A 57,003-nucleotide genomic window follows, 5' to 3' on the forward strand; every position below is an offset into this window, starting at 1 on the left:
TTACGCTGCCCCTCGTGTGCCTGAGAGACCTGAGCGGGAGAACTGGACGCCATGGCATTTATTGATCTTTCTTAGCAGTGTAATTAACTTGAGAGGTGCTTAGGTACTAGTTACAGGTGTCAACTCAGAGCTCGACGACAGACTAAGCAAAGCAGTGGATAATAACCTGGAAGCCTGGGGGAACGTCCTGTGCCATCAGCTTGCCGGGCTGCAGAGCCTGACGGGGCTTCTGTCCCTGGCGATCAGGATTGATCCTGTTCCCAGCTGGGGAAGAGCTGTCAAAGGCAGAAGTTCTTGTCTCTTTCCCTTCCGAATGAACATTAGAAGAAGCGAATGCTGGCTCAAAGCTCAGACCTGTTTCATCCTTCAGTGAGGAAACTTAATCATGACAGTGGTGGGTGAAATATCTTTGACGTTGCCGAAGGAGCGCGGCGTTCACAAGTGTATTTTGGCTTTAGACTAGTTTTAGTTGGTATCCCAAGGTATGAAGAGAACTGATTTACCCTGATGAGTTTTCCTTTTTTTGGTTTGTCTGTTACAATCACATTTGGGAATGCAGTTTATTTTAGTTTGCATGAAATTTTGATGGCTTTTTCCCCACGGTGTAGCTGTTCAGCACTGGGAATGGCTCCATCCACATCCGTGCCAGGGTCTTTAGGGACTCAGCAAGTTGTGCAGCCTGTCATTATTATTTTGTTCCTCTCTCTTTCTCCTGACTTGCTTGTGTGTAGCAGAAAACATGAACTGTCACATTCCGCTCTTTTATACGTATTCTCCCTTGCAGACCATGAAGGTTTTAATACAATCTGCTACTAATAAAAGCTTTGCATGCTTTTCTTGTACATGTGTTGGAGACAGCCAGGTGAGAACCAAGCTGCTACAGACAAAATGGGTTAGAAAATGCCCATTACATTTCATACTGGAACTCGAAAATTAGTCATGCTTAATTTTAATGTAATCTCACAGTAAACTCTTATAGCTGAGGCGTTTACAAGCGAGTACGTTCACAGAATCCTCCTCCTGTGCCTGTCGCCCTGGTGATGCTCCAAGGCGTTTTCTGTGCCTGGGGTGGGCTGTGTCCTCTGTCCCCCACCCGGGGGGTGCTGCCAGCCCTGCTGTGCAGCTCAGATCCTGCAGCGTGGGGAACACTTGTTGCCTCAAGGTAAAATCAGTAGAGAGAGGCTGCTCTGCAAAGGTGGGGGGCAAGGCGAGTCCTGTACATCCCTCTCCCTTAAATATCCAGGCTGGGAAAGGGAAGTAGATGTGCAATTCCCTCATATGTCTCCTGCCCCTTACTTTCAGGAGGTGTTTTACTTGTAAATTTGAAGTGCTGTGCAGGTTAAACTCCACTTGTGATGGTATTTCTCCGCCTCTTCCCTAAAGCAGTAGACAGGGGTAGTTTGAGCTGTTGTTGAACTGTCTCTTGGAGCCGAGGTGCTGTGGGGGCGGATCTCTTGTGCTGAGGATCCTGATGTTATGGGAGAAACCCAAGTCTTCTAGACTGATCTTTATCGGCCTTCTGAACTAACACAGCTCAATTTAAACATTCAAAACTGACCTTAGCAGACTGGAAAATGAAAGGACTGGTGCTGCCATTTGGTTTGAAAGTGAATTTCATCCTTCAAAGTTAATTTTCCCAGTACTTTGAATAGGAAAGACAGGGTTTTTCTCATTTATAGAAGGTTGGCCTTCTCGACAGCAAATGCACTATAAAACGAGTAATATAATGGTCTGTCTACAATCCCTATATTTTTTTTCAGGAATAACACACATAATGCCCTGGGTGGATTCAGAATATGATACGAGTATCACTGTAACAGTTACTGTTCCCTGATGTAAAACTCGCCAGAATTTGTACTGTCTCCGGGAAGCAGAGTGGGTCTCCCGTGGTTTGTCTGAGCTCGTTGCTGTTCTGCAGCAAGTGCTCGCTTGCTCCTCCCTAGTCTCAGAGGAGCGCAATGGCCTCGAAAGGATGATTAAATGACATGCTCGTTTGAGAGGGCTTGTCAAAAGGTGAGACCTTTTCTCTCTCTTTATTTGGGTTACTCGGCTGACTTCTCCTGCAGTTACTCTGGTTTACCAAGCATGAGCAGACAGAGAATTAGGTCCTTGCTTTTAAGACTCCTCACAAAGCAGAGAAGTCCTTGTGATCCAACAGCCGTTAAAGTCATGAGTAACTAAGACTGTCCTTTCTTGGAGAAGGTCCTTTATGTGCAGGAAGTGTCTGTGCTTGCCGCCCCTCTCTGCGGGTGGTGTCATCTGTTTCAGGTGGGTGATGCTGGTGGCTGCCCCAAAGCAGGGGATGCTGACCCGGTTCCGCGCCTCCAGCCAGCGCTGCCAGAGCCCCATGTCCAGCACCGCCTCAGCCAGACGTGGCCTTTCCAGCAATCCTTGGGTGCAGAGCCCCCCGCCCAGCACTGCCCGGCCCTGTGGCTCCCTCCCTCCAGCCTGGCGCGAGTGGGTGCGTGGGCCGGGGACCGTCCCCTGGTCCTCCTGCCCCCCGGCGCTGTGCTGGGCCCTGGCGTGAGTGGGACTGGGAGCTCTGCTGCCAGAAGAGTTTTCTGGGAGGGAAGGGGTAACAAAAGACTCAAACCGTGTGGGTCTTCTATAGTAAAACCCAATAATAATTAGAAAAACATTACTCCATCAGCTTGAGACAAGCATTTTGTCTGAACTTCACAGCCTGCGGTACACTGCATGTCGGTTCTGTGGTGCAGGAGGACACGGGCTTAAATTAGTCCAGACTCATGTTCTAGGTACGGTCCAGGTGCATCCTCTTTATTGTTGTATTAATCGAACACAAACCATTAATTTATCTTCTAATTGGGACTAAATTGTCAATATTTTTCCTGAAAACTGAAATAATAGTACTACTTGATCCCCTCAGGCTATTTACCATGCCAGGAAGATCCTTGCAAATAGATGTTCTGACAGACTACATACTTAGTCAGTGGCAAACTGGCAGCTACACAGTTTTATGCAAAATTAAAATGCCTAATTCTTCCCTCCTTTTTGGAAAACCTTATGCACGTTTGTAGTCTGCCAGTTTTCTGAGCAATGTTTAGATGTTCCATACCAAGAAGAAAAGTACATGCTCATTTTGGGTCACTTCTTTCCCCTCTCTGCTGTTTAATATTAATGATGTAAGTTGCTGTGTCAAAATACTAAATAATTGTAACCTCTACAGGAAAGGAGTTTTACTTTAACCTTTGAAAACTATATTTACATGTTTTAGTATATATGAATAATGCATAAAGTTAGGCACTAAGGTTATTTTCAAAGTCAGTCATTTCAGGATCAAGCTGTAGAAAACAATAAAAGAGAAAGTGGCTTCTTTTCTTGCTCTCCCCCTTTCTTTAATTCCCTGCAATTCAGGAAATAGCATTGAAGTCTTATGCCATTGGGATTTCTCACTAAACTTCAAAGCTTAATTTAGTCTCTGCTGGAATGAGGAGAGGCATAAGACAGGCACAGTGGAATCCATTTAAATGAGTGACTGCGAAAGAAATACAGTTTCTAAGAAAACAAATGGTCTGCACAGTCGTTTAGCAAAAAATACTCCATCGGCGCGCGGTGGCTGAACCGCAGCTGTCCTCTGCGTGTGGCACTGCCCGATCTGGGCCCCCGGCCGCGGGGACCCCCCTCGGGGCACGGGGGGGTCGGGGCGGCCGGCGGCTCCAGGGGCTTGAGGCAGGGCCAAGCCTCCCGCTGCCTTGTCAGAGGACTCGGGCCCTCCTGCCCCTGCGGTCACGCGAGCACGTACTCGCACGCGCTTGACAATTTTCCAGAACATCATTTTAATAGGGTACGTCAGCATGGAAGATTTGGTTTATTTTCCAGTGTATTTGATGCTTCATGAAGGATGCAGTTTTACTTCCGACCGCTCCTTTATAACCCTACTCGTCAAGGAAATGTTCTTGTCATTAGCAAGGTGTTTCCTTTAAATCATTTCCCTATCGGTATTTTCTTATCCATTGTGACATGAATTTTCTTCTACAAAATGAGCTGTATAATTTTGCTAAGGCAGTGCTAAGTGCTTTATTTTAGAAGCATTATAGGTTAATGCAGACTTTTGACATATCTTAAAAAACCAAAGGCTGTGATCGTTTGTTCTGCCTCTGCAGTGGTTTTATGATAATTGCTTGTAATCTAGTCAATGCGTATCCGCAGGAACTGCTCCAGCTACGCAGTATTTCTTCGGACCCACCCCACCGATGCAGAACTGACCTTGAAAGATCTCTCCACAGTGGTCCACATGAGAAAATGATTCTCCTTTCCAATAATTGTAAGAGCTTGCAGCTATGAAGCAGCTCCTGTCTGCAAGCCTCAGTGCTCTGCCATTGGTGCTGCTGGGCGACAGCAGCAGTAGCAGCAGCAGTGGCAGGTGAGCAGCCAGATGTTGCTCATGGCCCTGGGGCAGGACCTGCCAGAGCTCTCGCCAAGGCTTGGTGAGCCTTGAACCTCGGGAGAGTCCAGCCTGGTGTCCCCAGGGTGGGTGGGAGCCAAACTGGTGGCTGCGGACCACCCTCCCCTGGGCAGGGAGGGGGCGAGCAGGCTCCAAAAATGGGGAAAGACACAGCTCTGCAGTAAAGGGAGGGGGGAGAGGCCAGCTTGATGAAATGAGATAGCATTAATTAGAATTGATTTAATTTTTAAATCTTTGGGCCTATCACACCATCTTAACTATTGCATAAAACATTTCATTTTAATAATGCACTTTAATCGCATCCCTTTTCATTTATGGGAGTGCTTGACACAGTTTCCTGTGACTAAGTGGGGCCGTTCTCTCTGCTGCTCTTACAGACAGCCGGGTCAGGAATCCGCGTCCTTAACGACGACCGTGCCCCCTGGGTAGGAGTGATATACTTTCTGATAGGTTTCTTGCATTTTCTTGGACATGCATGTGAGCTGCTGTATTTGTAAGAAAAAATACCATTATGGTGCCACTTGAGAGGCCTGCAGGTTGAATCTGGACCCCAGTGTTGGGGTGTTAGGCTGATACCGCAGTAGGAAAAACTTCTGACCAAGAACCATTGATCGAAGGTAATAGATACTGTAGAGAACAAGAAAGAACGATGAGAGATGGATACATTTGCTGGTCCAAGTATGAGAAGGCTAAAAAATGCCTTCCTATGAGATGTTGTGGTTCAAAGGGCAAGAGCTGATTTACAGTCCATTATAATTTGTACATCTGGAAATTTGTTAGAGTAATTAAATGCTAATATAAAAAGGAGATTCAAAGGGATCGCTTCCTTAAAGATTACTTTCAACTACCCAGGGTCAAAAGTAAATTATAAGTAATGCAGTTGAGAAGTTGGATCTTTCTGGCTGAATAAATGTCAACAGAGAAAAGCAGTAACTCAACTTTCTATATTTGAACATCTCATTATATTCTAGGCCATTGAAAGAGACATTAGGTTCCAGAGAGGTGACACGTAAGGTCTCATGCTGATAATCCATCCTTTAATTATTTTATGGAGGTTAATGTTGCTGTAGTAGAGTAGTAGCTTGATCTTAGCAGTGAATAATAGGTTTTAGTAGAAATGAGTTTAATGGAAAATTAATAAGGCAGTGCAGAATGGCTGAATTGCATATGAAGGCTGGTGATGACGTTCGTGCTTTTTTAATATTGCTTTAAAGGCTTTATTTTGCAGTTGCTTTCCAAGAAGCAAAACCATTTTCTCTCCTACTATGTCCTCTGGTCCTAGTAAGGTTTACCTCCTCCTTTTTATATTTTTCTTTATTTTTCCCCTCTCCCCTTTCATAGAAGAGTGCAAGTGCACTTGAGGAGTAAGTAGAAACTGAGAGACCCTGTCTCTCTAGAGAGAGGTTGTCTCCCACCTACCTGTAAGAGTTCTCCAGGACCTCAGCTCTGGCAGGGGGAGAGGGGCTCAACTGCTCCCAGCTTTGAGCCAAGTCTGGCGAAACTTGGTTTCGGTTTTGTGTTGTTACAGTGTGTGTCTGCAGGAAGCTGACGTGTGTACGGCGGTTCTGTTTCTGGCCAGGTCTGTGGGGAGTGTGTCCACCTGCATCCTTCCTGCCTCTTGTCTTTGGGGATCTTGGCTCGAGCGACCAGGCTTTCGGTGTCAGAGCACCCGGGGAACATTGCTCACCAACACGATGGACCTTGCGCGGGTTGCAGAGTGGTGGGGAGGGTGTCTGCAGGTGTTTTATCCTGTAGGCCCTGGCAGTGGCTATCCTGGAATGAGAGGAGAAAGGCAAAGCGTGAGCAACTTCTTTCTTTAAGAGAAGAGCTGGTCGAACTTGGTGGCGTGGCTGGAGGTTGGCTTTGAGCTCTGGAGGCAGCAGAGGAGAGCCCTTGGGATCAACAGGGGAGCGGTCGGGGTAGCCTGAATCCAGATGGGCAACAGGACAAAATGCAGCTGCCACTTAATGGAGAATCTTGTTTCCAACTTGTTTATTGTGACAGTTGTTCACTTTGAAAACTTCAAGTGTTAAACTCTTCTCCTTTTTCTAATGTAGCATCTCTGTTTTGTTCTAGTTTCCTGCTTATGACTCATCATAGCCTTAACTCCCTGAAGAAAATGGAAAGCTTGAGGGAATTGGATGCATGTTTCTATTTCTAATATGCTACTATTGAATACAAAATAAGAAGGAAAATGTACGTGGAGTGAACATCAACATGGCTTTTAATGGCATGATAGCTTTTCTTTTTGACTAAAACATCCTGGTTAATTAAAGCTTAGTGTGATAAGTATAGAGCTTGTTGAGTGTAGGAAAGTCTACCTTGCAGGGAAATTGCTTGGGGTTTTTTTAGTCTTTTTCTTCATCTGCCCCTATGTTTCTTTAAAATGGATGCAGGGGGAGAAATAATTCAATAAAACCTAACATTCAATAGGCTTCTACTGTGTGACAGTCCCAAACGCAACTTAATTTGGCTGATTTTAATAGATCTGTTGCTAATGTCACTCCCAGACCTGGCATGAAGCAAAGGAGTCCCAGTAAAATTTTGTCCAAAATCTGTACTGGACGTAACAATCTTCTTCTTCAGAGCCTCTCTCCCCATGATCCTGTGGCAAGCTCTGAACTCTGGCCATTGCTTCACCTGCCCAGGTACGTGGAGAGGTTCCCCGGGGCAGCCTGCAGTGGGTGAGCCTCTACAGCGTTACCGTGGGAGATTCTCTGTTAGAGATAACCCCATGGAGAGTGGGAGATGAGCAGTCTCTGAACCAAGTGCTGGGGAAAACGGGACCAGTGTAGCTGCTTGAGTCAAGTTCTGTGGGTCTTAATCTGCCAGAAGCCCCCTGTGGTCAGGGGGAGATGGACTTGGGGGAGAGAAAAGCGGACAAAAGCTTTTCTCTCGACCTGGACGGCGCCAGCTGCCTGTGGTGGTTCGCTCTTCCTTCTTTTGTGTGCGCGCCCAGCGGTGATGTAAGTGAAACTTGGACGCGGTTTTGTAAGAAATGTATATTTCCATACTCCTGGAATGAGTGTAATATCTGTGGAAAACTGTTGTGGTGCAGCACCACGTGGCAGCGGCGGCGCCTGCTGCACGGACCCGCGTGGGGCGGCCGCGGCACAGCTTCCTCCCGCCCAGCGCCGCTGAAGTGCCGACCTAGGGGCAAGGGTGAGGCAACAGAGTGTTTGCTCTTGCACGGTGGAGCTTGAGAGGCTGTGACCAGTGTCTGTGAGCACATCTGGAGGCAAAGTAGAAGGGCAATGTAAGCTAAAAGACAATGCTGGCTGGAAAAAAAAAAAAGGAAAGTGCAGCATGAGCTGTGGGTCTGTTCAGGCTGTGGGTTTGGAGACGGTTCCTAAGCATTAGAGGAAAAAGATTCTGCAACCTTCTAACTAGGAGAGTAAGGGGTAAAAATACCACAACGTTTTTAAGACAGAAGCCAATATATTTGTGTGAATAACTTGCATGTGGTGATGCGGGCAGTAGCAGGGATTGTGTGCAGTGGCCCAGGGAGTCCCTGTCTGTCCCTACGGTCTTACGCGAGCCCTTGCAGGACGTACAGCGCGCTGGGACGTGCCTGTGTGTGTGCAGACACGTGTCATGGAGGTACAGGGTGGGTGTGTGGATTTTATACATATATAAACAAAGAGGCAGCCCCTGTACCTCCTCTATTAAGATTTGGTTAGCTACAATCTCTTTCTTAAATGAGATGGTTTTTGGCATGCACAGAGCTAATGAATATTCATCATTTCTGCCAGTTCTAATTTTAGCCACCTAGAGCCTTCATTACAGGACATGCACATAATTAAATAGCCTTCTTGAGTGTTCACAGACTGGCCTTACTCTCACCATTTACGGGTTTGAAATGATCCAAATATTTTTAAATGATCTATAAAGCTATACCAGGCTAGAAAGGCAGTATAATAAAACATCATTCTTATAATCTTAACATTTTGTGGTGGACCCAAGCTCCGGTCTGTGGTCTCGTGCATGTGATTCAGTGAGGCCGAGAACAACTCCCTCTGAAGTATTTGTGCACCTTGCATAGACTGGGCTCGGATCCTGCAGGATGTGACCCACATCCGTCAGCAGCAACTGGTGCCCAGATGGGACCCTCGGAGCGTTGCAATGCCCACTTGCAGAACGAACCTGCTCTTCGCTAAGTCACAGCAGAGATGATGGTGGCCCTGTGTTGTAGTGTCCGCTTCATGCATGTTTCTGTGCCTGTGTGTTCATGTACGATCTGTGCTGTTTGCTACTTGTGGCTAGCTCAGTATGACTTGGTTTTGAGGCTAGTAGTGGACCTGTGGAGAGAATTATTAAAACCGAATAACGTGCACAGCAAGGTAGCAGTCCCAGGCAGAACAAGCACTGGGATTTCCAGCTCGCTGAAATCGGGATTTGCGGATTGGGCAGCAATGTGCGGTACAGCGCATGGTTTGTTTTAGAAGTGTGACTGGTTTTGCTACCTAAGGCAAGTCCTCTTTTTAAATTCTTCCTGCTTGCCTATGTCTGGGCTTGCAGCATCCTAAATCAGTTGCTTTTCTTCAAGCTGCGCCACTTGCCTAGACAAAAGGAGGTTTCATCTTTCCTTGTGAGGCAGCGCAGTTGCCCGCGATCCCGCACTCGTCCCGCGGCCTCCGCGGCGCGGCAGGACCCGGGGGCTGGGGACGGGGCAGGGAGCCCCGCGGCGGGGCCGGCCGGGCGGTGCTGAGCACGACGAGCCGCCTGCGGAGCGCGGACAGGAGAGACTCCGGCCTGAGTGTGCTCTGTGACCTGTGGTTTTTTTAAAGCACCAATGATACACACGCAGAGGAGGTCCAGCTCCCTTTATATAAACTTCTTGTTTTATTAAAACTAGTGTTTTCACTCCAGTTTTTAAGGAGTCCTTTATTTCACACGAACAAAAGCATCTCGCAGGAGGGCAGCCCCCTCGGCCCTGCGGTTTCTCCACCTCCAGCGGGTCCAGGACCACGAGGCCGGCTGGAAACAAACCGCAGGGAACTGCTGAGAGTCAGAGGTAAAACACACATTGCTGCGGGGTGGCTCCGGACAGCAGCACGAAGTAGCTTCATGTTTTTCAGGTCGGAGTGCCTCGGCCTTCCTCTGGGGAGAGGAGGTGGGATCCTGCCCGTGCTGGGGCTCATCCCCTTTGCCCCACTCCCCGTGAGCCAGGCTCACATCGCTGCAGCTTCCAGCCGCTTGTGGCACCACGTGCACTGAGCGCGGTGACGCTCGGCCCCGGCGCCTTCCCGGAGCCACCGTGAGTCTGCGGGCGCAGGGATGGAGGCACAGAAAGCCGGGCTGAGCCCTGGCGCGGGCGGCAGCCCCTCCTCTCTGGATGCTGCCCTGAGGCCAGGTCCCGGGTCCGTTTGGGACTGGTGACACCCACCCCTGGCCATGCTGAATTTCCGTTTCCTCCTGCGGGTCCCGGCCATGCCCCTTGCTGTGGGGGGACTGTGGCCACCAGCCTCCCCGCGGCCCTGACGTGGGCCCAGGCCGTGCCGTCCCTGCCTGGCAGCCTGGGCTCGGGCCTGAAGCACCAGGGCCCAGCGTCGGGGGCACCTTCGCCCACTGGTGCTTTTTTCCCCCTGCACCTCTGACACCGCTGCGGCAGGTGACCCAACCAGTGAACCCAGGAGAAGGAAGCTAGCGGGCTGTACTAAGAAGAAAGCAACCGATTTTCTTAAATGCTGAGATGAAAACTGTTGATCAGTGTTAAGACTTTTTTTTTTTTCCCCCTCCCCTTTTACGTACGTCCATTTCCAGCATCGGTGCTGTGAAGGCCCGGGCAGCCGTGGGCAGGTTGCGTGGCAGCGGGCGGGAGGGCAGGACGCTGCTGCAGGAGCTGCGGGTGCTCCCCTGTGAAGTTCCGAGCTGCCTGTGCAGGGAGGGGCACGCACAGGTAGACACTAAAAGCTTTTTGCCTTGGTTTATAACCCAATTTCCATCCTTCATTGCTTGCCTTCTGGAGCACTTAGTGCCCTGAGGAACACCCAGGAGTGGAGAGAATTTGCACTGCTCAGCAGACTCCACAAGTATCTCTGCTTTAACTGCTATAAAGCTCTGGTTCAGGGGGGGTGTGGGGGGGTGTTTGTTGCTTTTTTTTTTTTTTTTTTTTTTTAAGAAAAAACGGTTTTATTTTTCAACACTGCAGAGTGCTACCAGGCTATCATCTTGGCACATACTCTCTGGGCAGTCCTGTGAAGTTTCTTCCCCTCAAGGCTTCATCCACTGTCAGGATGTATCTGTTGATAAGATCTTTCATTTCCTGGGTGAATGGCTCAAAATTCTTTTGCTTAGCACCAGACCGCTTGAAATTCCCATCCCTGTTGTTCTCCACGCAGAGCAGTCTGTCCTCGGTCACTGTCATATTCAGAAACTCCACCATTTCCTTCAGCTTGGGGATGAGGCTCTGCTTCAGGTCCTCGTAGTGGACCACGAGCAGGCGCTTCCCGTACTTCAGCCAGTCCAGGACGTGGGAGGCCCACCAAGAGGCGTAGCTGGTCACGAAGTCGGGCCACTCTAGATCACCGGGAAACCAGGAAAATGAGACAGTGTTAGCCCTGCTGCCTTCCGGCAGATTTCCCGACGCTTTGTGCACCGGGAGCGGCGCTGCCGGCACGGCCTGACGCGGTGGCTGGGTGCACGCTGGAGCCACAACGGCAGCTCGGGGCAGGGGGCAGGTGCTGCTCAACCTGCCGCCGCCTGGGCTGCGGGAGGGCGAGACCCCGGGGAGGAGCTGGGCTGAAGCCCTGAGGGCTGGGAGCAGGGAAGGTGGCAGGTCCTGCTCGGGCGGCGGCTTAAGCAGCGCTTTGCCCTGTAACTTCAAGCACATTCTTTCACTTCGGTGGTTTTCCTACTCTTTTACCTCCATTTCAAATGTAGACTGATAGAGATGGGGTTATTTATTAATATATATGTAAACAAATAATATATAATTATATACTTATATATTAATTTTCAGTTCTGTAAATGCAGCATCACGACACTGATCTCGGGTGGGGCCCAAGGTGTTCCTGCCTTCCACATCACTTGAATCCCATATCTTTCTGCACGCTTACCAGCTGCTTATGCAGAGACCAGATGAGGAAATAGGATTAATAGGGAAGATTCTTTTGTTTCTGGCACATGGGAAGGGATTTAAGGTCACCTACAAGGGTCACTTGGATAAAATTTGCGGAATTATTTCCTAACCTTTGCCTTGAGCATTAGTGAGACCTCAGTCTCTGTTTGCTGTCTGTGATAATTTAATTTTCCAGGGGTGAAGGTTAGTCCCAGCTAAACCTTTTGGGCTGGACAAAGAGCATTTGTGCCTAAAATGTAATAATTTGTAGTTTGCAGTACAGAAAAACTCTAGACTTTTTGTCTTTTCTAAGGGCTATTTTGTCTGTGTTTTGATGAATAGGTCTTGAGTTGTGACTGATGAAAGGTGATACATGAACTTGGGAAAGAAATATGCTGTGACAGAGGACACTTCCCCCCAGCCCCTGAGCCTTGTGCTGGGTGTTTGGCCAAGCCACCGCTCTAATGCCTAAAATACGCACGAGGAGAAACACGAGCCAAATCCTTCCACTGCTGCAGAGTCTGGACGCAGCAGTGTGTTCGGTTGGGGGGCTGGTAGTCACACCAGCCAGCTTGCCAGTCAGATGCACGAGGTGTGGCCGGCATATTCTGAAGCCTGTTCACGCATTCAGGGAACACTGAGTCTCAAGTCCCCTTATTGCTGTTATCCTTATTTATCTGCAGTGCAGTAGCACCTGTGCAGGGCTGTAAAATTGCCTTCAGGAAATGTCATGCTCTGTTGAATCCTCTAAATTTTAAATTAGGTTTCTCACGGTTATTACATGCTGCAGGGGCAAATGTTGTTCCCCTGCGTGGCTCGGCACCGGGCTGTGTGCAGGGGTGCTGCCCCTGGACGTGCATCCCCAGCCGAGCGCGGCGGCGGGGAGGCCTCTGCGCCCCTGGCACGGCCCCGCGCTCGCTGCCCTCCCTCGGTGGCGGGGGCTGTACTGCAGGGCCTCGCCCCCTCCAGGCTGACCTGGGCTGCGGTGGGACTCGAGTCCCCTGACTTGGTTTGCAGTGCTGACTGGGCTCTCGCTGCCCTCGCCCCGGCCAGCCCCCCGGCCCGGCCAGCGCGTTACCTTTGCTCTTCCAGGTGCGGTCGGTGGCGTAGCCCAGGTGCCCGGCGTATTTCCTGTTGAACTCCGCCATCAGCGACTTGTAGGGGTTCCGAATCAGCAGGATCGCAGAGTCAAACATTTCAATCTCTGTCTTGCCGCTTTCGTGTGTTTTCACACAGATGGTCCTTCTACTTCTCCAGTGGTCTTTTTCTCCTTTAAAACCTGTTTCACAAGACAGGAACATTGGCTTTTTCACTTGACTGTATGCCTGTGCCTTTTCCCACTCTAACTCTTTCCCTACAGTAAAACTGAAAGTACCAGTCAGTTAAACCCGTCACCCAGGACCTGGGACCGGGACTGAGTTTTATTCTTGGCCTGGCGCTGACCCGCAAGCCCTAGTGACTTTACATAGTTGGGACCCGCCTTCCCGTGCGCTTCCGCTCACCTGCGGGGAGGGGGACCCGTCCCTGGCTGGAGCCACCGACAGGGCCTGTGCTGGGAGCCGGGGCCGGGCTTTGCTCTGCGGGGGGGTGTCTGGCACCTGGCTGCTGCAGGGTCCAGGGCTTGGTGCTTGCTAAGGCCGCGCCCCTCGGGACACTGTCCTCCCAGAATAACGAGTAGAAACTCAACCCTGGTGCTACTGAAGAGTCTTGCCCTCGGGGTTTAGTCAACTGGTTTTTTTAGTCAGCTGGTCTTTTGGACCAGTCTTTAGAGGGAGCTGTGTGTGCGCACGGCAGCACAGCACAGGCGAGATGTGGGTTTTGCAGAGGGAGAGCCTGGCCGTTACAGCCCGTGGGAGCAGGCGCCTGCCCGGGCCCAGTCCCTGCTGCTGTCCCTCCACCTCGGGCTGCTCGTGCCAGGCGCCTGTTTCACCTTCACCGACCGTGCTGACGGTGCCAGCCTTTGGCTCACGCAGGAGGATGCCAGAGTGAGTCAGTAAAGCTTCGTGCCTTGGAAGGGCGCTGTGTGTCCTGTCTCTCGCTACCTTTGTTGTAGAGGGCTCCATCGAAGTAGTAGCTTCCCGTGTAGTATCCCGTGGCATGCTCTATCAGATGGCGAGCCCACGTATTCCCAGCCCCAGGAAAGCTTGACAAAGCAACAAACACTTTGGATTTGGTGGTTAAGAATTTCCTGTCGGTGCAGCGGGTGTCTGCGAGTACAGAAGACAGTTCATTGTTAGCATTGTGGCTTTTTAATAATTTCTCTGACAGCTCTTGATTACGGGGTTTATTGCTTCTTTCTTCTCTCTCTTACAAATATAGGATATCAATTTGAGTCCAGTTGTGAGTCAGCTACTTCCCAAAATTAATTCAGCCATAAGTGGGCAAAGAGATTATCCTCAGAAGAGGTTTTTGCTGGTTTTGTGTTAGGCAAGCTTTTTTGTTAGAGCTGTGGCAAACCATTGTACTTGCCAGCAAGTTGCGATAAAAGCCCCTTGATGCCTGGTTGTTAACAGCTATTTGCCTGGCAGGTTGGCTCTTCAGAGAAACCTTGAATGTGCCATTACACCTGAAAATGCCGAGTTTTATAATGCAGGAGAAACCCCTCCTACAGAAAGAGCTGGTGTTCAGTTACACCTCTGTGCTGTCCGTCCTCTCTGAAGGGCCCAAGGCGGTGACGAGCCCCCGTTGCATTAATCTCCCATGGGGCTTGGACACCCGGTTTCCATACGTGCTTTCGTAAATCCTGACCTTATCTCTTAATGTGCCAATAAAAGCAAGGATAGGGCAAGAACCAGTCTTGACCCTCTGTGATAATTCAACACGAAGCCAGGAAATAAATGAGAAATTACTCTCTTCATATGTCAAAGCAGCCTCTAGACGAAGCCGTGGCTGGGGAGTGCCAGCACAGCCCAGAGGATGCTGCCCTTCTGCTGCTGCACAGATGTGGGGAGTACTAGCGATTTCCTGACAGCAAGAGTTCTTCCAGCATCGTCTCTTAATGTGCTGGTGTCTGCAGTCTACCCCTGAACTGGGAGATGGAGGGGGAAAAAAAAGCTGTTGGTTTAAAAAAAGCCCAGTACCAATCCAGAAAAGCACTTACTTTGTTTAATTTTAAGCTTGTGAGAAGTCTCACTGAATTCGGTGCAAATCATTGTGTGGATAAAGTTGCCACTGACACCCAAATGGTTTACTGGATTGGAGCCGTAGTCTCTGCTTTATTTTCAGCCTTTGACACATGTATGCAGATGAATATTTTAGAGGAAGATGGGTAGAGGAAAGTTAGTGTCTGCCGTGGTGGCTGCGTAACGTGGGGGCCGGGTTGTGTTTAATGAGCAGGAGTGGAACCAGAGTGTGGGGTCCTTGTGCCCCGCTGCCGGGGGGCTGCATGGCCCAGGCTCTGCCTTCCCGGGCTCGGCCGCCTTCTCTCCAGCTGCAGAATAATCCTGGTTTTCGAGTGTGAGGGGGCTGTGCTGCCTGATGAGAGACAGCACGATGGATGTTTACGAGTGCAGCTGCAAGGGGGGATTTGGCAAAGGGGCGTTTCTCGGCCCGTGCGGTGCCAGCCGTTGTGGCTAAGGCTGTGCCAGGCTGGGTGGCTCCTGCCCCCTGCCCTCACCCGCCCTTCCCTCGGCGAGGCTGCGGCTCGTACCTTGCACGGGTGTCTGGTACACCAGGCAGTACTTTCCCTCGGCGGCGGCGCTGGCGTTGTGCGTCCCGCTGCAGAGCAGCCTGTCCGCGCCGTCGCGCAGCGAGAAGCGCCCGGTGGGGAAGCCGCAGTAGCACTCCCACCCGCGGATGACTGCCAAGGGAAACTCCTACGGAAAAGAGAAAATAGATCAGTGTGTAAATGCCACGGCATCAACAGCTTGTGGGGAATGCTGATGCTGTACAAAGAGAAATAAATCTGCACAAGGCCACTGTCGGGATCAAAGCAGTGTTTGATATATCATTGCAAAGCTCGTGCTTCCTATATACTACTGTCTTCCATACGGCCATTTCTTAAAAGTTGGTTTTCAGACACAAGCCTTGTAAAGCTTGAAAATTCACAATATCCTGTTTTTTTTCATAACTAATAAAAAATAATTTTATAATATTCCTGCAGTACCTAGTATGTAATTCCACCTGCAGAACATCAGTGTGGGAAAAGTTAATCTTATTTACCCCCAAAATAAACCTTTTGAATTGGATGACCTCTTAAACTTCCATTTAAATTCCCCCAAACTGAGGAGTCAGCTGTTACAGGTTTGCTTTATTAGGTTGATTTTACCAGTTTGTGTGGAGGAAACCTCCCCTTAAAGAATTTAAGCAAAGAAGGAAATTTAGACCCACTAACTGCTGCAATCGTGTTTAAAAATAGAAAGAAAAAAGTCAAGCCATAAAAAACGTATGCATCTTGGTCTGACTTCTTCACAGTTTGCAAAAACTGAATGTGCACAGTGGGACTGATACAGGGTTTGAGAGGTACTGTGTATATTTTTGGAGAAACTCTTTAGAAAGACGATAGCAAGTAATTTCAGCACAGGCGTTCGGAGGAACGGGGCTGCTCGGGGGAGAGGCAGCGGTGCCCGGCGCGCGAGCGCCTCGGCTCTGACGCTTCCTGGTTCCTGTTGCCGAGTTCTAGATGGGGAAACCTCTGGTGAAATCCAGGCTGGCCGCTGCGAGTGACGGTCTCTCGGCAGAGTGTAAGTGTGCAGCCACAGGGAGGTTATCGGTAGTGTTTGCTGCGAGGCAGTAACTCCCGAAGGAAATTTTTGGCTGTAAGAAACATCTCTTCAATGGATTTGATGCAAAGTAATTCAGATTTTGGCCAAAACAGGCAACAGGCTGCAAAGCAGCGTTGCTGTGTGGTGGCAGAAAAGCGAGGCTGGGCCAACACTGATGAGAATTAAGAGAAGTGTGAGGGAAACTTGTGCTAATTACTTGCTGAAGAAATTAGTAGTTGCATATGTGCTAACAGAAAAAGCGCACTTACTACTTTGCAGAAATGGGCCCTAAAATTCAGTTTTTCTCCTCCTGACCAGGAGGAGTGGGGTGGTTTATCCACAGGTCTCCAGAGTGCCCCGACATCTCGTGCTGTGGCGCGGGGCTGTGAGGAGGGACTGAAGGAAGCCCAGGGGTTATTTGAGTGTGGAGTGTTCAATTCCACCTATTCCGTATCAACACTTTTTGCCTTTTAAAAGTCTTTTGGAGTCTGGGAGCGCGTGACAGGACTGTTGAGCAGCTTATCTCTCGCTCTTCCCCACGTGTTCATTCTCTGATAAGGAGTCAAATACAACACATGTGCCATCTGTGCCCAAACAGCCAACATTTGCTTAGCGAATGAGATATGACATTGTCAGAAACTATTTACAGATTTGATCCAAGGGCAGAATAGTTCTGTTTCTGCCTGCAAACAAATTTTTCCTCCACAATGAAGTAGTGTTTCTCCGTTTGAGAAATTAATGTGTCCCGGCCCTCGAAGGCAGCCTAGAATAAAAATGTACCTTGTCCCTCGTGCCTGCGGCACCTGCAGGCACTTGACTTTCTGGGAGGCTGGAGGATTTGTGACATGACCTGAGCGTGCGCTCCTCTGTCCCCATGTGCCTGCAGGGCTGTTCCGCGGCACAGGACGGCCGTCGCCTCTGCTGCCTTCCTGCTGCCGGGGCAGCGGGCGCTCGCAGGAAGGGAGCCCAGGGACGGGCTCCAGGGGTGGGAGTCTCGGAGTTTCAGCGCTGGCAGCACACGCCGTGGAGGGAGCCCAACCGCAGCCCCAGGCACCGTGCCGGGGCCCGCAGCCCCGTGCGAGCGCTGGAACCGGCCGTGGAGCAGTCGGGCTGCCTGGTGCTGCAGCAAAGCGATGTGCTCAGTCTTGACTTCCCATGGGTATTTGATCAAAACCAGAAGCGTGCACTTTGCTCGCCGGTGTATTTATGCACGCCCCAAGCTGCGGTCACGGCTTTAAGCAGCCACGTGACTTCTGAGCGCAGGACTGGTCCCCGAGCTTGGCGCAGACAAATCTGCGATGCTTCGGTTCAACACAAGTGTCTCGCCAGAGAAATCTGCAGGGCTCTGAATAAGCTTTTTTTCTGGGCCGAGCTTCGGAGCGTACACGGGCAGGCTCAGGGCTCCGTCCTGCGAGCTGTGACTCAGTGCAAGCTGATGTCAGCGGGACTCTTTACCCAAGAATCTGCGAGCTGAAGCCCCAACAGGTGGGTTAGGGGCTGTAAGGAAAGCAGTCGTTCGCCAGTAGCCACACAGATGATGTGATGATTCAATCACTGATTGTTTTCTGTTAGACTGCATCCAGATGTAGAATTACGGATAGATTAAAAATACGCTTGTCTGGTTCTACTCTGAGTACTCTGCTAAATTCCTTTGTTTTCCAGTTCTCCTGTCTGACACAGTTACAATTTTTCTCTCAATCTACCAAAAGGAATGAGATATGGGGGGACTAATGATGGGAGGAAATTTCTCTCACAAGCAAAACCACTGAGTTTTGTTTATTTAAAAATGAGCATGTTCATTTTGCAACAAATCTAGAAGTCATTCTTCATGTTCTCATTCAGCTGGATATGTGAAGAGCAAAGGATAAATACCATGAAGCCAATCACACCCTTGCATAAAAATTCTGGCTTGTCTGACACCGTGATCTGTCGAGGCCAGGGGACAATTCCTCAGGGCAGTGTTACGCCCAGTGTGACCCTGATTTGAAATACTCTGCTCTCACTGATGCAGTGAAGTCAGCGATGCTGTGATCGTCTGCATCAGTTGAGGTTCTGGCCGACTTATCATTGTTTTATTGTATTTAAAAAAAAAATCTAAATGAAGCCACAGAAAAGCTCTGTATGAATGGGATTTGGATCAAAATCCTGGGAGTCTTTTGTTTATGAGTAAGTAATGGCATGTAGCTACATCTGGAATCCAAAATAGCAGGTCTATTTTGAAATTAGAAGATTGCTGTATTCTGTATATTGCTTTATAAAGAAAATTAAAAGCACATTAGCGCTGGTAACATTCAAGTGTGCAAACTTGATGGCACGGCTTTTGGATACATTGAGATACTGGGGTTCTGTCCTCAGGACTTAATGTTCTTCCAGATTTTATTCATATCATCATGTATAACCGAATACAGCAGCTGAGCGTTAAAAGGACTGTTTATTTAAAAATATAAATTCAAACGGAGACAGCTCATTTAGTATGCAGGTTGGCTTATAAAAGAGCATATATGAAAACTATGGCTTCTGGCCAAGGGACCTAGCACAGAAGCACATTCCTGGATCTGTGTTATGGGGTGATAATGGGTTGTTATTAAGCCGTGTCATCACTCTGTTAATTAAGAAATAAATTGATAATTAAGAGTATTTAGCAGGTTTCATCTGAAGTTGTTACCTCAGATACTTCCAAGGGCTGGAGCTACCCTTTCAGCTGCATAAAGCAATTTGCAAGGCTAGCAAATAAATATGGTATGCCTTGATTTGCTTTTCTTCTAAGTCCCAAAGAGCAAAAGACTTATTCATGGGTTTAACTTGAAGCATCCAACTACAGTTCCATTTAAAAGCCCACTGGCTTTTTCAGGATAGGTAGAAATTGGTGGGATAATCCTTTCTGCACGGGAGGCTGGACTGAAGTGGCAGTGCCTTCCTGGTGTCAGGAGGGCCAGGTATGTTGCTGTTGGCTAGGAAGTTGTCCATCTTGTTTGGAGAGGAATCAAAGTCAGGACAAAAGTGTGTTGTGTCTTAATAGGGCTTGTTTTGGTATCTAGAGTTAAAGCACCAATCAGTCTGTAACAGCTGGACTTGGGGATATGCAGTTGCGGCTGCTTACGCGGAGGGAGACCTCGTCAGGCAAACCCTCTGTGCTGGTCCCTTCCCGGAGGGCAGCTGGTGCCCAGCGGGGCTGGAGGGGAGGGGCAGGGTTAGCAGGTTGTTGCCTTTTGCACTGTTTTGGGGAAGGAATAAATGAGAGGTGCAAAATCTTTTATTCCCCTTCCTTCAGTGCCTGTTCCTCTTAATATTATAATTTCTGCAGCCCGCTCTCTGCAGAAAGAGTCTGTTTGGATAATCCTTTTGGATACCTGGTTTGCTGATGCCTTCTCACACAAGCTTCATCAAGCAAACAGGCACTGACTAACTCCGGAGAGGCACGAGCTGCTCTGCAGAGACGGACAGCTTCCTCCACACCGCCGCTCCCCCCATCCTGGTCCTGTTCGAATGTCACACTAACGTGGTATGTTTTGGTTGTGGTCTTTTTCCTGTCCTTCTCAGTCATCAGTCATCTCAGAGGCTTCCACTTTTTGGCTGCATGGCCAGAAAACCTCAAAGGAACCGTACTTCTGAAAACCCCCTTATTTAGAAAAGTCATCTTCAGAACCAGAATGGCATGACTGTGCTTAAAAACACTGACCTTGTGTCTGAGCACATCTGAAAACAACTTCTCCAGATATTTCATACCGTTGTTCCAGATAGAGAAGCAACAATTAATTGCACAGTAAATATTAATAAAATTATGTTACATGTGGGTAAGCTGACACAGAATGATCAAGATTTTTTTTTTCCCACCATTAAACACAGATTAATGGCAGAGCTTGGAAAGAATTGCTCATGAAGTCCTGCGTTACTGAAGGTTTATAGGCATCGAGGATGTGAGAGTGTGTTTGTATGGTAACGTGCTGCGTACAGGGTATATGGGTGATCCACTGCACGGAGTTAATTCCATGATGCTTTCTTAAAACACTGATGAGCTGGTTTAGAGGGTATATTGACTGAGAAAGCTTTCCCACTCTACCTAGTAATTAAGCAGATTTGTTGTTCGTGCCTTAATAGTTGTAATCATTTTTGTATGCTAGAAGACAAAGTAATTGAATGTCCAGATTAGTGCATGGGGCTGAATGTGGCTGCAGGCTACATCTGACCACACAGCAAACCCTCCTCTGTACAAAAACCCAAGCCCTGCTGGAGTGGGGAGGACAGGAGGAGAACCAACTGCAGCAACAGCCGCTAAAGCAGAGGGTGCCTTGGGCCAGACCTTCCCTCCGTGAGGATACCGAGTCCGTCGGAGTCCAACTCCTTCAGTCCCCCAGAGTGTGCACACCAGGACAGGGGATGGTAGCGTGTCCCTTAACCTTCTGTCCAAGAGCCAGTGAGCACACGACTGACCTTATTCGGTGCTTTTGTGTAGTCTTATATATCGGCATGAAGTTCTACAATGATTCCATTTTGAGTTAAATTACGTAGGTTACAGCGAAAGTGTATAAATTCTTCCAGTGTGGAAAGAGACACATTTGTATAAAAGTACCAGGAAAGTTCACCTGCTTTCAGTGTGCTTATCTGCTAAAATTTTTCTCTGGCAGCTTTTTTAAAAAATATGCTTAAGATTGTATCACGTTCTTAGCAAACACAGTTAGAGGCTGGTGTAAAATCCGGGTGTGGATAGCTCAGCATTAGAACCCTCCTGCTGCTGCACCATGGAGGAGCCTGCGGCCGAGGAACCCCGGGGGGGAGCAGACCGGGGAGGGCGCTGGGTGTCGCCTCTCCCTGCCCTGCAGCTGAGTGGGGACCGGCTCCCCCGAGGGCGCTGGGGCGGCCCTTTGGGTGCCGGCAGCCCACAGCCCCCGCCTGTCTCCCCGTGAGCTGCAGCCCCCGAGACCTTCCCACGGGTCAGGTCTGGCTCTGGGCTCCTTTTGAATGTGACACGGAAACGGTATCGATCTCCGCAGGGTCGATACTCGTCACTTAGGACGGCGTTTCTGGGCATCGTTTTTAGTGGCATCGCTCTGATGGCTTTCCCTCCCGCCGTCCCCACTGGAGAGAGCGTTTGGACCAGATGCATCACTGGGTATTTACTCTGATGAGTTTTGTCCTTCAGAAACTCATTTACAAATTCAAAGCTCTAAGGCACTAATCTCTGCTGTTCCCTTAGTAGATTAAAATTTAAAATAACAGAATAGAAGAAAGGATGTAAAACGAGAACTGTTCTTACTTTCTTGGAGCAAAATTCAGAGCACATCTCCACCGTCAAATTGGGCTGTATCAAAGAGGCTGGAAAGGTGTCTGTTAAATTTTCTGGAGCTCTAAAACATCCTCGATAGATAACATTCCTCCCTGCAGGGATACGAAATAGGTTTCTCTTGAGAAAACAATGTCTGTAGTATCCTAGCTCTTTCACAAAGAACAATATTAGTTTCAGAAGCTAAAAATAATAAAATAAATTTTATATTCCAAATGCTGTAGAAATAAGAGAAACCATGATACACACTAGAAGAATGTGTTGCAAATCCTGTGGTATTGAAAGGAGCACACGCCTTTAGCTTTGTACAAACCACTGAAAGCAGGGCTGCAGCAAAGGGTTTAAATTAAATTCCACCAGTGGAGGGCATTGCTATTGTTTGCAAGTCCCAGTTTTCTTTTGAAGACATGCTTTCCCCTGAAAGACTTAAAAGCCCCGATAAAAATCTACAAAGCTTCCCATGATCTGCACCAGAAAGGGAAAAGAATTTAAATGAGTCCTGAAAGCCCCCACAGGGACCCACCTTCCTGCACATCTGCTCAGCTGCTGAGCTGCCCCTCTCCTCTTCCCACTCGCTTTCTTTTCAGGCCAAGGGAGTTTGCTGCAGCCTTCGAAATCTAAACTAGGCTTTTGTAAGCTGTTCAGGGAGAACAGATTTCATCTTTAGCATCAGCCTCTGATCTCACCTGCTCCTGTATGAATGCCATAGAGCTTGGCAGAATTGCTCCATTTTTTGCATCACTGTGATTGAAGTCAGGATTTGGCCCAAATACTTGTTACAAGCAGCAATATGTTTTTTCCTCCTGCTTAATAGAGAACTGTCCCCTGACAGAACCAGAAGAAACCCCAAAGCTGTCATGGAAACGCACCGCCCCGGGTGAGCTGTGCATCTGCACAGGTGAACCAACAGTAGTGAAAAAAGTAACATTGCGTGGCTGGTTAGAAAAGCAGAAATCTGCATGTTGTGTGACACTTCTGTAAGTCTTAGGATTTGGTGGGCTTTACAGTGCCTTTACTTCATTGCTCTGTACTAATTCTGTTGACGGAGTTTGCCTAGCGTGACTCAGTAGGGAGAAGAGTGGATTTGGGAATGAATTTGGAGCTTCTGAGTCCTGGTCGGTGCCCGCTGGCTCCCTTAAACAACACTCACTAGAACAGAGGTTGGAAATGTGTTGGGTGACGGGAGAGATGCAGTGCGGTTCTGAAGGAAAAATTTGATTCTGTGTGAATTTCCTGGCAGAAGGGCCCAGGTTCTCCAGCGTGAGCCAAGAGCAATCTAAGGAGAAGCTGCTTAGATATTGTTCTATAACTGTCCAGTTACTAGAAGCGGGGCTTTATCTTTGAGATCACTCAGGAGACGGGAAAATATAACTGCTCGTGCGAGTTGGGGGGAAACAGGAATCTCCCCGGGACCAGATCACTGTGAGCACAGCACCAAGGAATAAAGGAACAGAAGTTCTTTGGCTTCTCAGGATGCTCTTGAAAGGCTTTCTACTAAATCTCAGGCTAACATTTAATTCCTGAAACAAAATGTTTACGAACACGTGTAGACTTGTCTCAGCGGGTCAGGAAGAAAACCTGAGCTGCCCACACTGCACTTGGGAGGGAGCAGGGCTTGCAGAGAACCCGGTTCACACTGGAAATGTGCTGGATTTACATTGTCTGCCTCCTTTCTGGGGAAGGATGGCTGAATCCTGCCCCGAGGAGAAGGGCACTCTGTGCCACAGCGATCCCGGGCTGCAGTGGCTGCAGACCTCGAGCTTTGTTGTGTTTAACGCGATGCGGGGGCACGAGTCCTGCGGCGCAGGAGCTGCACGGCTCGTGGTGCCCGGGGAGCTGGGATGGGAGGGGGGGGCGAGGGACAGAGGGGGGAGCCAGTAAACCCCCCGTCTGGGAAGGATTAAATGGAGGTGGCACTGGCTCTGCGTGAGCAGAAGCCTTACGCGAGGTCTGTTCTCTCTATAGCAGAGTGTAACTCAGGGGTGCTGTTACTTTCAGAGTTACTCTCCAATATACTTGTTCATGGTGATTAATACTTCTGTTGGCCCCTCAGCTAGTTTGTGTCAGTGGGATTCTTCAAACAGTCGAATATCAGCTATTAGTAATGGCAAAAAAAACCCAAATCTATCTCCAGGCTAGGCTAATTTGATGACTAATTCATTAATACTTAAGAAAAAATAAAATGCCGCCTTTTGCTGTGAAAAACGTATATATATATATATTTTATGCTGAAAGTTTAAACAGTGATGCATGTCCTGGGAAAGCTGCCAATGTGCCTGTCAGCTTGACACTAGCAATTTAGGTCTATGTACCTTTGATATATAATTTATATGTAGCTGGGTGGGTTGTTGTACAAACCTTGACTTGTCTTTAAGAAGAAATGAAGTACCATCAATACTGGCACAGCCTAAGGTCTTGGTGCTTCTTCTCAGCAAATGACACCCATAAGGTTTTGTGAGCTTGCCAAAAGTAAAGGCTACTCAGCTGTTTGGATATTTTATGTGCTTTGTGTTGGCCCAGAGGTTTATCTGTTGCATCTCCCGTGGTAGCTAATTGAATGACAAGTAGAGTAAGTATTGTCATCTCAAGATGAAACAAAAATCCCAACCGCCACTAGAACAAAATCCTTGGAGGAGCAGAACTCTCATTGCTCTCACTTAGGAAGGCGATTGCTGCACCTCTCTGGCCTCTACTTGTCTCCTGCTGCAGTCACATGGCACTTACTTTGTTTAGGGTGATTTCTGAGCCTAGGGTGGCATTTCCTGCCCTTCCTTTATAAGGCACCCCCTTCCAGGGTTGTTTCAGACACATGTGGGTTTGTCCCTCTGCAGTGGATGCAAAAGGGAGTAGTTTTTCAGCTGAGATTCTGCTGCCGTTGCAGTCGCTCTGCACTGCATTTGTCTCTTCCCTGTGGCACTAACCTCCTGCGTGGCAGCCCAGAGGCAGCTGTGCCCGGGATCCTGCCGCTTGGAGGCGGTGAGCCGGCTGCCATTTCGGGGAGGGACCCAGGGACTGGACCAGCAGCAAATGGACACCATGCCCCGCGGGCACCTTTGGCCTTTGCTGTTTCAAACCCCGGTGACAAACGGAGCAAGAGGAGCAGCGGGGACAGCCCCCGTGCTCAGCCTGGCCGCGGCGTCTCCCCCGCGGGGCCAGCGGCCTCCTCTCTCCGCTCACACACACACTTACGTCGTCTGGCTCCTGCCCGCAGCTCCTCCACCCTGTAGACAGAGAGCCGGTTCACCCCTCCGCAGGCTGAGCCCTTCTCCCCCTTGCACTCGCTGTTGCACTCCTCGGGCTTCGAGGCGGTCGCTGGGAGCCTGTTCCCGCAGTAGCACTCGGCTCCGTACGCCAGCCCCGCGTAGGTGTAAGCCCTGCGGGGAGCAAAGCCAGGCACAGTCAGTCCCCACACCCCGTCTGCTCCCGTTACCTCATGAAGGCAGGAGCCCGTCCCCGCGTTCGGCGCCCGCTGCTGCCGCCCTGCTCCAGAGACGCAGCCGGCCTGGCGACCAGCGCGGCCTCCCCGGGGCGGTCAGCGCCTCGTCCCGCGGGCGAGGGTCAGAGTCAGCCCAGCCCGGCCTGGCCCCTCTCGGCTGGGCTCTGTCTCCCGGGCAGGTGTCCGAGCCACAGCCCCGGGGCTGGGCCTGCTCCTGCCCGGCGCCGGGGGCGTGAGGCTGGGGCCCCGCTGCCCCGCGCAGAGCTACCACTGCAGGTCTGGATCAGCTCAGAGGGACAGAGGAGAAAAGCCCCTCGCAGGGGCTCTGCTCACTGGCATTCAGAGTTGGGCGTCTGGGATCCAGTCGGGCGAGTCTCAAACACTCAGGCCGAGGCCAGGCCGTTGCTCGCCCAGGGCTCTGCCCAGGTGCCCAGGGCCGGCTTCCCACCACTGCCGGCGCCAGGACCGCCATTGCCTCCTGCCCCTGACAGGGTGACGCGCTCCCGCGGGCCCCTCGTGCCAAGGTGAGCACACGTCGCGCCCGCGTAGGGCGTGTGAAGGTGCCCGCGGCTGGCACCGGGCAGGGCCGGGCCCCGCGGCTTCCTGACAGTCTGTCCCTCGGAGAGGACATCCCTTACCCTCACCCCTGCCCTCTGCAGAGTCTGTGTGTGCCGGCAGGGCACTGGGCTGGAACCAGGGTCTCAAAGCTGCCAGATGGGGTTAAACTGCAGTTGGGATCAGAGCGATGCCCCTAAAGTGACCGCTGCGTTCCCTGTGGGCCAAGGGAAGCTTTCCACAGGAGTTGCTCTAAACTGCATTGTTTCTTCTACTTCCTCCTGTGCTTGGGAGCAGTGGGAAATCTGTTCCACGAACATTTTCATGTAGTCCTGCCCAGGTACATCAGCCCTGCCCGCACCCTGCCTCAGCTGGCCAGGAGAGGTGCCAGGAGCCGCCTCTGCCCAGTGACCGGCAGCTCCCCCGGCTGTGGGGTCACGCACCCCGCTGCCTTGCTCTCTCCTGTCTTGAAAGTGCTAGTTTGTTCATAGGGTTTGTTGTTTTTTTTTTATATTTTGGATCAAAGATTTAGGCTAGAGGGCTATATCTAACAAAGACTATCTAGCAAAACGGTAATTTTTGACCAGGACAACCGAAAATACACTGTAAGGAGCCACACTATAATAAAGAGAAGAGGCAGCAGTGAAATTGTCTACTTTAAGCAATGTAGCAGGACTGCACCATGCCTGAAGATATGAGATAATCAGTGTTCACAGATGCTGTATGTTTAATGTACGCATGCTTCTCCCATTTCAAATTTGGTTCCATTTATTGTCAGAAAAGAGAAAATTGTAGTAAAAAAATACCACTCACCTCTCAGCACAAGCTTCCTGACAGTGTGATACTGTCATTTTTCTTAAGTCATAAAACACAGCTCCCTTCAGTGTCCTCTCCCTCGAGTCATCGCTGAAGCATCCCATGTAGGTGCCTGTGTGCGTGCAAGACCAGAGTCAGGCAAAGTGCAGGAGCTGGGGGAGAGGGAAGAAAGCAGCCAGCGGCCACGCAGCCCGGGACCTGCAGGCCACCACCTCCCCGGGGCCCTGCCCCGCCGCAGAGCTGTCTGCTGGCACCGACCCTTCGCAGGTGCTCTTCAAGGGGTAAACTCAAACATCCGATGGAAAGGAGACTTCTCCCTTCCCCGGGGTGCTTTAAGCAGGCCAGAGTCTGCAGCCCAGAGACCCGGCGGCTGCCACCTGCTCCTCCCTCCCTTCGGTGACAGCGTGGTCAACTTTTACAGTAAAGGAGAAGGTAGTCTTCAAAATGGTATAAATTTTGGGACATCTTGTTGGATTTCTCCCAAGTTTTCTCAAAAATCTCTAGTTCATAATGAGATGGTGCAAGAGAAATATTAAGAAAATCAATTTTCTTTGGGTACATGGAGTTATATTAAAGCTATAATGGAAAGATAACTTCAGTCTTAACCAGGCAGCACTGTCTAGCTATCGCGTTGAACTATCTCTGGTGCAAATGAATCTCTTAAAATATGGCTTGCTTTACTTAGCTTATAAAAGATAAATATTTCTCTTAGACTGCATCCTATGTTGTGTCTTTTTTGCTGTCATGAACAAAATGCTATAAAAATCCAGCCCATTTTTTAATATACAATTGAAAGGATGATGTGGAGTCCCACTGTTACACAGCAATTGTGTGTATATAAGTACATTTTATCATTAAAATATGAAGGAAAAAAGGAAATTTGATTTTAGAAGTGGCAGCATGGAAATGATAACAGAGAAATTAAGTAACACAAGCTGTGGACAGGAAGAGAATATATGATGAAAAATGAAACTAAAAAATATATTAACAATAAAATAATCCCGAAGAAAAAGAAAGTTCAAGCCACTCTAACAGAGATTTTCGAGCTAGGAATAATAAATCAAACATTTAAAGATTACAACAGTAGATTTGAAGATCTGCACATTGGTAATTTGCAAACATGCAATTAGAAAACTCACAAGCTGTGAATATGCACCCACGGCGCGCTGTTAACGAGATGGGAGTCACACACCTGCAATAAGGGTGTTCTACACTTCACTGCCGACTCTTGATTTGGGTACTTTGGCTCAAACCCGTAGCAGAACTTGGCATGTGAGGCCAAAGGGCCCAGGGGGGACGCACGGGCAGGCCCCCGGCACAGGCAGTGCCCGCCCGCGTCCCTGCCACGCTGCCGCCAGCAGAACCTCATCCCCATCCTCCCGTGAAGGGTCACGGAGAGACTCCGTGGGCCAGAGCGGGGCGTCGCGTCAGCCCTCGGTCCCTGCACCCTGTGCAGGGGCGTAACCGGGCCAGGGGAGCAGTGTGGAACACCCCGTCTGCTGGAAGCGTTCCTAACAGAAAACTTTCACTTTTTATCTGACGAATTCCTGTTTCCATTTGTTCCCTGATAATATTTGCCAGTCTCCCTGGCAGGATAAGATGTGGTCCCTACCCTGAGCCACTCGCAGGGGGGAAGATAACACGCTCTACAGAGGTAGTTAAATTTTTAATTGATAACTTCCAAAAGCCTTCCCATGCTTGTTACCAATACTGTTATTAATAATGTCACTTCATGTTCCGTCACATGTTCAAATGATGCGTATTTGAGTCAACATAGTTCAGTGGGATGTAGCAAGAAATAGTCCTTCTGGCTCCCCTCAGTCAGCAGCTAGAACCTGGGCAAGGACTGGCTCAGCGGCTGCTACGGGCACCAGCTTTAGCTAAGTTTATGGATAATTCTCAAAATTAATCTTTTTTGTTTAAGTTTTTAAAGAACAGGTTCATACTCTGCCTGGTATTAGTGTAGCTCATAAAGACTCACCACATTTCTCTACTTTTTATCTATTCTTCCATTCATCACGTGAGAAAAAAAAAATCACCAACCTCTGCGGGGAGTAGAGCAGCCCCAGGGGGGGACAGTCCGTGAAGGCAGAACCAGGCGTGCTCTCTGCACGCTCTCGGGGCCGGGGCAGCGGCAGAGCCAAAGGGCTCGTGGGCGCTCCCGAGTTTGGCGGCCCGGGCTCTCTTCCCTGAAGCCACCGCAGCTATCTGAGCTGCCGGGGCCGCGCGGCGTGGAGGTGTAAACCCCGGGCACGCGGCGCAAGGGAGCGGAACGTGCCCGGTGTCAGTGTGCTGCTTTCCCGGTCCCCGCCAGTCCCCCACCTGCACGCTGCGGCTTCACTTCTCTGCCACCAAAGCCTCGGTGGGGTTTTGTGGAGCGCCCGTGGAGCACTCTCAGAAGCTCCAGCTCGGTGCTTCAGGTAGCTCCGGCGGTTCGAGTTTGCCTGACTCACGCTGTGTGACTCATCTCCCGCACACCTTCACTATCACCTTCTCCTTCCCATTTCTGACAATTCACTCAGTAGGAGTCACGAGGTGGCACCCATTTTGTGGGATTTTTGCAGAAGGTGCCCCTTTTGTTTGGGTAAATTTATTCAACAAACTGAAGAGCAGTTTAGCAATGTGGTGTCTAGTCATCCAGATCCCATTCCTTTCTTTGTTATCAGGGAAGCATCTCCAGGAGGAACTGGTTCTTCTGAAAGGCAATGGATCAAAGATCGCAAGCTCCTGATTTGATGCTGGAGCCTATAAAGCCAGTGGGAAATGTGAGCATCTACAGGCTCCTGGTTTGCTTCTGCTTGCTCTGGGTAATAGTTTTGTCAAAGCTTTCCTGCTGAACAGGCCGGAGGAGTCCATGCACATATTTATCAGCAGCACTCAGAGCAGCAGGATCAGGCTCTCAGCGAAGGGGACTCACATTTCTGTCAAACCTGCGTGGCCTGGGACACGTACAGTTGTGTACCCTGTGCTCTGGCCGCTGGTGCACCACATGCCTGCAGCGGTGTCAGTTCCCCTTGGCCTGTTGCAGGTTCCCAGCGGACCCGCCAAACACCAGGAGTTAGTCTGCGATTCGGGAGGGTTGTGGGGCCCAGTCTTGCCCCCCTGAGGCCAGCGTGTTGGCAGAGGTGGTGACAGAAGGCAGGGCAGGATCAGGGAATGTGTTTGCAGTAGCAGAATTTAAGTACATGCTAAAGCAGCAAGGAGGCTTTTCTAGACTTAAGGTATTGTGTGGTTTTGGATAGTGAATTTGATAAAACCCATTTCTAAAGTGATCTCTGTTCTGAGAAAGAAAATCAGTTAAACAGTGTTCATCTCTGCCTGCTTGAAGAGAAAATAATTTAAATTAGGGAAGCATGTTTCACTGCCTGAGCTTCCATTCAATCAATAAAAATAGTTTTTTGGAGGAAGTTACACCCCAGTGTGACCAGGGATGTCAGGATCGTACTGTGGCCTGTGCATACACTTAAGGACTGGTTTGAAGGTGGTGATGGGCCTGGAGGAAGGTGTTTCTGCAGGGACGCTGTGCGCTCGCCAGTCTCTGCCCGGGACGGCCCTAGGATGGTTTATGTGTGTGCCAGAAAGCGGGGCAGGGTATATCCCTTACCTTTGTGTTCAGCATTGTGCTTCATCGCCTTCGATCCCGCTGTTTGCGTGGGCTCCTGATCGCTGATGAACCTGTGAAACCACCTTCTTCTCAACTGCCTGAGCTCGGAGTTGCGGGACGCGAGCCACCGCGGGCTGTGGTGCTGCTCCAAGGCGGGCTCCGGCTCCGTGCCCATGCCCACCAGCAGCCTGGGACCAGGGCGGGGGTTTTGCAGCGTCCTGGGGTCTGCGATCCCGACCCCGGCCATCCCGTCTGGCACCGGCAGGGCCTGATTAGCAGAGGGCCCACGCGAGCCTTGCTGGATAACCAAGCGCGTCCGCTGGAGCAGCAGGAGGCTGCCAGCCATCAGGTAAGCTGCCGTGAGGAAGAAGAGCAGAAACTGGGTCCGACGGAGAAACTTCTGTAGCCTGAAGAAAGCTTTGGCCATGCCCTTACTGAGACCGGGCCCTTCACGCCTCCCGACGGGCCCCTGAATCCCCGCTGGCCGGGCGCTGGTTCCTCCCGCGGGCTCAGCCCATCACTGCGGCCGCGGCAGAGCGAGGCCCGGTGCCTGGCCTCAGGGCGCTGCGCGCGCCCGCCGCGCAGCCCTCGTCAGTGCTGCCATCGTCGGTGCTGCCGTCGTGTCGGTGCTGCCGTCGTGTCGGTGCTGCTGTTGTCGCGCTTGGCCGAGCTGCCTGGCAGCCGATGGCAAAACCTGAAACACCAAGGGGGAAGGTTGGTTCACATCCAAATAGAAAATACCTCCCATCAGGCTGACTCTTCCCCACCCACACCCTTTTCTTTTCAGCTGAGCATCTCTCCATCTGTTGTTTATAATTAAGCACTTAAAAAACTATAATCTGATGAGAATAATTGATTAAGCAGAAGCTACTTTCAAATCTTCAGCCTTTTCTTTTCCCCTTCTTTCTTCTAACTTGGAATGCACAAGAAATACCTTTATGATGAGGTTATTTCTCTTGGGATGTTTGGAAAAAAGTTCTTTATTTTCTCTTGTCAATGGCCGACATCTCCATTCTTTGTGGCTGGCTGGAACAGGCAGCCGCAGTACAGGCATCTTTTTAGGAAGGTATTATCAGATTCCTTCTTTTCAGCTAAACAGTAGCTAAGCTACAAATGCAGATCAGAAGGAAACAGCAGTGTGGGTGTGTGGGGAAAAAAAAAAAAAAGAAATTGCATCAACTCACAATAGATAATAATTATTAATCTCTTTCCAGCACAATAAAGTGCTTCCTTTATGCTGGAAGGATATTTGGGGATTCTGTACTTACACAGAGAGCTCTGGGCTGCTGTGTGTGGCGCTTTAAAAGAAACCAGAGATCCTGCTATTTTTTTAGTAGATTTCTGTTGCCAAATATCGATGCGTGGATGCATGTGCATAAAAATGAGTGAGCGAAAAAGATTAATTTCAAGTTTTACCAGATATTTCTTGACTGCTTCTGAGCTTCGCAGGCTTTAGTTGTGCTGATGTGTACCATGATGGGATTGTCTGGGCAAGAAAAGCTCCTTTGTGCTCGAGGGAACCTTTAACCTCCCGTAGCAAATAAAAGCTGGCATCTCCCCATAAGTTCCTGTTTCCCAGTCAGGCACTTCTCTGTGGAGCCAGGCAGGCATTGTGAAACGATGCAGTGCCTTCCAGAAAAGAAAATATTATGGCTTTTGCTTAACTTGCAGTTGGGGCATACTCTCAAAATCCACGGTCCTGGCAAGGAAATACCCACTCACTGTATTTCTTGTTTCAGTATCTGATTTAAAGTTTTGTGGATATTCACTTACGCCTCTTTCTTAAGTAGACGCTACCAATCAAGTCTCCACCCATTCCTTTTTTCATTTAGTTGTGCTACTTCTTTCTGTTTTAAGCAGCAATCAGAAACAAAGCTCAAACACTTTTAGGCCAAAAATATGTTAAAGCTCAGCTGAATCCTTTGTCAGTTGAGCCTGAATTCCTTTTTGTGACATTCCAGCCTCGGTTGCTAAATGGGATTGGCACAAGGCAGGAGTCCCTGTCTTCTAATCTTGCAAGTTGGGTGCACTTGAGGACCTGATTTAGGTGCTTTTTAAAATTTTATTGGTTTCTTTTAAAGTTCATGTATGCTGGTCTCAATTATGTAGGGCTAGTAATATGCAAAAATATTCTATATGCTTACACTTTCTCCAAGAACTTGGGAGAGCGAGCAGGTGCAAAGGGCTACGAGGCTGTAGCATGCTATAGTAAATTAAGACCATTTTCTGCACTGTAGCAGTTAACACACCTTCCTTCTGATCAGCTCCAAGCCAAAGAAAATGCATTGATTTACACCAGCTAAAGAGCTGACCCTAAAAGTTAAATTATTGAAAATCTCTGATCAACGTTGTGAGTGCTCAAGAATTACAGTAAAAGGGTCAGAAGTACCTAGACAGATGAACAGGAAATTAGCCATAATTAGATACAGCAGATTGTTTCTGTGCTAATTTATCTGAAGAAATACTGCCTATCAGCATAGGTAGGATTTGATTCACTAGTCGTTCCTGACACAGGGCTGCTGGAAACTCGAGCTGTTCCCAAAAGAGGCTGGCAATCTAAGGGCACGGTGCCCGTGTTGGCCACTCAGAGGCCGATGCGCGGTCACGCTGCCCTGACGCCGCACGCTGCTCTGAGGTGAGCCTGGCCAGCGGAGGAGGTGGCCACGTGCCTTGGAGGTGGCAGGCAGCAGGCTCTTTGAGTCGTCGTCTGTAATGCAGAGGGACAGCCCTTCTCCATAAAACGCTGCTGCAAAGCCTCGCTGGTGAGGTGATAATGCTGCAATCACACAGGTATTCAAGAGGTTTAAGACTTTTTCCCCCCTAGCAGGAAGGTGAGGCAGATGAATTTATCATCTTTGCAATCATCCCTGCCCAGCTGTAATTCACGGTTTCAGAGCTCTCGGTTTACTCAGGAAGCGATCAAGTTACAGTCTCAAGAAATGCTTTGGGCCAAAGTTCTCAAGCGTGTCCGCGGCGTCGGAAAGGCAGCGCGGGGCAGCCGGGGCCCCGCGGGCGCTGCTCTCAGCGGTGCCCAGAGAAGGGCTGTCAGAGCCTGCAGCGGGGCTCGGGCGTGTTGTGGGGGGGCTGCCCCACTGGCCCAGTTCAGCCCCTTTCGATGCCGCCGTGTGCCACTCTTCCAGCGGGTCGCCGTCGAGTTCCTCCGTGTCTGCGAGGACTGAAGGTGGGGCAGCTGGAGGCCGCATCATCCCCCCGATGAGAGGATCTGCCGCTTGCTGGGAGCACACGGTGATGCCTCCTGGCCAGGCTGGCCACCGCTGGCCCAGGCAGGGCCTGCACAGGACGCGACGCGCTGCCTCCGCGATGGCCCGTCGGCAGAGCTCGGCGCCTGCCCGAGGCGTCGCGCCTCAACTGAGCTGCAGCGAGCCTGCACCCAGCCACAGGAGTCCTCGGCACTGCTGCTGGGGCTCTGCCTACTGTTCTGTTCAGTCACTAAGGAGAACCTGCTTCTGGGCCTCAAAAGGCTAACTTTGCCTTTGCCCAGAGGTTGAAAAAGTTTAAATGGTAGAAGCCAATTTTGCTGCAGTCAATATGACATATATAAATTACCTCCAGATGCATTCGCCCTCAGTACAGTTGCCATGACAGTACATTGTAGTAAAAACCAACCAAATAAATAAGCAGACTCCCCGCCCACAGCAACTGCTGCAAATGTGCAACTCAAAAATTAAATGTTGCTTTTTAGTGGGGAAATAGCAGAGTGCTGCTGACATAAAAAAATGTCATTTGATTTTTCCATAAACTGCATATTGCAATATCATCAAAGTATGCCTAAAAGAATTGAAGTGCATCAGTTTTGATGATGATATTAAAAAGGAAAGAGTAAGGAGGATATGAACTAGTATCTGGTAATACAAAATTCATCATTTTTCTTTTTCATACATGTTTCACTTAAAGTGAAGGAAGTGAAATGGAAGAAGAGTAGAGTCTTCTGTTCCTGTTTATCAGTTCTCAGAGCCAAAGGGGTTTTAGGGCCGTATTAATTGAGAGTCGAGTTAGTAAAATCGTAAAATGGTAATTGGAAGGACTTTGAGATGGACAGTGAGAACTGTTAAATGGCAGAGAAGACCTCTAGGTGAAGAGAACAATGAAAGGGTTAACACTGCAACAAAAAAAGGAGAATAATTAGCAGTGGCAGGATCAACTTTGGAGATGGTGAGTGGTGGTACAGAAGATCTGCTGGGTGCTGCTCCTTCGGCAAGGACAGGATCCCTCACACCACTAAAAAGGTGGTGTGGCTGGTGGCAGAGTTTTTATAAAATGGATCATTATCTGGTATTGAGAGCGAGAGTTTGATGGGGTTCAGAAAAGCATTGAGTGGTCTTATTTTATAAAATATGAATTTACTCACTGTACTAGTGACAGGTGAGTTTTTAACGGTTTAGAAGTCAGATAACCATTCGGTTGTTTGAACAGCGTTATTAGCTGTTTGTGCCTGAATTTTTTTGTCTGGAAACGTCATTAGAAAGAATAGCTTGAGGTTTTTTTCTGCAAGACTTCTCTCTATACCAGCAGGACTGAATGCAGAGCTGAAAAGTGCATCTTACCTGAAATCCTAGAATCTCAAAATACCAATCTGTTCCGATCAGTTACCTAAAACGGGCAGTGCTGCGGTTCTCGCTGGCTCTGGGAAAGCCAGCATCTGAAAAGACAGATCCCACTAAATCTGGCACGACTTGATCACCAGTGGGTTTGCTGTCTGGTGCCCCAGTGTTCAGACCCCCCTCCCTGTGCCAGGGAATCCTCCTGAGCTTGCACGTGGGTTTGCTGGTTTTCCTCGTGGCGTGGTGCCGGGTGCCGTCTGTAAGAGGTGCTCTCCCAAAGGTTTGCGTCAATCCGCAGTGCTCGGTGCGGGCATGGCCGTGCCGGCACCCACGGAGAGGCTGCTTTGCTTTTCTGCAACTTCCCTGCAGGCCACGTTGCTCGGAGCCTGCTGCCGTGGGGTCTTGCGTGGGGTGGGAGGCAGTGCTCCCCGAGGGGACGGCAGCCGTGTCCCCGAGGTGAGCGCGGGGCCGCGTAGCGCCCAGCTCCTCTGAGCGTCTCGGGCAGGTGCCGGTGGCGAGGGGCCGCGGGCCCCTGCTGGGACTCACTGCAGGCTCCAGGAGCAGCCCCTGTGCCTGGTCAAGGATAGTGTACCTTTGTAGAGCTCTATCAGTACTGCATAAAAACGATGTGCTTAGGGGGTCAGGGGACACCTGCGCCGCTGCCGTGGCTGCAGGGAGCTCTTTCTGTAGGGATGGAGGCGCAGAAGGGGGTTGCCTGCGTGTGCTGTGCTTTCGGAGCACTCTGGAAACGTGCCCCCCCCTTGGTGGCTTTGGGATGCTGCGAAGTTCTGCGCAGCGTTGGGAAGTGCCAGAGCACACACTGTGAACTCAGCACGACCTCTCAGAGTGCCCTGATGGGGCTAAGCAACGGACCCCGGGCATCTCTAATTCCAGGTGCTGGTTTTCTTTTAATCCTTATTTTTTTAACCATTAAAGAGTTGCCATAAGGAAAAGCAGGTCAGTACCTTGCTTCCAAAGTGATCTCGCAGTGTGTGACAGAAGAAGCTAAGCGGCTGCATTAATATATTTGTAAAGAGAAATAGAAGAAAAACTGTAAATTTCTTGGCAATTCTGGTCTCCTAGCTAACTGACGGAATTTTTAAGGGAAGAATGAATACTCTCAGTGATGCAACGAGAGCTGGTAAAGGCTGAAGGCACTACAGGACAGCCCCAGATTTGCAGGTGAAGAGTTACTCAGTTGAGGGCTGTCCTTTAATAGGTTGCTCAATGCAGAAACTTAAGTCAATACTGCATTGACAGCTGCAGCTCATCAATAGCTGATCTTGCCTAAAGACCAGCAGGATTTTGCAAATTCAGAGTTCTTGGCATGGAAGCAAGACTATGTTTTCTATTGTAAACTGAAGGGAATTGGGCTCATGAACACTATTTTTAGAAAAATCCATCCCTCTTCCACATTTCTCCTCTCTTCTGTCAGCTTGCTTTGAGTGCAAGTGTAGTCACTTAGGACATAACTGAAGGATTTGGCTCTCAGCCTTGCATTTGGATACACTGTCATTTTCATGAGGCTGTTTGGAAGGTCAAGGCCAACATCATACTGCGTGAATGTCTGTAGGAAGAAGAACTCTTGAGAAGCCGCAAATTTAATGTTGCGATCCTGTCCAATATTTGTAATTCCCTTTATTCCGATAGCTAAAAGCTCCCTGAATATCCCGGAGTGTCTGCCGGTGTCGGTCCCGAGATGGCCAACCTCTCGCAGCTGTACGTCTGTGTGTGGCCAGAGCCGCCTCTTGAGTTTTGGGAAGGGGGTTACAAAGACAACAAAGGTGAGAGCTGGCTGGGCTCTCGCCTCACACCTTGAGTGGGATCGACAGAGATATTCCACATTATCCCAGTTTCCAAATCATGGGAAAAAAGGGAGAAGAGAAACCAAGGATCACATGTGTGTGGAAAGCAGCACATGCTAAAAGTAAAGCTGAGAGGAAACAACCTGATACTCTACTGTCTTAAGCCAAAATCCACACACATCAAGACACAGGTTGATGCTGATGGATTCTGGCTCAGGTCCGTTGCTCCTTTTTCTAGCTCCTTGAGAAAGTGTCATGTGGAATTGCCTCACTAACTTAACAGTGTAACTTAGGAATTCATGCAAAGGAAGGGAAAGAGGTGGTTCTGTAATTCCATCAGCTTTCCTAGGATATTCTTTCACCAAAAAGGAAGGAAATTTCCCATGAAGAGTTACTATAATACTGATTTCCTTTGCCAACTTAAACATGTACTCGTCTATTGGAAGGTCAGCGGAGTACCAGCTGATCTCTGACCTTTCTGGCAGTTACGGTGCAACGCTCAAACGAGGCCCATCTACAGTCCAACAACCTGGCCTTCCCGGAGCGTTTGGCTCCAGTCGGAGAGGCAGAAACGCCCTCCCGTCCGGCCCTGGGCAGGCGTCCCCCCGCGCCCTTCGGCGACGCTGCGGACGAGGCTTTTCTGCCAGGCCCCGGCGCAGCCGCAGCCACCGTCCCCACGGCGGGGACTGTCCTGCACGGGCAGGGCCAGGGGATGGCCCGGGCACGGCGAGGAGCCACGTGGCTCCAGCCGCCGCTGCTGCTCACGCTGGTTCTGCTGCTCTCCAGTTTCCCTATCCCTGCCCTTCCCGCGAGGCAGCGGCCAGCTCAGGTTGCTTTCCTTCTTTGTCCGAGGCCGGGTGTCCAGCTCAGGCACACGGGGATGAGTTAGTGCCCGTGTCTGCACACCCACCCCCCCCCCCCCCCCGTGAGACACCCCGCAGGCAGTGCTGCTGCTGCAGAACTCCTGAGGGTTTGTATCTAAACACAATAAAAGGGCTTCTTCCCCATCTCTTCCCAAGTCACCTCCAGTTGTTTGGTTTGGAGAATAATCTGCTTTTTAAATCTTTCTAGAAACTAACTCTTCCACCCATTTCCCATGAAAATGAAGCTTCTCGTCTAAAGATTTTCAGTAACGGGGTGACCAGTGAGACATAAGTGAAGGGACCTTCAGCTTGTCCTGAACACTGAAGCTCCAGTGTGTCACCAGCCGCCCTGCCAGCACATCTGGCCTTTACTGTCTGGGCTTTCAGAAGCAATGAGCTCTTCTTCCAACTTTTCCTCGCTAGAGGATGGATCTGTGCTGCCTCTACGCACATGCCCCCGCGTGAACAGCTCTTTCTGACCCAGTGCTGCTTTGAGTGTCACTTTAAGCACGACATAAGGTCTGCCAGCAAACTAGAAACGAGGTAGAAGCATTACAGTTTCTCCACACACTGTAGTGGCAAACATTGCAGCTCGAGAGGGCTTGCTAGCAAGTTTACCACTGCTTGCTACAAGTGTGCCTACTCCGAGATGCAATCAGACTGCAGTTATCTTTGATGCAGATATCGTGATAAAACTGTTAAATAATGAGGAACTGTGATGAAGCAGAAAAAAGCTTTTATGCAGAGATAGCAGAAAGATGGAGAAGAACTCTATAGTCCGTAAACTAGTCTAATCAAGTTGAAAATACACAAGTTAAAAATATACATGATATCCACTGTGTACAATATGGGAGGTGTTTTACAGTTGGCAGATAATTCAGCTTTGGAAGTGAAAAGCAACGTCACAGAACAGAGCTGCAGCCTGAGGCTGGAGAGTGAGCGCTAACTTGTGCAGATATGGTCAGAGCAGCTCTTTCACTAGATGTTCCACTTTTTTGAGACCAATTTCCTAGCATAGGTCGGTGTAAATCTAGGCAGTAATGTTGGTGAAGGCAGCAGCCTGTGGTGGGGGATGCAGGAGAGCCTGCAGGAGGCAGCTGGCCCAGGGAGCCTTGTTGTGAGAGAGCGCTGACTTGGAAAGTGTTCCAGGGGCAGCTTGGACCCGAGAGCACCCCGGGTGATCAGTATTTCTCCCCTTAATCCGGTCCTTTTTACCTAGCTCAGTGATAAAGCTGTAATCAGGAGGACCGATCCCATGCCAGTATGGAAGGATGCAGACACAGACATAGCCACATTTCAGATGTACACGCACACGTATGTATCTGTGTGTAGAGGGATGTGTACTCAAACGATAACCTACAGTCTGCTGTCACTGTTCACCGACACACTGAGACCCATCAGCAAACAGTATTCTTGAACCTAGAAAGTGTTTTGATCAATAATAAACCATTCATGCATAATGTACATCCCTTTGATAGTAAGAACTCAAGCACCCAGCAAATGCTGTTTTATCTGCAATTTCCAAAAAGCCCAATATGGTTCTGTGACTAGAGGCTGAAGTTTTGCAAGAGATTGTTGTAAAAAATGTACCATACATTGATTTTTGCCTCAGCCCACAGTAGCTAGAGATGAGATCTTTTCCTGTCTGCAAGGAATTCTACTGGAATTAAAATAACATGCAGATCTGTCACTAAACCATAGGTATTTAAAAAGTGGCTTTCATAAAGCCCTCAACATCCAAATTCCTGCAACACCCACCTGCTAAAAATTGTTAGAGTCTATTTATTTAGCACAGTGATGCTTCAGAAACTGTTTAGAGAAGCTGAGCATTCTAGTCTGCCTCACCAGGCTCTGACACAAACACACACTCGCATTATCCATGCCTACTTTTCAAGTATAATGTTTTGTGGATGCTCGGAGAAGGGCATCTCGAGAGCAAACTGCAATCTTTATAAATAATGCAGCCAAGCCTCGTGTACTTAGATGCCAGGGATAAATTTAATAAATCAAACAGCCATTCAGACCGCAGTGAATGTTAATACCTCAGCCTCTGCAAAAAGTTGTCTGGTTATTACTTGTGTCAAGGCCGGCTGACAAACAGCTTGCAGGAGCAGATAACGCAACTGTGTAAGAAAAAGAGGAAAAAAACTCACCTTTCTTTTATGGTGGAGGAACTCCTGTGTAGCCAGGCGAAGTCCTAGGCGATCCAGTGAAATACTATGAAAAGCTGTAATGCCTGTCTGAGAAGCTGATAAATCCTGCTCCCTCTGCCCTTCCCTCTAATCCTCCTCCTGCCTCCCGCTCCGGCCGTGATCCTCCCGAGCCCCCTCGGCTCTGCCTCCGGCCGCGCCGCTCCGCTGCTCCGGCTGCTCTCTCGGTAACTCCCGCGCTGCCCGCCGGTCCTCGCCGGGTCCCCGCGGCTCACCGGGGTCCCTCGCCGGTAACCCCGCGGCTCACCGGGGTCCCTCGCCGGGTCCCCGCGGCTCACCGGGGTCCCTCACCGGTAACCCCGCGGCTCACCGGGGTCCCTCGCCGGTAACCCCGCGGCTCACCGGGGTCCCTCGCCGGGTCCCCGCGGCTCACCGGGGTCCCTCACCAGTAACCCCGCGGCTCACCGGGGTCCCTCACCGGTAACCCCGCGGCTCACCGGGGTCCCTCGCCGGGTCCCCGCGGCTCACCGGGGTCCCTCACCAGTAACCCCGCGGCTCACCGGGGTCCCTCGCCGGTAACCCCGCGGCTCACCGGGGTCCCTCGCCGGTAACCCCGCGGCTCACCGGGGTCCCTCGCCGGTAACCCCGCGGCTCACCGGGGTCCCTCGCCGGTAACCCCGCGGCTCACCGGGGTCCCTCGCCGGGGTCCGGCGGCGCGGGGCCGCTCCATGGCCGCCCGCAGCCCCAGGCAGGACGCAGCCGCCTCCGCGCGGCGCGGCCGGAATCCTCAGCCCGCTCGGGAACTCGCGTTTCGTAACGCTCCCCCGGCCGGGGAGGCAGAGCCTCTCCTTCCCGGCTGCTCACGGAAGAGCTCTGCAGCCTTCCGCAGCCACAGACGTTTCCAGACCTGGCCGTGCTCTCCGCGCAGCGCCTGAGCGCGGATGGCGGCTCCGGCAGATGCGAAGCGGCGCGGCAGCAGCGCGCAGCCCTAATGCGCTCAGCCCCGCGGATGCTCCGGGGTTTATTGCTCGGTGCCTCTTCCCGCTAGGGGCAGATCCCTCTGGAGACCCAGGCCCCTTCCCAACAGGTCCAGAGGGTCCCGGGAAAGCGAGTCCCCGGCAGCCTCCCGGCGCCAGCTCCGAGATTTCAGGCAGCAAATTGTTATTCTGGGCACAGGTGGATAGAAGTAAATTATTTATAAATGTGAGAGCTGAAAGGCAGTTTGCTCGGTGTCCTTAGCACTGCTTGCTCTGCTCTGCTGCCTCCACTGCACATACGGACGCCTTTCTGCTGCTGGTTCACGGGGAGATTGATAAATTTATAATTATTCTTAAAGCATCTGTATTTAAATGGGAGTAGGCTGCACACTTGTCGCTGAGTGCAGTTTTGAAGCACCCCACAGCCTTTGCATATTTAAATGAAATGTGGAGACTTGTCTCTTGGAGCCAGAATCACATGCGGTCACGGGGACTCTACTCCCTGTGCTGAGGAGTGCGGGTCAGAGATACCAGACCCAATATCACATCTGCCTGGCTGTGAGGAAGCAGCACTCGGGGGTTTTCTTGGATCTGAGAGGAAAAGGGGAATTGGGATGCCATGCGGGGACTGATCCTGTTTCGCTTCTCTGTGCTGCACTTCCCGCTCTGACCAGCCCCATGGGTCTCAGTGATGCCACGTGTGTGGATCTCTCGGTACAGCACACTCGAGTGGGACCTGAACCTGCCAGCGCGATGCTAACGCTAATATTACATGTGTGAACCTCATGGAGGTCAACGAGGCCAAGGGCAAGGTCCTGCCTGTGGTCAGGGCGAGCCCAGCACAAACCCAGGCTGGGCCAGGAGGGGAGGAGAGCAGCCCCCAGGAGAAGGACTTGGGGGGGGGCTGGAAACCTGCCCGTGAGCCAGCACCGAGCTCTGGCAGCACAGAAAGGCCCCGTGTGCGGGGCTGCACCCAGAGCAGGGTGGGCACAGGGCCGGGGGGGGATTCTCCCCTCTGCTCTGCTCTGTCAGACCCCCCTGCAGGGCTGGGTCCAGCTCTGGGGCACCAACAGCAGAAGGACACGGACCTGCTCCAGCGGGGCCAGAGGAGCCACAGAAATGCTTGGGGGACTGGAGCCCCCCCTGTGAGGACAGGCTGAGAGTTGGGGGGTTCAGCTGGAGAAGAGAAGGCTCCGGGGAGACCTTAGAGCGGCCCCCCAGGGCTGAAAGGGGCTGCGGGGAAGGGGGGAGGGACAGGACGAGGGGTGACGGTTTTAAACTGTCAGAGGGAGATTTAGATGAGATCTGAGGCAGAAATTCTCCCCTGTGAGGGGGGTGAGGCCCTGGCACAGGCTGCCCAGAGCAGCTGTGGCTGCCCCCTCCCTGGAAGAGCTCAAGGCCAGGTTGGACGGGGCTTTGGGCAGCCTGGGCTGGTGGAAGGTGGCCCTGCGCGGGGCAGGGGGGGGCCTGGATGATATTTAAGGTCCCTTCCAACCCAAACCAGTCTGTGGTTCTGCTCTGTGATACACTTGCCTTCCCCATTCTCACTATTCAGGAGAAGAGGAACCTGGTTGTTCGTTTCAGATCTCTGCACACACACCAGCTAATTTCAAATATCTCTCATTGTGAAGCAGACCAGGACTAGAAATGCACCCAAAGGCAGGAGCTATGGACTGTGAAGATGGGAGGTACAGACTACAAAGACGGGCGCCATAGACTTAATCTCACTTTTTACCCAACTTGTAAAAAATAGTGCAGTGATGCTGGAAAGGTTCGGTCTTTAGTTGGCGCCAGCATCAGGGGATGAATTTTGCCACCTTTGTGTTTGTGTTGCTTTAGTTACTGTCTTAGACCTGTGTAAGCAGACTGGGCTGTGCCTGGCTACTGGAGCTCATCAGTTTACTTTTGCTTCCCTTTTGTGAAGGATGTCTTGTCTTGTTGTGTTTTGCTTTAAAAGCAAACAAATGCAGGGACTTCTGTTTCTGGCTGGAACACAGGAAATAACTTGCAGACGTGGAAGAGTAAAAGGAAGGACTTTGCATTTCTGCTCCCTGCCTGCCAAGGGCCAGATCCTTGACCCCCCCAAATCCTTTTTTCAAGCAGCTTTGGCCGGGCGGCTGCGGCGCTTCTCCTGGCCCCTTCGTGTCTGACATTTCCATCCCCCGTGCGTTCCCAAGGGGTGAGGGCAGCGGGCGAGGCGGGTACCTGCGCGGCGGGGCACGGCTGGGACGTGGGGATTTCCTTCCAGCTCTGCCCCCATGGTCCCGGGCACTGCGGGCAGGCCGAGTGCCCCCCGCACTGCGCGCCTCCTCCTGTTCTTCCCATCCCGCGCTGCCTCCGACCACATGCTGTGAGCGTGTGCTGGGGGCTCGTCCTAGGGTTTGAGAATGTAAAATCATAATGACAACTGCAAATCCATTTAGCCACAAGATATGCCTATCTTTGTGTATAAGAAAAAAAAATTCAGTTGCTGGCAGAGGATCGTTCTATGAACAATTTTGCAATAGTTGCAAATAGTTTTCATATACAGAAATCCAGGAAGGAAATATAAAGAGTTTCAAGCTGTTAGAGCATTCACATTATTCTGACAATCCCTCAGACTTGGTAAGATGTGAAAATGAACAGCTAAAATACTTTTGCTCTCACCAAATGTTTTCTGGGACTTAACGTATTGATAGGGCTGCAATCGTATGGTGATTTTCTGAAGTTTGATTAACGGAGCACCCTGAGACTCAGCAATGTAAGGTTCAGATTTTAAAATCTTGATGTCTGGAGATGTGTTCTCACTCTCACAGGTTATGCATCTGTCAGATTGCAACCCGTCCAACCTTGATGTGTGCGTACAGCTTTAAGGCTGCAAAAGTCTGAAATTAATTTAATTTTACTGAAATTAAATTAATCAAATGTTTGATGTAATGACATTTTTAAATGTTATGCTGGGTTGGGGCCTAAATCAATAGAATTACAGGAATCTGCCCAGGTGAAGCAGCATCAGGAAATGAAGTTCAGCATTATCAGCAAGAAAAATGATGCTGCAAACTCGCCAAAGCCCCGATTTGCAGGACAGCGCAGTGTGTGACACGTGCGCCACGGCCCCAGGGCAGCGGGGAGGGACCGAGCGGGCGGGTGAACTCGCCGGCGACGCCATGATGCCAGCGTGGGCCGGGGCTGCGCCCCAGTGTGTCCCCAGGCCAGCGCCCGTCGGCACGGGGCTCTGGGGGCCGCGAGGGTGCAGGGGCCTGGCGGGCTCTGGGGTGTGGTGAGGCCTGCTCAGTGTGAGGCCTGCTCTCAGGTGAGGCCTGCTCTCAGGTGAGGCCTGCTCAGTGTGAGGCCTGCTCTCAGGTGAGGCCTGCTCAGTGTGAGGCCTGCTCGGTGTGAGGCCTGCTCGGTGTGAGGCCTGCTCGGTGTGAGGCCTGCTCGGTACGAGGCCAGCTCGGTGCGAGGCCTGCTCGGTGCGAGGCCTGCTCGGTGTGAGGAGAGTCCTGGGACCTGCCAGCGCTGCGACGGACCAGTTGCTCTCAGAGATTTGACATGAAAACCACCACTGTTGTCTGGGGGTCTTGCAGCGAGATTTGTGAATTCAGGCAAAGCCCCAGTGAGCTGCCAGGGTAAGACCTCAACGCTCTTTAACGCCAGCTTCTCTCCAGGATTTTGTGTGCAAAACACCAGGTGGGGACTGGCTGTGGGGCAGGCGTGGGCAGGACCTGCTGCCACGAGGTGACCCCCCCGAGCCGTTTCGGGCCATGAGCAGCAGCCTCACGTCACTTTGCTCAAGACTCAAACCAGCGCCAATTCTGGGGCATCAGCAAGGAAAATAACGGGTGGGGTGGGGCTGTATCCCAGGGGAGATGGCAGCACGCCTCCCTCCTGGAGGCAGTGCTTGGAGCAGGGGCAGGAGGTGCTGACGCCGTGGTGGCGGAGCGTGTGCCGGCTGGGCAGCGCGTGGGAGCTCAGCTCTGCTCGGGCCGGGCACCCAGTGCCGGTACACGCCTGGAGTTGCTCGGTACACAAAGTTCCACTGATTTAGTTTGACTTAGTTAAAGCATGCAAAAGACACTTTTAAAGGTTGCTTTGTCTAGTGAGACTAGTTAAGAAGTCGGTAAACCCTTTGGACTGGGTGAGATCTCAGTTCTGCAACTGAAGATGGGAATTGTAACGCCGTTTCAGTAAAGGAAGCAAGGCATTCATCAATTGAAGTAAGGTTGTCCACGTAAGGTTTGCAAAGGCTTAATTAAGCCAGCTGAACTAAATGAATGTCTACTTCTACAAGGCCACCAGTTCATAGTTAAGTGCTTTCCTGTCATCATACTCAGCACTGGTAAGACCTGCATCACACCAAATGGTTCTCTTTTATTAAAATAAAAGGAGTTACTGTTCTGTGATTAATTGACAAATCTCTAGTAGTAATATCTGACAACTGACACGAAGTTTGGTCTCCTCTTACTCAAAAGTAACAAACAGGGATTAAACCCGTGGTAGCTTTGGGGAGGCCATTTTAGCAAGTATGCTTTGCATCTTGCACAAAACATCTGGAGATCGCATCTGCAAGGTCTCTACCCTTTGCTGTGCTGGTGCTTCATTTTTTCTGTACGTTGCAGTTATCTTTCATTCCACGGTGTTCATGTCAGCTCTGTTTTGTTACTAATATGCTATTACATGGAAAAAATAATAATCAGTAGAGTGTTCCAGTTGAGAAAATAGGAGGCCAAACTCTGCTTTTTCTGTGTGCTGCTGTAAATCTGAAGTGATCTGCACCTCTGTAAATGAGAGCAGGGCCCTGCCCACTGAGCCTGGGAACATGGAGGTGGATGACAAAAAACATGACGCTGTTAAAAAAAAATAATCAGAAGGTTAAATGTAATGGAAGCTTCTGTGAAAATGCCAGATTTTTTGGTAAATGGAAAGGCAGCTGAGATAACTGACCTCTGTATGGAAACCGTGATGTGAATATTAGGGGTGGCTGTAGGAATCTGAAGGCCTTTTGCAAATGCTCGTCAACAGCACTTGGATTTTTCTAATCGAAGATTTCAGTGAAATCCTCAGAAGCACTACGGTTTTAGCATCTTGCCTGTGCATTTAGCCTAATTTATTTCACATGGCTTCAGTAAAAAGTAAGAGAGAACTTTCTAGGACTGGGAAAGAGCTCTGACTGGAGAAGAATGACTGTAGAAACCCTCTGAACCAGGAAAAGCATTTGAATTTTGTCAAGGCAGCTGAGGGGCCCATTTCTGCCATTTGTTATCCTAAATTCTGTTGTCAAACCTGGATGGAAAAGAGAAACGGGGTTTTTTGTCTAAGACAGTGGCCGGTAATGTGAGGGACATGGGCTCAGCTCCTGGCTTCACCACACACACTAAGGGGAGGTCTAAAAACCTTGACAGGGAGACTTCTGGTGTCTTTTAGAGATTTCAGAGAGAGATGGAAGCCTGAATACCCTTCACCGTCCTGGCCATAATCTCTCCACTCCCTAATTTCCCATCTGGTTAATACTACTATTCTTCTCCCATTCCCTGGGGAATTTTCCTGTCCCTCAGAAGGAGCAGACGTTGATCTTGTGATGCACTCTGCCTCAAAGCTGTGAGGTGATCACCTCTGTTTGATCCAGCCTGACTGGAGGGTGTGCTTGTTTTAATATTTTGTTCACAGGTGCCATTTAAATGCCTTAAAGAGAAATATCTGTTCTGTGTTTGAAGTGCTAACACAGTCCTGAGGGTGGCAAAATGAAGTCATCCCTCCAAAGGGTGAGCACTGAAAAGTCCACCTGGAGAGCTTTAGGGTGACGGTGAATAACGGGCCATCAGCTCTTGTGCCACCACCTTCTGCTCCCTGAGGTGGGGCTGCTCAGCACTCCTGCTCTTCGGAGGGAGTTAAAAGTATGGTGTGCTGTATGGTCTTGATTATGCAGAATGATGTGTGAGATCGTTTCACATGTTTTCAGACTCAGACCTACAGGACGTTGTTCTTGTTTTACTCGCCCTATTTTCTCCTCTGTGTCATCCTGCTGTCTACAGAGAAGCTGAACCTTGACAAGACCCATGTAAGTGCCTGTTGCAGCTCCTATTAAAACAAGAGGGAAATGGGTCAGATAGTAAATTCAAAGGATGATCTGATGTTTTACATGCCAAAAGTAGTGTAAGAATGAGCAAAGAAAACTAGTTAGAAAGCTGAGCAGGGTGCAGACATGGAAAAATGATGTCTAATGACACTAAGAGAAAAGGGGCAAAACTAGGAAAATAAAGCATGTATGCATTATGGTCATGTTGTAAAATCAGTCATTTGATGGAATGAGTGGCAGCTGGAGGCATTTTGCATCGGAGTAAAATCCTAAGCACTTCCTTTCTCTGCTTGATGGTTCTGCTGGTTGTTGCACAAAATACAGCACAAAAATTATGGAATGAGTGGCATTACTTTGAGAATCCTGTTGTGGGAGCAGTTCTTGTGCTAAATGACTCAAACTTTCAGTCGGTTCAGAAAATAGGCTCAATTGTAAAAGTAAGGATCAACTGAGGAAAGTGACAGTTTTTGCTAGTGTGGTTTCAAGAAGAAACATCTAAAAGACTGTGTGGTTTCATAAGTAAATGTAATGTAGCAAATAGTTTTCTGGTCCTTTTTAAGTAAAGTAATCTTTAATCTTTAGTAATCCCAAATATTCAAGAATTAGCATTCCATGTAATGCCTACCTACAATTTTCAATTATTTCATGAAATGACTGAGCAAAACAGCTGTTTAGTGCAGCGGTTGACAACGTCATTCTTTTCCCAGGATGGCTGGTTTCATAACACGGGTGCCATATAGTGCGTAATGCAGGGAAAACGATCAGGTCTGATACGATTATTGGCAAAACCCCCAGCGACTCCAGAGCACCCGATATGTCAGATGCCACGCACAGAGCATTTGTGGAGGATTGTGCAGATCAGAGGAGAGTCTTAGGTTCCTAAGACATCCCTCAGAATTTGCTTCAGCCGAGACAAGGAAGGCAGATGCTCCAACGGCGCTAATCTGTAGAGCAACACTGTGATTCACGGGCAGCGAGGCGCTGGCACAGGGCGTCACGCTGCTGCATCTGGTTCAGGTAATGATGGAGTGTGGTTCAGAACGGTGGGAGGGGTGCGGGAAGGTGCAGCACAGATCAGCCCACCTGGGTCTGGAGCCTCCAGCTTTAGAGTTTCCTCTTCCCTGTTGTCACGGCTGCTTGAGGGGGGGCGTAGTTTTGGAGGCAGCTGGTATCGCTTTGCCCGGAAGGACAGATGCTGCTCCCAGTAATGCTTGAAGAAACAACCCCTTAAAAGATACATGAAGAAACCAAAAAGGGTAACGTAGATGAGGTCTCAAACACATTCCTAGCGTCTTAGTGGAGGTGAAATAACACTCAAAAAGACAAGAGATGTGATAAAGGAAAGCCAAGTTAGTTCCCAGATTCAGGAGGCAGACTTCCAGCGTCAGTAAGGAGTGCTGTAACTGCAGCTGTGCCCAGAGCTCCACAGCCAGTTTATTAAAGACTGAAGCGTGCTGTGAAAGAGGAGCAGGTAAATGCGACGAGTTTAGTCGTCATGAGTTGCTGGCGTAAAAGTCATTAAGATTTTGTTTCTTACCTTTAATGTAGCATCACATAAAGTGGTGAGAGGAAGCTTCAAAATAACAAAAAATGGTGGTGGGTCTTTGCACTGTGTGTAATTCAGCTGTGCAGCTCCTTACTGCTTCAGTAGTCATCACCTGGCACTAGCACAGAAATGTGGGACTGGTTTGATTCGACTGAAAATGAGAAAGGTTTGTGTAAAGCAGCGACCGCGTGCGTATTCTGGGAACAGGCTTGTTTTGAAGCGAGTGGGTGTGGAGGGACTTCTGGCAAACTGGCGGGAGAGGGGGATTGTGTAGCGCTTGTGTGGGGTTTTTTTCCCATTTCAAACATTGTGAACTTGTTGATGTTCCCTTACTTCAGGCATACATTATGTTGTGTTACGGTTTTTGTCATGTTTAATTTACACTCTTATAAGTTCCACAGATATTTAAATATTTTTTGAAGACGTGCCAGCTACACAGATGGCAATTGCACATACTGCTGCACACGAAAGCATTGGTGGTGTGGTTAGCATCCCTGGGGAAAGAAATGCAACTGGTGGAACAAAAATCAGATGACGACCTGGCTTTTCTCTACTCTTGACAAGGAGCAAGAGAGCTGGGTGTTGTCAGTGGGCAGGACAGGATTCAGGGGAATCAGCTGCAGGCACTGACCAGAGCAGATGGGCATATGAACACGAGTCCTGGGGTAGAATTTATTGTTAGTTTTGCAGTAAAAATCAACATTTTGCTGATCTCTGCTGGTCTTTGTGCTTGCAACTTCATGCACAAGCAACTGAGTTGAGGGTGTCGTTTGACCTGACCGTTAAGAGATGATGATGAGGCAAAGGAATTGTCTCTAAGGCTGCTAAGGGTGAATTTGCTAAAAGCACCACTCCAGGATTCGGACTCAAAGAACAGAGTAGCACTTCTGGTGGGCGATGCATGGAGCATGTTGCAGTATGTGTGCAGAAATGGTTTTATATATTGTAATCTTTGAGGTGATTGGGTTGTGACCTGGGGACTAGCAGTCCTAGGAGATGGTCTCTGGTATAGCACGACCACAGGACACCGCTATGATGCGGGTTACTGGGCAGGTAACGGCCTGTGTTCTGCAGGCAGCTGGACTGAATGGTCGTCATTCTTTTTGGCCTCAAAATCTGGTCAGCTCTTCCAGTCACATCTCCTGTCCTCTCTGTTCTGCCCACGTGTTTCTGTTGGTTTGTGACAGCCACCTTCCTTTGCCTCAGCAGAAGTACTTTGACCTACTGGGGTCGGCTGAGCTGGGGGTGCAGACGAGCTGCAACCCCCCGCCCAGTTTGTTCTGTGGCGTCTCCCCACCAGGCCCAGCAGCACCAGCAGCGCCCGTGGCTGCTCCGCGGTGTGTCTCTGGGCCCCGGCCAGGCCCCGTCTCCCCGCTCAGCCCACTGGTCCCACCATGGCCTGAGGAATGGAGCCAGGGAGCAGTGGCCAAATGTGGAGCGTCCTGGCCGTGAGTGCGTAAACACTAAGGTTTGTGAAGGTACAGGGGCTGGGAGAAACCAGTGTGTTTGCGGTCACACCAGGCGAAGCGGAGCGCTGCGCTTCCTGTTATTCGAGGGCCTTCAGATGTACCCTGAATGTCTGTTCCTTCCTGGTATTGTGTGGCTGGCTGTGAGATCCCTTTGTGCTGGGCTCGGGGGAGATGGACAGTCCTTGGCCAAATCAGCTTACTATCTTTGTCCTTCCTATTCGAGTGTTTTTCAGCCTCACAAAACACATTTAGTTTAAAGTGCTGGTATTTTTCTGAGTGGTGCCTTTTGATGTTCTCGACTGGTATTATCTTTTAAATGCAGCTGTTTGTTGAAGAGAAGAAAGGCCAATGTACCCGCAGTTTCCCCAGTACCTTGCATCACTTCTGCCTGAGGTGTGCGGTGGGTCCTGCACCACACCAGGCTCTGGAGATGTTGCCTCCCCACTCCCGTTCGGGCCCAGAGCAGGATTTCAAGGGGTGCGTTATTGGAGCTGCTCAGCCAGGCCGTGTGAAGGAGTCATGTGGACGATAAGGCCTTACACTGCAGTGTAATCACAAAGCCACACCAGCTAAAGTCTTTAATGAAATACATCTGCTTTTGTTTTCTGCTGGAAGGCTTGGTCTTTTGACAAGGGCAAGTAATTTCTTGTTCTTTGTTTTTAGTGGACTATAATAAACCTGAGTAGATAGAGGCACCGGAGCCATAAACATTTGAAGTCTCCAGTGTCTGCCCATTTCATAAAACAGCAGCACCAGCACCTCTCAGAAACCTTTGTAGCCTCCCTTTCAGATTCTGTAGAGAAAAGTGAGGTTGTTAGAGCATTAGATCAGGGGGTTTGGCCTGTGTTGGCTCAATCATTCATTATCGGGAACCAACAGCAACAATTAGTGAGCCCTGAACAACCTGCACAACAAAGATCACACTGATTCAGAGTTTAAATGAGTCAGGATTCCATACAGTGCTCTCTGCAAGCTGGCCTTGCAGTTAACATTCACCACCTTTCCCAGCTTTGAAAGGAGAAATAGTTGAGTCATGGCAATTAGTCTGCTGTCTTCGATGCCCGTGAATTAGGTTATTGTCTGGCAGCACTAGCGAGTTGGCCAATTAGGTTTTCTGTGGCAAAAGCTGCCCCCTCCCTCCAGTTTAAGTGCATCACAAACAACAAACATGGCAAACTGTCAGAGGTGAATCCAAAGAGTCCAGGATCACAAAGGAAGGACAGGGGCAACATCACAGGGAAATGCAGGAAGACGAATGAATGATAACGAAAGAGTGAACTGGAGGGGCTAAGTTCATTTCTCTTGTAACATTGGAACAAGTAGGTGTTCAGCAATGCTCAAAGTGAGTTTCAAGACCTAAAACACTGCACAGTTGCCTGGTGGCATGCAAAGAGAGTGAAACGTATTTATGTAAGGGAATAACAGCAGCCCCATTAGTGATGGCTAACAGAATGAAGTAGAGTACAGCAAAACTTTTATCTTCTCAGTCATGCACAGAACAATTTTCCTGTGTGCTCAGAGTATGTGCTAGTAGTCAGCATCAGTGACAGGATGCTGAATTGTGTGGGCAACTGGTTTATGTTCCCTGTCCTAATTTTTTATGTGATGAACAGAGCAGATGTAGATGGTCATTTCTGGCATCAGCATCCTCAGCCATCTCATACAACATTTCATCACTGTCCTTCTGCTAATGTTTTGGGCCGAGACGTTTGAGCCCAGAGCTCAGCTCCAGGCAGCTCGGGTGTTTGGGGATGCAGAATCCCAGGGAGCTGTTTGGGGCTGGGTGAGCCTCTGGAGTTTGGGGGACAGTTCTCTTGACCAAATGGGTGGAAATAAACCCCCTCAGCTCTTTGTTCGGCTTTCAGTACAAGCTTAGAGTTTTGCCAGCTCAACTCATAGCCTAAATTAAGCACATGTTGTGCCTAATTCTCATTGAGGCAGTAATGGAGGTAACAAAGCAGCTCGTGGATTAGAGAAGTGTAACAATATCCTTGTCTGGAGTTACTGGGATGAACACTGCAGAGCTCTGGATCCAGCCGGACTTGTGGGTCTTCAGCTGCTCACAGAACCACCCTGAAACGTTGGGTCCCGGGAGGATTTTTTTCACTCCTTCCATTGTTAGATCCCTGAGCCATACAAAATCCTGCAAAACACTTCAGCACGTCCAATGCATGTGAAAACTGTTGACTTTGAATTTTGTTTGCTGTTTCCCTTAGTTTAGTAATACACCTAAAATAACGCTTAGAGTTACACCCACATAAGCGGGGAGCTCTTCTGCTGGGTTACTGGGCTCATTTCAGACTTTTCTCTTCTCCCTGTTCCCCCATCGGACTCCGCCAAGCGAGACGCCGCAGTGGGTTTTCCATCCCCGTGACTTCAGGGCTCCGGGTTGTTACGGAGCAGGGCTGTCAGTGGGGGCACCCCCGGCCCCAGAGCCCCCGCTGTGCCCGCCCTGGCCCTGCCCGGCTGCGGGGGTCCGGCCGCCCCCCCCAGCTCCGAGGCGCTGCTGGCAGCGGAGCAGGGGCTCAGCTGTTGCCTGGTAACCACAGCCACATTTCAAAAATGTACCCTTTTACAGCCAGCTTCCCAAACTAATGGCTTTGAAAGGAACAGTTGTTCTTTCAGGATCATTTTCATTCTGTTCTTTCTTAAAAAAAAAAAAGGGGGGTGGGGGGGGAAGAGCCTTTCAGCTCCAGCTTTGCTTATCTTCTCTGCTCTCTTTCCTCACATCTGGTCCCACAAAGGGGAGCAGTGTCACATGGCCGGGAGCGAGGCCCTTTCATCCTCTCTCCTCAGGGCTTAGCCGTTACCATCGCTGAGTTTCGGTCTGAGCGGAAGGAACCTGCAAGTGCTTCCCGCATTTGTCTTACCTCTGCTCTTCGCCGAGCAATGTTTTCCTCTCTAGGAGTTACCTATTTCACCCTCCTGAGGGAGGATGAGTTCATGTGATGCCATGGAAGCGTTCAGCTCTGGTCGTGGTTCGCTGGGCGTTCCTCTTGGACACAGAATCTTGACGCGGCAGCCCCGGTTCCTCTGCAGCCTGGCGGGCGGCTCCTCACCCCGCGGCCGGGTTTCTGTAGGTCACCGCATCCCTGCCCGGGGAGCAGAGTTACCTGCAAACCTCCGCAGGCCTGCACGGCTGGTGGCTTTGATCTTCGTGCTCCTGCCCATGGAGCATCTGTCACGGGTGATGCGAGTGCCTCGATCTAGTGGGAAGCTGGTCGGCCACTGTATGTCACTGACATTGCAGTTGTTCCCAGAAACACAGTACAGAACTGTTAGTAATTAATTTTTATCCAAGCCTAAGTTTTTTTTATGGCATCAATATTGGGACATAGCCCACATAATTACTTTTACATGCTGGTAATAAATACCAGGAAGATGATCACTCTATCCTGATCCCTTGATTAGCAATTAGAAACTTCCCAAATTGTACACACAAGGACGCAAATTCTCCCACCTATTAAATTGCTGGGGATGGAGAAATGGCTCTACAAAATAATCAGAGTTCGATGGTGTAATGAAATATAAATCTTTATCATCAAAGCAATGAGGTCTGCTTGGTATTTTCACGCCAGGGCAGGTTTTTACAATAGTTCTGCAATCTGTCCTGTTCCCTGGCTGTCCGAGAGCCCTCTTCCTACCTCTGAAAACATCAGATGCTGTTGTTGCTGTTTTGAATGTCAGTCCAGCCTCTCGAAGAGGATGTTGCAGAGCGGCCGATGAGAAGGCCAAGCCACATTCATTACCAGCAAAAGAAAATATCAGTGAGGTGTCTCTCTCTGCCGCTAGCACGGTAACGTCCAGTTGTCTTGGCCACATTCAGAGAGAGAGCGTTGTAAGCATCCTGATGGCCTGCGGGTTGCTGCAGTGCTCTGTGGTGAAGGTGTTGGCCATGTTGTATGTGACACCAAGACAATTTTGTCTTGGTCTCTGTTGCTGCAGACTCTTAAACATCAGCCTGAGCCCAGGTGGGTTTGGGGTTGGGTCAGGTTCTTTGTGCGGAGCCAGCGCTGGGTGGCTGCTGGGCTGAGGAGGCTGGTGGAAGAGCCCAAGGCCATTCCTGGTGCACGGGACCAGGCACCTCACCAGGATGTACAAGGAGCAGCAGTTGTGGTGTCAGAGCTGCACGACCCCTCCCAGCAGTATCCAGCTCCCTGACTGAGTGCTCACCCGTTGTGTTCTAAACGGCCGTGCTGCCTCTTGGGGTCAGAGCTCAATTCCACCAGCCATGCTAAAGCCATTTACTGTGTCTGAGGAGCTCCATTCAATTTGTGCCAACTCCGTCTGTTAAAAAATTGAAACGACAGTGTCTTAACAACACTTGACGTGGACTGTCACTTTTTATTTCACCGGTGCTGTCCCATCACCTGGAAACACGCACAGCTGCAAAAGGAGAAATGGCTGGCAGGGTGGAGAACACACCTCTGAGCCATATCCCGTATTTGTGGTGTCAGAGCAAAAGCAACAGGCTGGGCACCAAGATTAGCCTGGTGCTGGAGCCAGGGGTGCCTGGCTGGGCGCGGCTGGCACCGGAGATGAGCCTGACCTCGGGTGTCTTGGTGCCTGCTGGCTCTGAGCACCGAGGCAGGTCTGGAAGGAAACCTGTCCCAGGTCGGGGCTGCCTGTGAGCTCTTCAAGTGCCTGGAGCTGTCTCGGCTCTTTGGGGACCGTTTCAGGGATGGGATGTGAGAGAGCACATCATCCCCCGGCTGTTCTGCAGGGCTGCGGCCTCCCTTCGGAAATGCCGGGCTCAGTGCTCTGGTATTTGGCTGAACCCTGGCGGAGCAGGTTTCTGTAGCTGTTAGTGGGCAGTGGTCTGTCTTCTCTTTATTGCCTTTCCTTCGCCCTGTTCCCCTCTGAGGAGATGCTCTACTAAAGCATTTGCTTGTGAAATCTGTCTGAAACTCTCAAAGCAGGTGAAGTAGGATGAGGGAGAAGAGATTTTTCTAGAATAATTTGTAGAAGAAGAAACATTTCCTCGATACTTTCCTTTTTTTGGGGGGGCTTTCACTGCGATGAACAAATCTATAAAAAGTCTCTATGCATCAAAAAAATGTCAGTACCTAAAACAAGAACGCTGTTCCGTAGCACAATTAAACCCAGGTATAATTCGAGCAACTTCAATACTCTTTCAGAAGGTAGTGCAGCATTACAGAGGTAAACACTACTAACATATTTATAAACATCTGTCAGGATTATTTCCTGAGGCACAGGAAAGTGACATCCAGCACAATCTCCTTACTGAATTTATCCTAAATTTCACAGCTCTGTACGTAAAAAAAATAAAATAAATGCTTACAGCAAATAGCACCTTGTGCTGTAACGCTTTGGTGAGAACTGGGCTGGAGGAAGCAGCGCTCGCTTGGCCCTCACCCTGCCAGGAGCTGTGATTAACACCTTGCAGACCAACTGCCAGCTGCATCTCTCTTCATCCACATCTGTTTTCTTGTGTCCCCTTCAGCTCCCATTGAGGTCCCCAAGGCCCTTCTGCCCCGGCCCTCCGTGGTTCTCCATCAGGCCTGGCTGGGCTGTGATTCCTGAGGCAGAGGGGGGCTTTACTTATGCCCCAAGCAGCACCACACCCCCCTGGAGGTTATTATTCTTGATACTAATCATAATCATTATTATAATTTAAGTGCCCTCATTTACTTTTATATTACAGGGTGGGTGTCCTGGTTTCGGCTGGGACATTTTCTCCCTAGTAGCTGGTACAGTGTTTTGGATTATAAGAATAATGTTAATAACACTGATGGTTTGTATATTCAAAATATTATTTATTATTATTATTGTTATTATTATTGTCGTATTATTGCTATTATTTTCACTATTATTATTTTCTTCCTTTTCTGAACTATTGAACTGTCTTTATCTCAACCCACAAGTTTTACTTTTTTTTTTTTTTTCCAATCTCTCCCCCATCCTGCTGGGTGGGGGGAGCGTGCGAGTGGCAGTGTGGTTGCCAGCTGGGGTTAAAGAACAACAATGGGACAGAAGAACCCAAGGTCTCTGTACCCTTGGCACCATTAATGGGTCATATGTCCACACCAATTAACAGCTCTTCCAGAGCAGGCATTCAGGGCTGCCTTTTGTTCACAGAAATATTAACCATGGTCAGTTGGGTGTGGAAAGAAAAATCTTAGTCTGAATTAGTCACGTATTGCTGATGGCCTCAGTCAAGCCAAACAAATATTCAGAATGTTTAAAGAAGAATGAGGCAAGAAAATTGCCCATCTTATTTTTAGACTAGCAATTAAACACCCAGAGAAACGGGCTGTTCTCACGCTGAGAGGAGGCGACCCAGGAGCCAGGGAAGGGAGCCGCGGGCCAGGCTGGGCAGCACGTGCCCACTGCGGGAGCTGGGTGTGGAAACCAAAGAGCTGCGGCGGTGAGGATGGTGAGAAACAGAGCTGGCAGGATTCACGGGAAGGGGAGTCAGTGCTGATAATATTGCATTACAAAATATTGCAACAAAAAAGGATCACTTGCGTCTCAAGCTGAATGTACGCTCACCTCCCTTTGAACGGGGAGTTCGAACCAGGTGTTCGTTACAGGGTTTTGCTCTCCCTGTTTGCTTTTAATTTCTGATTCTCTGTTCTGGATGGCTGCAGCCATCTGACCCTTTGGATGCGTTAATATTTCAGTGATGTGGGAGCAGGAGGCTGTGAAAGGGCAGTCATCTCTAAAAAGCAAAAAGGATTTGGAGGTAGATGATGAGCATGTGTCTGTCTTTAATTCAGCTTTATAACAGCAGAGATAACCCTGACTCCCTCCTGTCTCCTCCCCCTCCCACACACACGCACCCTGAAAAGAAGAATAAAGGGGAATAAAGGGCGTTTGTGTTCCTTGCCAAGCTGCTGATGTGCTCGGAAGGATCTTTGTCCAGCCTGTAAACAAGAGTCGTGATTCCCTGCCCTTCCCTTACCCAAATTCCGGGTTGATGATTCGGTTCCCTTTGCTTCTCAGATGGATGAGGCTCTTCAAAACATAAACAGCGATGTAATAAATCAGAGAAAAAAAAAGAAAAGTCCACGCTCATACTTAGGTCTCTCAGAGGCCTTGCTCAAGGCAAGGAGAGAGGAAGCCAGTTGGCACACTGCTCCGTGCCAGCGTTCTCAGAGAGCTGGAGCAGACCGTGCAAGTCCATACTCAGTGTCCTTTTAGGAACTGTTCATTCATCAGAGTATTTCATGTAATCTGACAGGAAATTATATTTACGATGCTTTTAGCTCCATTTGGGACATTTTTTTAATACTGCTTCTGGGATGTAAATTATTTAAAAATCATCAATTTAGCTCTTTACCCGAAGAGCTGAAAGCTTAACCAAAAAGCTTTCCTGTTCGTGGCAGTCTTAAATTCTGCGGGAGATCTATGTATTTTTGCTTAATTGAACACCTGAAAAAAAAAGAGCTTGGCCTCATAACATTTTTAGTAGAAGTAAATGTTAGATTTATTTAGCCCCATTGACTTTTGAAATACAACCGCTAATAGCATCTGTTTAAATATTGTCCTCCAGAATGGATAAAACATTTTATCACTAGGCATTAAATTCACTAACGGAGCATTTTCCTGCCTCTCTGTCCCTCGGGCGGCTCCAGCGTGTGTTCCCCAGCGGTGAGTGGGGACGGGCTCCCGGAGCGGGGCAGCCCCCAGAGCCCCTTCCCACAGCGGGACCCCCCGGGGGGGCGGGGGTGG

The 57,003-nt window shown here is 49.9% G+C and overlaps 1 protein-coding gene across 1 annotated transcript; it reads right to left on the reverse strand.

Moving 5' to 3' along the window:
* Nucleotides 1-9,238: 9,238 nt before the first annotated feature.
* WSCD1 (WSC domain containing 1) lies at nucleotides 9,239-40,314 on the reverse strand. The gene is made up of 9 exons (XM_074922917.1): nucleotides 39,265-40,314; nucleotides 29,882-30,575; nucleotides 26,275-26,389; nucleotides 24,660-24,844; nucleotides 21,444-21,565; nucleotides 15,136-15,301; nucleotides 13,529-13,693; nucleotides 12,565-12,765; nucleotides 9,239-10,945 (listed from the first exon to the last, which is right to left on the reverse strand). Exons 2-9 carry the CDS (start codon nucleotides 30,306-30,308, stop codon nucleotides 10,593-10,595), a joined length of 1,734 nt encoding a protein of 577 aa, XP_074779018.1. The 5' UTR covers nucleotides 30,309-30,575; nucleotides 39,265-40,314; the 3' UTR covers nucleotides 9,239-10,592.
* Nucleotides 40,315-57,003: the final 16,689 nt, after the last annotated feature.

This window comes from Athene noctua, chromosome 19 (assembly GCF_965140245.1).
Source record: "Athene noctua chromosome 19, bAthNoc1.hap1.1, whole genome shotgun sequence".
Classification (NCBI taxonomy): Eukaryota; Metazoa; Chordata; class Aves; order Strigiformes; family Strigidae; genus Athene; species Athene noctua.

What these genes read in the sequence shown, in the direction of transcription:
- WSCD1 (XM_074922917.1), bottom strand. Translation starts at nt 30,308, where the DNA reads ATGGCCAAAGCTTTCTTCAGGCTACAGAAGTTTCTCCGTCGGACCCAG. An exon ending in CAGGAAGCTTGTGCTGAGAG is followed by an intron (nt 24,845 to 26,274) that starts GTGAGTGGTATT and finishes TGCTCCCCGCAG; the next exon opens with GGCTTACACCTACGCGGGGC. An exon ending in GCGGGCAGGAGCCAGACGAC is followed by an intron (nt 21,566 to 24,659) that starts GTAAGTGTGTGT and finishes GTATCCCTGCAG; the next exon opens with GGAGGAATGTTATCTATCGA.